Source organism: Patiria miniata, unplaced genomic scaffold (assembly GCF_015706575.1).
Source record: "Patiria miniata isolate m_02_andy unplaced genomic scaffold, ASM1570657v1 HiC_scaffold_1, whole genome shotgun sequence".
In the NCBI taxonomy this organism is placed as follows: Eukaryota; Metazoa; Echinodermata; class Asteroidea; order Valvatida; family Asterinidae; genus Patiria; species Patiria miniata.
In genome coordinates this window covers 627,611-692,841 of record NW_024037047.1, presented here as the reverse complement: position 1 = coordinate 692,841, position 65,231 = coordinate 627,611, and the positions used below count along the sequence as shown (strand labels likewise).

The window sequence follows — 65,231 nt, the reverse complement described above, 5'->3', positions numbered from 1 at the left end:
GCCTACTCTGCCCTAGGCACCGATGTCATATGAAAATCGGACTCGTATGAAAATCGGACTCTTTTCCCCTTTTATTGGTTAAACCCTCACACGTGACCGACCCCTCTCCTAATTATCTATGCATGAGCGTGCGCAATACCATCGATGAGTCCGTATTTCATAAAACATAAATTCATGCTACACCGGCACCAAATCCATGTTGATGCTATTAATATATGTAGAAAGCACTGTACAAATCAAGCCAGGATAAACTGGTATAGGTCATAGCTCTAAAAGCCTGTTGGCAACAAGGGTGTCAATCGCTTCTAAAAAAGTGGGGGATGGTACATAATTATATTGATCTTGATCAGAACTCCCTGAGTCCGAAGTCTAAACGGCGTGTGGTTCGGGGGCTTCGGGGCCCGCTTATCAGGAAAATTGGATTCTAGACGCTCTGCACATGTGGTGCGATCTGAAGCAATTTCTGGCCATCATATCATTTAAAGATCATTTTCGAGTTTAGGGTAATTGAATCAGCTGTATATGGAGCTTACAGAATGAAATGGAGGCCACATTGATTTACTCGTGAACAAACATTTGGCGATCGTGTAGAAAACATAATTGGAGGTCTTCCTAAAAAGTAAAAACAAAAGAGGGACAATAGGGGGTCCTCGATTGCAGGCAAAATAATACACACTTGTGTGGGTAGTACGTGTTATATGGCACACTTTGGTATTTCGCAGGCCCTCAATTTTCGTAGGCTCTAGACACAGTGCCTACTGTGCCTATTGGGTAATCTGGGCCTGCCTGCATTTCTAATGATACAATTTTCCGACCCCTTAACCTAGAAAAGGGGTCCCCTGTATTTCCTATGATAAAATTGCCCGACTTCCTAAATTCAGAAAAGGGGGTCGTTCGCATGTATTTTTAAATGATGATTTTGGATGTCCCCTAAATTCTGAAGATGGGGTTGCGAATATTTGTAATGGTATTGTGCGGCCGCAATATTGAAACTGGGGTCGCGTGTATTTCATTTCATAACTCCCCGACCCCGTAAATCCTGAAAAGGGGGTCCCGTGTTTTTCTATGAATACTTTCACCGCCGAAATTCTGCAAAGCGAGGATTAGAAACACACGCGAACCCCCTTTTATAATTTAGGGGTCGGGGAAAAATCAGCATTAGAAATACCTAGTGCGAATATTCCCCTTTATAGAGTTCAGGAGGCCGGGAAAAATCATCATTAGAGAAACTAAAGAAAGGCAGTCGCGACTGGTTTCAGAAATACGCACGACCAGTTAAAATCAGTATAGTCCTAGTCTAAAACCAAATCACTTTACTGTTAGTGGTTTTAACATTTTTAAGCAGAGTGTGCAATAGTTATTAATATTGTATTGAACTCTTTCATTGAAGTTTTAAAGAAGTGAGCCTGTCTGTACTATTAAATTGTTTGAACATAACAACAAAACCCTATATTGTCGTGTGAATGGAATATGTTTGTCTTACACCCATAGGGATAATCTTATCCAAAGAGCCATACTGGCATTGTCTGATCTTGGATGAACTCGCTTCCAAAAAGTGGCACAGAATGTGGCTTTTTTTGGTTTTGCAGTTATTCAAACATATCTCTGGATATACAAAAGCAATCTTAATTAAACAAACGGTATTATCAAGCTAAATCTGTAACCTTGAAGATCGTGTAAACATTTACAGTAAATTCCGGTTGTAAATTGGCGAAAAATGGCGGGGTTTACATGGTCCATTATTTTCCGGACACCATGTATTCAAAAGTGATTTCTATCAACTTGTTTTCCTTGCCGTGAACCTTGACAATACGTGTAGAAAATATACGCTTTTTCGCAACGTTGTTTTTGACAACTACCAAGGTTTGCAAGTCACGATGTGAACAAGGGCGCAGTTTGACATGTTTATGAAAACACCAGGAAACTAAACAGTAAATCCCCAGGGTTTTATACCTGGACGTGTATGGATTTTTCTGCTCGGTAAAAATAAATATCGCAATACATTTCCATCAAACTGTCAATTTACAACAAAGCTACTGTACTCTTGGGGAACAGGGCACTACGGGTCATACTATTGTCAATGTCATTATGCACCTGTGCGCAAGGCACTGAATATGGCACCAGAAACTGATGACGTTATCATTCCATCAATAACAATAATAACAATAATAAACCGTTTATGCATTGCATATCACGAGACCTGCTCCCACAATACCCGAACAAACTTTACAATTTTTTTTTAAGGTTTTGAGATTTTTGCCTTCGTTGTAGGCATATTTTTGGGGCACATCTCGCGAACAATACTGCTTTATAAATGAAAAGTGTAAAAAAAAAAACCTAAGAAGGAAGTCCCTTCTGTTTTAAGATATGAATTCAATAACTTAACATAGGCCGATGTTTTCGGTCGATCAAATCTGAATAACTTTAGTATTGCTAAAAATAGCCATTTGGGAAAGGGTTTGGGTTTTTTTTTTCTGGTTGAACATGAAAATAGCTGCATTGGTTATGTCACATAAATGTAACAGCATGAAAAGGCTCTTTTTATGCTACCGCGTTATACGCTCACCAGACCGTGAATATTGAGCCTTGTATTTCCTCCTCGTTCTGGCTTGAAAACCCAACAGCATTTGTATCACTAGCCCTGAAGGTGATGTGATGGTGGAAGCCTGGTAGACCAACTCCATAAAAATATGATGAACGACAAAATGAGCAAAGTACACCGTCAGATCTCTCTGACACAAACCTGTTTTTGCTTACTTTTCGTCACCGGATTAAGACTTGGTAAGTCTCCATTTCTGCTAGATCTTTGTGACTACTATATGCTTCCATAGCTAATTCGGGGACTGTTTGAGACCAGTATAGTCACATACGAGACCAAGTATAAGGACTTTTTTATTTTGCTTCTACAAAGAAGAAACAATTACAGTCAAGTGTCTTGCCCAAGGACACTAAAATTTGATTCGCTGGCTGGGTTGAAACTGACATTACATATCAGAGTTCATGAGTTTGGCCAAAAACAAAATCGCACAACATGTACGCTATAGGGTACGATAACGACTTCAATGTTCGTACTGTTTTAGGAACAGCTTGTCAAGCTGGATGGATGCTGTTTGATGGAACTGGGATGTGCTATAAGTTTGTGTCTGCTCCAGGACTGAGTTGGGATGACGCTGAACGCGCATGCGTAGTGGAACAGGCACATCTTGTAAGCATCCACAGTGGAGAAGAGAACAGCTTTGTGTTTGGTGAGTTGTTTCTTGAACTTTATATTTTTTTTCTCCGAATTTGTTTGACATTTTCTTTGGAACGTTAACTTTCACTAACTCGGATGAGGAGGCCCATCAGACAAGTTCCAATCACTGACTAATTTCACTATGAGCTGTGATTGTTACATTCTAAAAAGTCCCGGGTCAGACTCGAGTTGACCAGGAATCGAGGTTCTACTTGGTCTGACACTTTCAGGGTTCAAATTGACACTTGTCAGGGTCCAAATTGACACTTGTCAGGGTCCAAAGTGAAAGTTTTGAGGGTCCAAAGTGACACTCTTCAGGGTCCAAATTGACACTCTTCAGGGTTTAACACTCTTCGGGCTCCAAATTGAGACTTTTCCCGGTCTGAATTGTTACCTCTCCTGGTCCAAATGGACATTTTTCAGGGTCAGAATTCATGACACTGCTCTTACTCTTTTTCCAGTCCATTTTGACCCCAAAATACAGGCAAAAGTGTCGTTGTGACAAGTAAGGATATCAATTTAGACCCCGGAGAGTGTCAGGCCTAATAGAACCTGGAAGGATACATTGAGAATGAACGTATGAATGAAAACAGTTTCACCAATATCAGCCATAACAATAATCGCTTAGGCCTGTAGCCTGAAATTCAGGACATAGGAAGAACAATTACTCGTTCTTTGGAATCTTAAAACAGAAGGGACTTCCTTCTTAGTTTTTTTTTATACTTTTCATTGATAAAGCAGTATTTTTCACGAGATCTCCCCCAAGAATGTGCCTACAAGGAAGGCAAAAATTTCAAAACCTTAAAAAAAAAATTGCGAAGTTTGTTCGGGTATTGTGGGAGCAGGTCTCCTGATATGCAATGCAGAAACAGTCTATTATTGTTATTATTGTTATTGATGGAATGATAACGTCATCAGTTTCTGGTGCCATTCAGTGCCTTGCGCACAGGTGCATAATGACATTGACAAAAGTATGACCTGTGGTGTCCTGTTCGCCAAGAGTATAGTAGCTTTGTTGTAAATTGACAGTTTGATGGAAATATATTGCGAGATTTTTTTACCGAGCAGAAAACTCCATACACGTATAGGTATTAAACCCTGGAGACTGACTGTTCAACTTCCTGGTGTTTTCATAAACATGTCAAACTGCGCCCTTGTTCACATCGTGACTTGCAAACCTTGGTATTGTACAAAACAACTTTGCGAAACGTTAACGGCAAGGAAAACAAGTTGATAGAAATCACCTTTGAATACATGGTGTCCTGAAAATAATGGACCATGTAAACCCCGCCATTTTTCGCCAATTTACAACCGGAATTTACTGTAAATGTTTACACGATCTTCAAGGTTACAGATTTAGCTTGATAATACCGTTTGTTTAATTAAGATTGCTTTTGTATATCCAGAGATATGTTTGAATAACTGCAAAACCAAAAAAAGCCACATTCTGTGCCACTTTTAGGAAGCGAGTTCATCCAAGATCAGACAATGCCAGTATGGCTCTTTGGATAAGATTATCCCTATGGGTGTAAGACAAACATATTCCATTCACACGACAATATAGGGTTTTGTTGTTATGTTCAAACAATTTAATAGTACAGACAGGCTCACTTCTTTAAAACTTCAATGAAAGAGTTCAATACAATATTAATCTATTGCACACTCTGCTTAAAAATGTTAAAACCACTAACAGTAAAGTGATTTGGTTTTAGACTAGGACTAAACTGATTTTAACTGCTTCACAGAAGTGGCACAAAATGGGTTTCTTGGCTTTGCCGTTATTCAAACATAGCTTTGGATTCATAAAAGCAATCTCAATGAAACAAACGGTATTCTCAAGCTAAATCTATTATCGTGAAGATGGTGTAAACATTTACTGAAAATTGTGGTTGTAAATTAGCAAAAATGGAGGGGTTGTCACAACTGCCCCCAGAAATTAGTGCATTGGAATTTTCGGGACTGGTTTTCCCACCCACAACTTCGTGCAAACACCAAGAAAATCTTTTAGAGACGTTCTGTATATTTCTAATTATGTAATGTGCACAAATTACTGTATATTTACAGGCGACGAATAATCTTTACAAATATTATGTACAAATCCTTACGAATATTATTTACAGAATGAGGCGATAGTGACCCAATAAACAATGTCGATCAAGGTCTAGGAGCCTGTGAAATCCAAGTGATGGGTATAAAACTAACCTTAGGTAAAGAAAATGGATCAATCAATTAAATGCAGAAAAGTCAACAGCTTTAAGTATAGAACTTATAATTAACCAAATCTATTTAGATTAACCAAAGTAACTCAAAAGAAGTTTAACCTACGCTAAGAAGAACTTAATGAAGCAACCAAGAACAAAATAGTTAAATCTCAAATTAAATGAACTTTAATAATATTATATTAAACCTACTCTAAGCCGGCAATAATTATTTAATATATTCAGGGCACACCGTAGTTTACGGTTCAACTTGCGTTGGCATGTGCATGGGTGGAGTACTCTCTCGCACTTGGACCACTGGCTTGACGGTGCGCAGCCACCTCGACGGAGCCTCTGTTGTAGGCAGCCGGGTGATGTGGAAACCGGGCGTCACGGTCGAGCAGCTTGACGGCGGTGACGCTGGGTAGCTGCTGTCAGCCTGTCGCAGGTCCTGTCTGCCTCAAGCGACGGTCTCTTTGGAAAAACGGCTTCTAGCTAAGCCAGTTTGCCATCTTCAATATTTATAATTACGGATTTAAGAAGTACATGCGTACACCCTTACATTGTAAATAGTTATATCAAAATTGATCAAACTATTCAATGATCGCCAATTTATCATAGAGCCATATTTAAAGGTTTCTAATAAAAGGCAATAAACGCTCAATTTAAGCCAGATATAAAACAGAGAATTAATCTAGAAAACTAAATTCTCATTTCATTTTTAAGAAACACGATGTCTCTAGGGTATTTACATTAAACGCCTTATATCATGTAACGCCCAAGATATATTACTGCCATCTAAGTAACACAATCAGAAACAGTCATGTTTTTTTAAAGGAATCAAAACCGCAAACTTACGGTCTGATGGCAGATCAAAGTCCAGTTTGACTCTTGGAGTTCATCACCGATATCAAGAGTCGGTCTACGGCGATATTTTGCATGCTTGCAGTCAGCAAAATGCTATACTCGGTGAGTTTGATCGCGATCGGCGTTTTCTGGCATTTTATTTTAAAACGCGCACGAACAATATACTCGGACTACTGATACAAACACACATGTATACACAAGATGTCAATCAATCAATCAATCAAGTCGGGTAGAACTCCCGAGATCCACGGATAAGTTCTTTCCAGCAACCTTTGTCATTCATGAGTTCAGCGATGTCTCGCGTCTCCTGGAGACCAGTGTCCATCCTTAATGAATCGACATATGTCCTCCTAGGTTTCCTTCTTCTTGCCTCCCCATGAAGGGGTTCCCACAGGACCACTGAGTGTAGTGTGAGCTCTGGATGCCTTTGAGCATGACCTGAAAGCTTCAATCTCCTCTGGGTCACTTTTGAGCTGACTTTTGGAAGGTTTCCGTACAGCTCCGAGTTCCTCATTCTCGTTGCGTACTGGTTGACGCTCAGAGCCATCCTCAACATTCTAGTGTAGCACCCATCAACCATCTGAGAAAGTCTCTTTTTAAGGTCTGATTTCCATACTGACTTCAGGCTGTGGCATGCTGCCCAGGCCTTCCTCACCCTATCCACAACATCCTCCTCTGTGTTCCTGATCTTTGCTCCCAAGTACAGGAAGCCATCCACCAATTCAATTGGCTTTCCACCAACACTCACGATCCCCTCTGGCACCCGTATGTTCTCTACCAGATACTTAGCTCTTATTGATCCGCAGTCCTACATTTATAGATACCTCCTCCACCTCTTTCAGTAACTCCTCTGCCTCCTTTACTGTGTTTGCCACCAGAACTATGTCGTCAGCAAACTCAGCATCTAAGATCTTGTTAGCCTTAAAAGTATGTCCACGAGAGGACCATGCAGACCGTGAAAAGGTGGGGGTTGGCGGATTTGGTTAAAATTTGGGGGGTAGGTGGGTCCTAGGTAGCCTTGAGGTTAATATTTGGCCAATCTGACCTCCGTAGCAGAAAAAAAAGATCCAAATATTGGATTGTTTAGTGAAAAAATGGTGATTTTTATGATTTTGGGGTACAAAAGTTTAAACGCTTGCAGCTGAACTGGGGAAAGCAGCAGAGCAATGACATTTGCAGGTTCTTGAGGTTGTATCCTGACCTAAACCAGGAACTCTAAATTTTGAAAAAAAATGATCTTAGGAGGCAACGGCACAAAGGGTACCCCCAAAGTTGAGTCATAGAAATAGCGATCTTTAAGTCGCCGTAGCGTCATTAGTGCAGGTCGTTGAACAATGACACTCAGGTGAAAGAGAGTTCTCATCATGGTCTTTAAGTATCAATGATAAAAACATTGTCAGCAGTTTTTAGTGTGAAATGGCAGGAGCCTGTTTTACCCCTATTTTTCGTTAGTAAAGGGACAGGGGAGGCCCCCTTTCTGTATTTTTAAAAGTCGACAACCAATTTTCATGAAATTTGCCACCAAGTTTTATTTTTCCAAATTGTAGATAATGACGTCAAAAGTATTTGTAAAAATCTTTAATAGAGGGCGTTTTAAATGTGTTTTTTTGGCACCTTTTTGGTCAAAAAATGTATTTTTCTCATAATTTCTGTCTTGTTTGCTTGAATGTTATAAAAAATGGCAAACGTGTATATTTTTTCATGATAAATATAATTAAAACCTATTTTAATACTGGAGACGCCATTAGGGGTGCCACAAACCCTTAATTTATCCCATGTTTAGGGTAGGGGGGTTCACTTTAATCAATATGGCCGCCACCTTTCAGAGTCCAGGATGGAATGTATACCCTGCCCGATTTGTGGCAGAGGGAGTCCCCACAAATGTTCCTATACTCAACTCACACTTGCGTTTTTGTTAACAGAAGTATCCCCCAATAATCCTCTAAAGAATTCCTGAGTTTACCAGAACACAATAAAGACACAATGGGGGTGAGGGGGGGGGGGGGGGGACACCCTGCCACATATCACGCACCAAATGTTGGAATGATGAGGCTTGGATGACAATTCTATTATTTTTTTGGCATGTTAATGTAACCCGGAAAATTAAAAAAACTTGGAAAATAATAAATTGAATGAAAAAAAACGCTAAATGTTGGGGGTACTCGCTGTCAAAAATGAGATAGACCTAGATAATTTGAATAAATAGAAACAATGACAAACACATTTTTGGAAAGACAACAAAAAATAATGATTTATTTTACCAACCAGAATTTGAAGAAAACCATTAAAAAAAACCCCAATAATCAAAAAGGATCCAAATTAATTTTCTCCTAAACCTTAGACCTGTTATCCCCACAACCAAATAAGAAAAATGGTAGTACTACAGTCGATTTTTGTTATAAAGAGCACTTTTATAAAGATGTCCTGCTTCTGCTTATAAAGAGCAAAGTCTCAAATTTCTAGTTCTCTTTGCTTTGTGTTTCTTTGTTTCGCTGTCTTTTTAGCAACATTTCTATTTAAAGAGGTAGTTTGGGCGGTCTCACCGACCTTGCTATAACGAGAGTCAACTGTACAAAACTAAATTGAACTTTAAACTTAAATGGAAGTTGAAAGAAGAAAATTGAACCAACACAGTATCAAAATAGAATGACACATGGAACGACCTAATGATCAAACTCCAAAAAAACAATTGAATATAAATCAAGAAAATCTGTTTCCTTCTTAAATTAACTCAAACTGAAACTACTAGACCAACATTTGGATTTTTTTCGCCAAAGATAGGAAAAAAAGCCAACTGTATAATCCATACAAAGTCTAACATTAAAAAACAAGAACAGTCACTGTCTTCCAATAACAAACCATGATAACCCTTTGTTTAAACACAAAATATGTAAAGGAAGAGAACATGGAACCACTACTGCAAAAATGGATGTAATTTAAAAATTAAAAAAATTAGAACGGGTACTACTATCAAAATCTTGGCTAATCAAAAAATGGCTAAATATCCACCATGTGTGTCCACTGCTGAAAACCATGTGTGTGGTCCAGAGCTGTGACAACCAGTTTTAATTTTTCACACAATAATACATTTCACTGGTCCCAAGTCAACTGCATGATAAGGGATTTAATTGATATAACCTAGCCAGAAACAAAATCAGTTGATCAGAAATGGACCATATGACCATGATTGATTCATTTCAGAAATGTGTTTTTGTTTGAATTCTGTCTTCTTACCTGTTCCAACTGTGATCAGGATACCCCATCGATCAAACATCTCACGGCTAGTTGCTTTATTCACACCACGGAATGGTTTGCCTTTCCCTTTATGAAGTGGATGACAACATTTCCTTGATGATGTCCAACTCAACCCTAACTTGTATCTATGGCTGCGCTGGACATATTGTTCTTATCAGTGTATGCATCGACGTCGAACAAACCACATCGCAGGAGGATCAGTTTCCACTCGACATTCACATTATATGCAGCGACTTTCCACTTCTGCAAATGGCTCCGTATGTCTTTTGTGCATCGATTAAGTTGCACTGTATTTAGTTCGCGCGGATAAGAGGGATTTACACCACATTCGATGGCTTTGCAATACTCAAAATTACTAAAATCACATTGCAGGGTGCGCGCCTGCAATAAAATTCCCATAGGCACTAGTGCTAAATGCCCATACTTCAAAACTCATTTAAAAATACTCAGAACTCTCACAGGTATTCAAGCTGCACAGAAAAATGATGATCAACATGTCATCTTTCATTTTCTTTTCAATTTTGGGTGGGTTGACCATTGACTTTTTGAGATATTCTCACCAAAGAAAAGCACCCCTAAAACGAATGATGTTTCCCAAACTGGAAAAGTAGCCATTTTGAAAAAGAATCCCTTCACAACATGGCTAAATAGCGCCACTTTCGGGCCTGATTGCATCCAAAATGCTCAGAATTTGAAGCTCCCAGTCCTGGCCAGAGGTTCAGTGCCACATGTCTTCAATTCCCCAATTCCATGGTTCTCAGAACTCTCTAATATAGAATATTTTGAGGGTCTAACTTTTATTCATGAGTTCGGCGGACGGATTTTTGGCCTATTTACAGGCGTACACCCTGCAGCCGCACAGACGGCATGTCCATGGCTGCCATTTTGACGGTGATGTAATGCAAGGGCGCCCTCTTTTGATACCGCGCTAACTGGGTGGGCGGCAACAGGACGTCCCCCTTCTACCAGATCAGTGCGCACCACCAAAGGTAGCCCACTCACCCACCCACCCAATAGGTGAAGTCTGCAAAATGTAGATTTAGTAACGCTCTTACAACAATTCCTGCAAAATGTCAATTAAGGGCAACCAATTGCACTCGGAACTATCTAGGGGGCTTTGTAGGTTTGGTCTTGAAAATTAGGAATTGTTCAACTTTGTTGACCGTGAGCAAACAAAAACAAGAAGAGCTGACAGTTTTTTTTTTTATTTTTTATTATTGTAGTCGGAAATCTTAACTATATTTCCTCTAAGATTGTTGACTCTCAGCCCTGCATTAATTAAGTTATGGTTTACCGCGTAAAGGACTTCATTTCGTAATAGAGCTGATACGTGTTTTTCTTACGCCTATATCTCCGCAGGGAATGCTTGCATATCAGAGGGAATACACAAGGGAATACACAAGGCTATTAATTTACACCAGAAGCAACACAAATTTACTCCCCGGAAGTCACCCTTTTTTGCTCAAAATTGTCGGTGCCCCGTACTCGGCCACCGTGTGATTATTTATCGAGCTACTCCACCGAGTGGTATCGTCTCAGGTGGGGATCAAATGGCCAAGATTTGAACTTAATTCGCTGACCCCCCACCTTGTCGATTTTTCAAGATTTTGCATGGTCTTCTCATAAACGCACACTTAACTCTCCTACTCCGAGCCGGAGTTACAGTGATACCAGAGTCCTGGTGTTTCTCCAGTGCCAGTCACTGGAGTAATACCAAGATGTATACGTCATCTAAGTGACGCGTGTTGCTGGGACAACGCTGACAGGGGTTTACATGTACCATTTTTTTTTCAGGACGCCCTGCAGAGTTGAATTGGCTGACATTTAAAGTCGCAGTTTGACTGACTGAATGTAATGTTCACCGGCAATTGCCAGCTCAGCAATCACTAAACTCAATCAAATTTTAAGAGGCACTAATACGATTAAGACATAGCTTTGATTTCCCCTCAAACAGTGGACTGTGTTCACTGAGGCCTGTCGAGCTGTATAACGTATTAAAACTTTTGAGACATCACATAATTATGAATCCTTTACATAATTTTTTCAGGAAATTCACTTGGATGGATTGGGCTGAATGATAAGAAACAAGAAGGAACATTTGTCTGGGTCGACGGGACGGAGAAGGTTCGTTGTAATCACGGTAATGAATACTGATGACGGTCTAGTACAACATTGAAACATCTTTATGTAAAATTGCAACTCATTCAGTTACACACTTGGCACCAAAAGATTTCATTTTAGTGAAATTTACCATGTAGCTTTCTAATTTGTTCTACTTTTGGGAAATTTGTCTTGAACAACATTTTGTTTTCTAATTCAATTAAATGCTTCGGTCGTTCTATTTCGTCAGTGATTTACTGATGCCTAACGGTCAGACACGCCTCCAATCTCTTTGAAATTCTTAAAATTACGAAGTACATTATCGTGAAATTTCATTCAGTAAAAAAAAACGGGTGAAGATTATAATCAATATATATATATATATGTCGATGATTGTTTTTTCAATGTGTCATTGAAAGTTAATAGCTGTTATATTGCTGAGTTGCAAAGGCGTTTATTTGTATACTTTATTTTACTCTAACTCAGAATTACACCAACTGGTCTGGATCAGAGCCCAATGATGCTAACAATAACGAGGACTGCACTCAAATGTGGAGAGGTGGAAGGTGGAATGATTTGATCTGCACGAGAGCACTGAATTATTGCTGCAAAAGAGGTGAGTATGAAATCAGACTTGAATCAAAACTGACTGAGCAGTCCTTTGTTAGCAGGTCAATTATTGTGATAGCATGACTTTGCTGGGTACGCATGCTGAATTAAGAGGAAGAAAAACATTATTAGAAATGCAAATGAGAAATCTCAAAAGCTGTTATGCTGTTACCCGTATGCGTTCATGCATGAGGCCGGACTCCAGCCTAACTCTCAATGATACGGTTAACTTGCACCATCAGAAAAAAAAAATGCATGCAATAAAGTCTGATGTTGAAGGGAAAGCTGTAACGCTCAGCCGAATTGTATGTACTTCAGATAATGGCTGTCCACGTGAGGAGTCTAGTGACCGACTCACCTGGCATTTTACAAGAGCGGGTTCTACAGCAGAATCTGTCCAGAGATGTCCACTGAACACAATGAATGGTACGTAATTCTTAAGCAAAACAAAAAAGTTTAGGTTGAGTTCACGACTCTGAAAAGAGTAAAACAGGCCTGGGAAACTTCAGGAACGATTACATGTGCACCCTTTGCATAGAGCGCCCTCACTCAGGAAACGTCGTTCTTCCTCTGTAATATTGCATATTTATTGATACAGATTTCTAATAACCCAAAAGCCTTCTTCACTCCTCCTTGAGAGAGCTCTTTGCAGAGAATCTAACTCGGAGCAAAATGAAAGGTCCTCGCAGCAATTTATTTAGAAGTCGAGAAATTATAGATTTTTTTTCTTATGAGCAATGGTCCAAGGATTCTTTCTGGGAAAACTTTAATTCAGCTGGGGCAGAGACAACCTAGTTCAATGGAAACTCAAACCCCGTGATGCTTCAGGCGGGATTCGAACCAGGAACGAAACAAGTAGAGGCAGAAAGACTCACGTTTGTTAACTGATACTTTCCCTTCCAGCTGGACAAGCTTTGGCAGTTAGGAATTGCTCAACTTCTATGCCTCCAGAATGGAAAGACTATAAAGCGCGCAGTTGTGGTGACCTCATCACACTGGACAATTTGGCAAAGGTAAAATGAATGAGTAATTTATTGAAGAGTTTCATTTTTGCGAAGCTTATACGTCATTATTGGCACTTACTATTTTGCGTACAAAATGGAACCGTGATAAGAATTTCACTATTTTCCACTCTTATGGTTCTTTTTGTTTTGTTCGTAGGTCCAAGTTGGTGTTGGTAATGTGATTGAGGTTGCAGAATTTCTTGCTAATCAAACAACGAATATTCCCAGTGACACAGAGAGCTTTGAAGCCATTTCCACAATTTTAATGAACGTTGTTGGCGTTGGATCGGGAGAGCTAGAGGTAAAACGAGGAATTTAGTCGAATTATTAAAACAATATCACAAATGTCTTAGTTGCAATTAAGGTTGTATTTTCATCATAACTGAAATGGAAACCGTGTTTCTTTGTGTTTTCCGACATAAGGCCTGTAAGACACTCTAAAAGTCACCAGTCAGATCTGACTCGATATTCAAGTTCTATTTGATCCGATCATTTTCCGGGTCAAAATAATATTTTACAAGGTTAAAATGGCCTTTTTTTAGCACGATTTGCGGGTCACTGACCCGGAAAAAAGGATTCATACCAGTGTCATTTTCACCTGCAATAGTGGCAGTTTGATCCCGAAATGTATTAGTCCAAAGAGAATTCAGAAATTGGGCCGACTCGTACCAGGGACCTGCAATAGATCGATGCTTATCTGTTCACTTCCAATTGTGTCGATCGTCTGTTTAATTTTCACGTTGCAAATTAAAAACGCCATTTGTCGCAACTGTATCACCAGCTTTTTGGTTCTGGATCACTAGAGGGTCTTATTTCCATTTTCCTCAAGGTGACTGAGTTAGTTGTTGAGACTGTCCATAACGTCATCAAGGCAGACCCTACCTCTCTGAATGCCGTTAACTCCTCATCAATCGTCCAGTCCATCGAGAATCAGGTTTCCTTGACTCTGAGACAAGAAAGTAGCGTCAGTATATGTCAGGACACCATACACGTCGAGGCGGTAAGTTGGGACACAACGGAGGCCAACGGTGGATTGGTTTTTGCCTCCATACAGTCACGTGACCAACAGGAGTCATCACAAGAGACCACACTCGCTGGTACCCATGTCAGAGTGTTTCCGAACACCAGCGAGATTCCTGACGATGTTGATGTGGTGGCATCTATTCAGTTACCAGAGAATATTGTTCAGTTGCTGGAGTCTACTAGTGAGTAAAAATTTTCAACAGCTTTGAGCTATAGGAGCAAGATATGTCCTGAAGCAAGCTATTTTACCTCAATCACTTGTCTATTATCTGTCATCTTCAAATCACAGATAAGCTTTCATGTGGGAACAATAGTGAAACTATTATTTATTTTCTTTTTTGATTGATCTCTCTGAGATAAAACGTTCATCAAAGGCTTTGAGCTGTAGGAGCAGGATCTATCCTTAAGCAAGCTATTTTACCTCAATCACTTGTCTCCTATCTGTCATCTTCAAATCACAGATAAACTTAAAAATGCAATTTGTTCATGTATTTCTTGGCACATTGTATATGGATCTCTCTTAGCTAAAACTTTTCATCGGAAGCTTTGAGCTGCAAAATATGTCTTTTAGCAAGATATTTTACCTCAATCACTTGTCTCCTATCTGTCATCTTAAATAACAGATAAACTTACAGTGGGATAAAAGTGCAATTTGTTCATGTATTTCTTGCTACATTGTATGGATCTCTCTTAGCTAAAACTTTTCACTAAAGCCTTTGAGCTATATGCGCAAGATATGTCTTGAAGCAAAAATTTGCTATATGTCATCTTCAAATCACAGCTAATCTAACAGTGGAAAAAAAGTAAAATGTATTTATGCATTTTCTGGTATTGATCTGTCTTAGATAACAGTGCGACGCAGGTGCAGGCTAGTTTCTTGATCTATGGTGATGACACATTGTTTCGGTCAGCTCTGCTCAGAGAGTATAATGAGAAAAATCTCTCTGAACGGAGAGTTGCTGCTCCTGTCCTATCATTGACTGTGGAGAATGTTGAATTGGTGAATCTTACGGACCTGGTGGTGATCGAATTTAAGGTAAAACAACTCGGTGAGAGCATTGATAGAGAGTAAAAAGTGCAGATATGAAACGGATTGAAAAAAATGACGTCATGTCATATCTGTGGGGTGCTGTGGTCCAATGGTTACGGTGTTCGACTCGTGTGCCGTGGTACATGGGTTTGAATCCTGACCGTGGGAACATGGTGCTTGTACTCTTGAGCAAGGCAATTTACCATTATTGATCCGTCCCTCGGATGGGACGTAAATTAGCCGTAGGTCCAGTGTGTTGTGTAATGCACGTCAAAGAACCTAGTATAACTTATCTCTAAGAGAAGGGGGCGCTCCTGTGTTTCAGGCAGTTGCTGCAATATGTACCGCAGCACCTTGTAAACCCTTATAAGGTGCTACATAATCGGTCTCATTTCTCATACACTGAATTTACCAGTCTGTAATAATAGACGTAATTTTCAACGCATTGAGTAGAACTTAATTGTTGGAAGATACGTGCGTTATATAAGACTCCGGTACTATTATTATCGCGTTTATGTTTGTGATATCAGTGAGCTGATGTCTGATGCAACATTTACACGACGAGTTTGATTCTCTTAAGAGAATGTCTCGTATGACTCTTACAGATTCCCAACAATACCTCGGAGGAGGTTCTGAGCAACTTCCAGTGTGCTCCTGGGATTTTGAATCGGGAGACAGTGGCGGCGATTGGTCGAATGCTGGCTGTCAACTCGAAGAGTTGACCAATGAAACTGCGACTTGCGAATGTAACCATGCAACTAATTTCGCTATCATTATGGTGCGTACCTTTTTTGGGGGAAAAACATAATTGCCGCCAAAATTGTTTGTCTCAGATTGAGTCAAATGTCTTTGTAGTATGAGTATAAATTATGTAGCTAAGATTTATAAAATTCCTACTTAATAGTTGGAATTTCGGGTCAACGTCTTGACATAGGCCTATATGGCTTACGACATGTACAAAGAAGTGTAGTAACTTACTCATAATATGCTAACAACTTGTAACGAAATTGTTTCTGGGTTGATAATAAGCAACTGAATAATTTTTGAAGTAAAAGCTAAACAACTTCAAATTCCAAAATTTCTTTGGATTTGCATGCAGCAGTTATATGGTATCAATTGCATTATTACATTTGTTTCTGTAGGATGTCAGAGGTCAAAGACCTGACGAAGGTAGCCCGGAAGCGAGACTAGCGCTGGACATCATCAGTCAAGTTGGCTGCGCCTTATCTATTGCTGCTCTGGTGATCACACTGATCATACACCTTTTCATAAAGTAAGCAAATATTTGTTTCATGTTTGTCTTCAAAGTCAAATAAAACGGAATATGTCAGTGATAGTTGCGATTCCACCTGTCGATTACAGCTTGCCATAATCCCCAAATTTCACAATTTTTTTTTAATTGTAATACCATAGGAAACTACGCCAGGGCAAGACTCGGCAGATCCTTCTTCAGTTCTGCTGTTCTTTGTTGGCATTGTACATCGTGTTCCTCGCTGGTGTGGATAATGCAAAGGTTAGCGTTCTTTCAATTCATTATTCGCTATTCGCACCTGTTTTTTTTCACAATCACAAAGAAAACAGAGTGGCAAGGTTCTGGTTCTTCATTTGCCAAATAAATACCTATGATAATATTCAGATTAAAAAAGGGCGTTTTGTCCAGTGAAACAAAATGTTGAAGTGCCTGGAAGTACAACATTAATTTAAAAATATTTTGAAACTATTTTTGGCAATTTCAACCCTTTTTAAACGGTCGAAGGCAGTGTAAAACAAAGAAGGGATTTTTCAAGGAAGTGACGCAAAAAAAAAATCGTGATTTGGATATTAAAATTAATCACTATATATGAATACATTGTAAAACAAATAATTCTTTTTGAGAAAGTGACTCCAATTATTGCGATTTTAAGTCTCAAAATAAATCACTTATATAATTATGATAATTATCACTGATACTCCCCTACGTGACCAGGGCAATGTGTGTGTGTTTGTGGCTGCTTTACTCCACTACTTGCCTCTTTCGACTATGATGTGGATGGCCGTTGAAGCCAGGAACATATACGTCGGTACGGTGAAGGTGTTTCCAGAAGACTCGCCTCGATACATGCTCAAGGCTTGCCTCGTCGCCTGGGGTAAGTCTCCATCCGATACTTTGTTTTCGTTGCTCGCTAGAAATAGCAAGGCAATTTATTGAGATGAAATTGAGTAAAAAATAAACCAACGTTTCGGACGAAATTCGTTGGCAACTGGCGACAATATTACTGTGCGACTGTTAATTAGTCGTGCTCATGCTCAACAAATGTAACCAATGGTATTGTCATTATTCTGAAATGCTGCTTTCGCTGTCAATTCGACAATTAAAGTATCTAATATCATCTTTGGTTACGTTTTTTTTCTTCAGGATTTCCTGCTATAGTTCTAGCAGTAACCTTGGCAACGGCTCTGAATCAGTACAAGAATGATCACTAGTAAGTGTAGAGACTTTAGCAAGGGATGGTGGTATAGAATTATGAAGAAAAACAAACAATTAAATTAACAATGAGGTATGAAACAATAATCTAGAGCTGTCTTTCACCATCGCAATGTGTCTCCTATTTTCTCAGTTGTTTCCTTGAGCCTGGTCTTGTGCTGTACCTCGGCCTTCTTGCTCCCATTGCTCTCATCCTCATCCACAACATCATCACCTTCATCTTGGTCATGCGCAGTATCCTGAAGGTCCAGGAGGCATCCCGCTCCCAGCAGATCTCTAAACGCCTCCAGAATGCCGTGGCAATCTCCACCCTCTTGGGCTTGACCTGGTGTTTTGGGTTCCTGGCGATCAGTGATGCGACATTCGTCTTTCAGCTCATCTTCTGCATTGCCAACTCCTTGCAGGTATTGTTTACGTAACAGACCAAATGTTAAGGCGCTCTAACACCGCCTATATGTATCGGTCCCCACATTTAAAAAAATCAGGTTTACTGACAGAAGCAAATTAGTATGTTTACAACAATCTAAAACATGAAAATTGTACAGATGTCATTTAGTTTGTATCAGAGCAGCATTCGCGTAGGTACTCACAAAATTGTGTCGTTAAATTACTGCCAATTAAAAGAACAAGCGAACAAACAGCCTAACCAACCAACAAACAAGTGGTGTAAAGATGGGTATGTCTACAAAATAGCAACACAAAAAGTGACGAAGATCCAGTTTAAAGAGTTTGGTTTTTCGTTTGTCTTTGTGGGTTTTGACAGGGCGTTGTTGTGTTTGTCATGTTCTGTCTTCGCCGCGACGAGGCTCGGGCAGCTCTTGCTCCGTGTATGAAGCGTGTCTGTTGCTGTTCATGCCGTGAGCTCACCCAGCGTGCTGCTAAGTCTACCGAGGCGGACGCGATCTCCTCGTCTGCTCCCACTTCACCAACCGATCAACAGATCATAGATAATCCTATCTACATCTCAGGAGACGTGGCGTATGAGACTCGAATCACCGATTAAGCTCGCTTGACTTTGTGAGCCTTCGACCCGGGGTAAGGTTGTTATTATTGCACTCTCTTCTGTTGAATCCGTGGGTTGAGGTTCGAATCTCCGCAGCTAATCCTTTGCACTGCATCCCTAATTGAGGTGCATGTTTATGTCCCACAATGACAGCGTGAATTATTGTAACAAAACCACATACCCACAATATGGCTGCTGAGTGTAAGGTGCATAATTTAATGGGATACTTTTGAGACGTCGGTGGCTCAATATGAGGCAATCAAAAATTATCGGCATTTTTGCTGCCACCAACGTCTCAAAAGCCTCCAATTGTAGTTTTATTAGTTTTTCACCACGAAGTTTATCTCTCTATCGTGTTATTGACGCAGGCAGCTTTGAGAAATTCTTGATTTCATATAGGTACACAATTTACCACATGAACACAGAATTGTTTTAATGGTAAAGATCAATCATGCGTAAAGTCATTTAGTCAGATTTTGTTTGATTCCTTGAACGAAGAATACAAAGAATGCATTTGATACAAAGAAGGCTAGAAAGGTGATGAATTAAAAAAAATGTATAAAGTTTAGATAAGCTAAAGATAAGAACAGAGAAGTTCAAGATGTACTGTCCTGGTACTGTTCGTTATTGCAGCCGTGTTGTCAATGACCATCATGCGCATGCGCCAGTTGGTATAGCGGAATGGTTCTTGGACTTAACTTCTTCTTAAGAAATATCCTCCCCAACAAAAAAATTCACTTCTTGGGGAAAAATAAAATCAAAAATTCCCTCCAGGAATTGAACCTGGAATCTCCTGCATTCAGATCAACGATTTAACGCAAATGTCACAGCAAGATCACGCTGACCGTCGTAAAATATATGCCAACAAAACTTATTCCTAATCAGGTGACATATTTAGTTGTTCACGTGATATGTTTCACGCACGCGCATTATGGTCATTGACTTTACTTGGTTGCATAAAAAAATAATTTTCGCAGGCGGTGCATGAACAATAGATGGTGCCCTGTGACCACTATTTGCTGGCCCAACAGTAATCCAGCTCTGGCTTGGAAGACTGGTTCCCGCCTTCTTATCCGAAACGATGATATAAGGACCAGAACCCAGTCTACTCGCAGAGCTCATCAGCTTTTTCAAACGCCCAAAATAGGAAAAACGTATTTTTTTTTGCTTAAAATTAAAACAAACAAGTTGAAAAACGTTAGAAAAGATAAATATGTGTTGACAATCACGGACAGTTTTATCTTTAACGTCTATATCGTAAATGTCATCATTATAAGCAATGCATTATTCAAATAAGTACACATGTACTTACATTGTTTGCATTAAATGAATGCATGTAAATTGTATACTTATTAATTCATGTTAACATAATACTCAGAGTTACGCATCATATTTAGCGTCTATACCGTAATTGCCATCATTATTAGCCATGCATTATTCAAATTAGTACACAATACTTACATTGTTTGCATACAAAGAATTCGTGTTAATTGTATACTTATTAATTCATGTTAACACAATTCTCAGAGCTACTAATCGTGCATGTTTGTGCTAACTTATTTTATTTTTTGCTAAATGATTTTATTGAGAGTGTGATTAATGAGAGTGTTAATGCATATTCATACATACCTAAGACAGTTTACCCATTCCTATTGGTAAAGAGCCCGTCACGTGGCTGATTTTAAACGGTTGATAAAGCCATGGCTGGCTGGTCTTTTGGTTGAACGCTTACAATCCTCACGTAGGCATGCGCAATACCACCAGTGAGTCAGTATCAATTTTCACTACACCAGTACACATCTTGCAGCACGCGCGACATGCGCATCAATCTCCATATAAGGAGTTGTTTACCATAAGACCTTAGCCTTGTATAGCTAGAGGGGTGTTTTGTTGATCAAAACGTTAATGGTTGAAACTGCAAAAAAGGACCAGTGTGTTTGCAGCCACCAACGTCTCAAAAGTCTCCAATTGTAGTTGTCTTAGTCTCACCACGAATGACGAAGGCAGTTTTGAGGAATTCTTGATTTCATATAGATACAATAATTACCATATGAACTCAGAATTGTTGTAAATTGCAAATATGAATCATGTGTAACGTCACTTAGTCAGATTTGGTTTGATTCCTTGAACTAAGACTACGAAAGAATGCATTTGATACACAGAAGGCTAGAAAAGTGTAATGAGTTTAAAAATTTCCTGAGCTTAAAGATGTAAAGTTAAAGATGTACTGTCCTGGTACGATATATGGACCCGGTGTCGGCGGGCAATAATTTAATTTCCCTTTAAGAAAAAGCCTTCTAAGAGCCACGAATGAGGAGAAAAGGCTGAATGTAATGTTATCGATCATCAGGATTTCCTTAAACACAATTTAGGGAACACATTTCACTTTTTGGGGTAAAATAAAATTCTAATATCCCCTCAAGAAATGGAACCTGGAACCTCCAGCATTCAGATCAGCGATTCAACAAACACGCCACAGCGAGCCAACGCCGACCGTCGTGGAATATAAGCCACAAGAACTTATTCCTTATTAGGTGACAAGTCGTTCACGTGCTATGTTTCAACTTCATTATGGTCATTGACTATACTTGGTTGCATAAAAAAATAGTTGTTGCCGGCTTTGCATGAACAAAAGATGGTGCCCTGTGACCATTATTTGCTGGACCAACAGTAATCCAGCTCTGGCTTGTAGATTGGTTCTCGCTTTCTTACCCGAGACAATGATGTCAGGACCAGAAATCAGTCTACCCGCAGAGCTCATCTGCTTTTACAAACTCCCGAAACAGAAACAACGGTTTTTTTTGCATTTAAACAAAAACAAACAAGTTGGCAATTCGTTAGAACAGATAAATATGTGTTGATGATCAGAGACAGTGCATCTTAAGCCTCTTTACCATAATTATCGTTATAAAAAATGCATTGTTTAAATTAGAACATGTATTTGCACGTTTTGCGTAAAAAGAATGCTCGTTAATTGTTTACTTATTAATTCATGTTAGCACAATACTCAGAGCTACGGATCATGTTTATGCTACTGATTTTTTTGTGTTATTCGTAGTGTTAATGCATATTTCATAAATACCTGAGACAGTTTACCCATTCCTATTGATAAAGAGCCCATCATGTGGCCGATTTTAAACAGTTGAAAAGACATGACTGGCTGGTCTTAAACACTTTTCAGTGTCACATGAAATTTTGACTCATTTGAAATCCAGTGCCAGCACCGTTTTATTGGTTGTCCTCATTTAGGCATGCGCAATACTAATAGTGGGTCAGTATTTCATAGTCCTAAATTCATACCACACCGATACTTCTGCGTTGTGCGCGACATTGCGCAGTAAGGCTTGTTTAGGCTTTTGGACCGAAAAGTTTTGATTTTTTGACCGAAAATGTGTTTTTGAATGGAAATATATATGTGCAGGGTCGCTATTAAATTAAGAGTATGGCTGAATTGCTCTGCACTGATCAGTTGTAATTTGAGCAAGATGTGCCCAGTATCTTTTTAGCATGCGCATGCGTTGTGTTGTGTCTGGCATGCGTTGTGTCTGACAACACGAAATTTGTTTTCTCGGGCGAAATCGTATTTTCTTTGCTAGTTTTTCCTTGATTGTCTTATCATTTGTCGGATTCTTTTATCATATCGAGTGATTTAACACCTCTGGAACTTGTGTCCACCTGGATTTTCCCTCCAAATCACCTCTTTACGTGATTATTCATCGTCAAAATGGCGCCCATGTGAAGAAGCGGCACGTACGTTACAACGTGTACACAACGTCACAAAACAAGCGGAAGAGAGCGATCGGCGTGTCTACTCGGCCGCTTTTTCCTGGTATTGTCTCTTCATATGTTGATTTCTGACATCCTTCGAGTGATTGGTAACCTCCTTGTGTGCTTCTTCACAATCTCTTGATTGTCATCGAGTCAAACTCAGTAGCCAGCTATATCTACATCCTGCCGACTAACTGTATGTATACCTGTATACCTTGTTTATTATCATCGTGCATCATTGTTTGCCTGCATACTCCATTTGTATAACTGCTCCTCATGCATGCTGGCTGTCAACAACCCTCCTGCGTGTCTGCTTCATAATACAATGATATACCATTGCTGTTGTGTTTCTTTTATCTTTGTCAATGTCATTCATCATTGTCATGATCATCGACCATGTCGACATTGATTTGACCTGATTGACCTCACATTGTTGTGTACATGTAAACTACAGACTGCACTACAGATCATGTTCAGTCATGATTTATATTGTTATTTTTGTGAACTTAGCATTTTGCTACCTAAATCAACAACTTCTGCTTGCTGGTGATATTGAACGCAACCCTGGCCCCCGCACACCTAAGTATCCCTGCGGAGAGTGTACCAGGGCCTGCACCAGCTATAAAGGTGCTAAAGCCAGCATCCTGTGCGAATCATGTGAAGTGTGGTTTCATTCAGACTGCGTGGGCCTAACAGACTCTGCCCTTGATACCCTTGGGCGCAGTGATCTCCCCTGGGAGTGTTATCGCTGTGGTTTACCCAACTTTTCATCTGGGCTTTTTGACTCAACAATATTAGATGAGTCCAATTACAGCGCTACAAACTCTGAGACCCACTCTTCAACGAGTTCCACCAGTTCTCACCATCCAGGTTCCCCTCTCGCCAAATCATCACCCAACAAAAGAAATAGCAACCAAACTATCAAGAATCTCCGCCTACTTGAAGTGAACTTCCAGAGCATTTTTTCAAAGCGTGCAGAATTCTGGAGTGTTCTTGACGCTACCAAGCCAGATGTTGTTTTTGGGTGCGAAACATGGCTGAAACCAAACATCGCCAATGGAGAAGTTTTCCCACCTGGATATGACATTTATCGTTGTGATCGCAGGGACGGTTACGGAGGTGTACTTCTTGGCGTCCACAACAGCCTTAATAGCCACCTGATTACCATCAAGTCAGATGCAGAGATTGTCGCTGCGAAGATCATCAACGATAACCAGACCATTGTACTAGCATCTGTGTACAGACCTCCCAAAAATGACCTCAAGTATATGGAGGATCTCAATAGCGCCATCAGTCATCTGTGCCAAGGTAACCCAGGTGCAGCAGTTTGGATTGCTGTTGATATAAACCTACCAGATATCACCTGGGAAACCTACAGTGTCGCTTCCCATCAATACACACTGGCTATAAATGATTCCTTCTTGAACCTACTTGATACAGCTGGCCTTGAGCAAATGGTCAATTTTCCTACCAGGGGGGACAACACTCTGGACAACATCTTGACCAACAGACCCTCCCTCACTAACAGATGCTCGGGTCTCCCAGCCTTAAGCGACCATGACATGGTATTCATGGACGCGAACGCCCGCGCCTATAGGAGGAAATCAGTTCGGCGCAAGATTCTGCTCTGGAAAAGGGCCGACCTTGTCACCACCCGCTCGAGAGTCCATCAGATGTCAGATGATTTCACTTCAAAGTTTACTACTTCAACGCCAGTTGAAGACCTTGCTACTGCACTGCAACTGGAGCTTGAAGAGATCATCAACGACTGTGTTCCATCTAAGCTTAGCTCCACAAGAGTCAATCAACCGTGGTTCAACTCTAAATCAAAGCACATCCTGAGACAAAAGGGTCGTGCCTTCAAGAAGGCTCGTCGCACAAACAAAGCCAGAGACTGGATTCGCTTCAAGCGTTTAAAGAAGGATGCTCTAAACATCTGCCGAAATTCCTACAACACGTATGTCCATGACATCATCCACAGCGTACCAGCAGGTTGTAGGAACAAGAAGTTGGGTGCTCTCGTGAAAGCCAAGCGATGTGATCTTATGTGTTGCACCTCTGAAAGAAGGAGGCTTTCTACACACGGATCCCAAGGCCAAAGCCAACATTCTAAACCGGCAATTCACATCGGTTTTCTCAACTGACAACGGAGCTCCACTACCTGACCTAGGCACCAGCAACCATCCTGAAATGGAAAACATCACTCTGAGCGAGAATGGAGTGATCAAACTCCTAACAAATCTCAAGCCCTTCACTGCCTCTGGACCAGATGGGATACCTACCATGCTGCTAAAACAGACGGCTGTGGAGATTGCTCCTGCAGCAACGTTACTTTTCCAGGCTTCAATCGACCAAGGGAGGGTACCATCACAATGGAAGATAGCGCAAGTAGTCCCATTGTTCAAAAAGGGAAGTCGTTCTGATGCCGCCAACTACAGACCGATTTCTCTGACATCTGTACTCTGCAAACTGTGCGAGCACATCATTCATTGTGCTGTGATCCAACACCTTACCGACAACAACATCCTGTCAGATGCGCAGCACGGTTTCCGCAAATACAGATCCTGCGAAACGCAACTGATCTGTATGCTGGATGACCTCACCAAGAGACTGGACAGCAAGTCACAAATTGACGTGGTCCTGCTCGATTACGAGAAAGCATTCAATAAAGTGCCACATCGACATCTACCGAAGAAAGTCCAGCACTATGGAGTTAAAGGCGCAACACTGGCATGGATATCAGATTTCCTCCACTCTCGTTCCCAATCTGTGCTCGTTGATGGGCAGAAGAGTAGTGAATCCATCGTCTCATCCGGGGTTCCACAGGGGAGTGTCCTTGGTCCCCTACTTTTCCTAATCTACATCAACGACCTGCCTGAATGCATCAGAAGCTCAACAACTACATGTAGATTGTTTGCCGATGACAGTGTTTTGTATAAACATATCACCTCAACCGATGACACAGCTAGCCTCCAGCAAGATCTAGACGCCCTCCAGGACTGGGAAGCTAAATGGCTGATGCACTTTAATGCTACAAAGTGCCAGGTTGTCCAAGTCACCCACAAGCGGAAGCCCTTCCCTGCCTCATACACCATCCATGGTCATGTCTTGGGGGTCTCCACCTCTGCCAGATACCTGGGACTCCACACAGATTCCAGGCTGAGCTTCAATACTCATATCGACAACATCACCAGGAAAGCGACCGGCACCAAGGCCTTCTTCTCCCGTAATCTGAGCCACAGCAGCCAGAAAGTCAAAGAAGCTGTCTACACCACCTTCATTTGTCCATTCGTCGAATTTGCAGCAGCTTCATGGGATCCACATACCCAACGGAATACCAAGAAGCTTGAGCAAGTCCAACGAAGTTCGGCTCGTTTCGTCATGGGCGATTATAGAAGAACCAGCAGTGTTACATCCATGTTAGAACATCTTGACTGGCCCTCACTACAGGAACGTCGTCACCAAAATCGCCTGCAGATGATGTACAAGATCAGATACAACTTGGTCGACATCCCTTGGAACAACTACCTTACTCAATTATCGACATCTACCAGAGGACACAGTTCCAGATTCACTATCCCACACACCAGATCTTCAGTGTATGCTAGCTCGTACTTCCCACGTACCATCCGAGACTGGAACAACCTCCCAGTTGATCCTGCTGCATACCCATCCCTCAACGCCTTCAAGTCTGCGCTGAGGGACATCCGCTCGGATTAATCGCACCACCAGATTTTTACTTTCACCTGTACATATAGCACTGTACCTGAGTACAAATTCCTGTTGTCTTTAGACAATGCATGCGCCCAACGCAGTGCGTTTATCTTCAACATATGAAGGCAGCACTAAGAAGGAAGAAGAAGAAGAAGTTACACAAAAAAGTATTAAGGGGACTTTCTTTTTTGCTTGAGTGTAGCTTGCTTTGCTATTAGAAGCTACTCCTTCGTTTGAATATTTAGTTACAGTGGTTAAGGCCGATGTAGATAACCTGGTTGCTTTCAAAAGCTAACTATACGGTCAGAGCATTACTCAACCAGATTACGATGGGCCGTGTAAGGACTCATCTAGACACGTGATGACTGTGAAACCCCATCAGGCCCCCTTCAATGGTGAAAGCATTGCGCTAGCTATTGTACAAAACGACTGTTTCATGACAGTCATCCTGAGGAATATATAGCACAATGCTTCGGGGCCTCCGTAATGGAAGTGATAACGTGTTTGGATTCGTCTATAGAGAGAGTGACATGGTTGGTGCTATTTTTGAACGCCATTTTTGTTCCAAAAAGACGAAAATAGTCTGTACACGGCTCGGCGAAGAGTTCATGAAGTCGCACTTAATTAAACAGCGCCCTCTTGCAACAGAGTATACAGTTCATTATCGCAGGTAGTTTGACTTTAAGAAACAAATGACGACTTTTGTGTCAGCAGATAGCAACCAGTCCAATGATTGCATTTATGACAGTGTCATGTTTATAAGACAACTCAACATATTATAGAGCGATGCATCCTGCTGGTATTATGTAGATGTCAATGGACTTTGTCAGCGAAACATGCATGTGTATTTAGTTTGTGACACAAAAATGATCGAAATAAAGTATTTGTTTGTGATTTGAGTAGTATATTTGCTGTTAGATAAGATTTACAACCATTAAACAGCGCCCCTATAGAAAGATAGTCTCGACCCCCTCCCCACTCCCAAACCCGGCTTTTCGATTAATGGAGGCCGGCCGGATGACCATGAAACAAAATATCTGTCTACCTTCTGGCAGGGATAGTCTTTCGGCAGATTTCTTTTCCTCCCCCCCCCCCCGCCCCTCAAGTAGTCTAGCGACGATCCCGTGTACTGTGCTTGTTTGAGCTGAATTTAGACTTAGCCCAAGTCGGGTGTTGCGCTAAGTCTGTGAAGCGTACGATTATGTGCACACACTGAAGTGATACGCGTGTACTTTAGGCACGACGTCAATGGGCTGGTATTGGCTAAGGTGCGACTGGAGTGAAGTTTATCCTGAATGGTTTGGTATGCATTTGAATTGAATAAAACAAACAGTATTTAACAACATAGCGTAGAATGTCTCATTGGAGATAGGTCAGACATTTTGCAATGCTCAAATAAAATTGCCATCTGTTCAAATTTAAAATGTATTTTTTTTATGAGTGCCACACCTTAAACACAAGGACCCTCTCCTTTTAAGGTCGCTATTTGCAAATCAAATGCTTGAAACAACAACTTTTTCAACTGATTGGAGGACTGTGATGGTTTATGTTGTGAAGTAGATATTGCCTTTGCACAACGGATAACTATTTCAAAAGTTTTGAGGAAGAGATGCAAACAACTACAAAAGGAAAAAAAAATAAAGACGTGCAGTAACGTCTCCCGATGTTTTATGGGGGGGGGGGGGGGAATTAAGACTCTACTGTATAGACGTCTGAAGCGTCTAAGAAGCGTTTGAAAAAAACAAGTTCTGTTTTATGACGCCGTCAAAATGCCATTAGGGTCAAGTTGCCTCTCCCCCGATACGCCCCCAAGGTAAACGCCTGAAAATGTTCAAAGTCATTTTCAACTACAATTTACAAAATTAATGATTGCGTCATCTGTTTGTTGACGTGTACAACATTTGTTTTCATTATCACATCAATACTGCAACACATATGTCTTGTTTTTATTATGCGATTTCCTTTCAAAACCGATGCTACGTTTCAAAAGATTTACTAGCAATACAATAAAGGTGACATAATTAAGACGTTCGCCAGCCCTGCCCTAGCCAGAAACCGATAACAAATTTGAGAGTTTTTGTCCGATTCAGAAAAAAAAGCAGTCAAGAAACTGGCGGTAGGCGCAGGTGATTCAATGACTGTTTTGTCACCGGAATGAAATCGTACACAACAAGTTATGATAATCTCGTCCAAAAAAGTCCATCATATTTAAGAGGTGGTGAATCTACCCCACAAATTCCTGTAAATCGTACGCGTGTAAATTACGCAATGTTCCCATTAATCGGCTGCAGAGGAGATAGAGTCAAAGAACCAACCGCTTCATTTCTGGCGCATGCGCGTTACAGCCAGCGCCTTCAGTGCCCAGAGTCCATGGTGGACAAATATATTGTAGTGTAGCACTCCAGTGGTGTATGGTTAACACTGTAGGGGCACATTGGGGTGTATACTTTATTCAAGGGACCATTGAAGGCTACATATATAAATGAGGGAAATCCGGGGGGCAGAGACATAGGGGGGGGGGGGGCGGTGGGGGGGGGGGGGGTCCACGTACACCTCCCCCGTGCCTCAGAAGATATACGCTACTGTACCGCTCTAGTATATTACTTCTCATTCGTAACTACATATAGGCCTATACTGTTGAAACGTAATAGGGATTACTATGAAAGAAAAGAATAAAAAAACGCTGTTAAAACGTAGGTGATTACGAAAAAAATATAATGGAAGAAAGCACCCCCATACCAACTAAATATCAGTGGCGATTATTTATATACGAATAACTATTAAATAAGTCCGAGCCTGTTAGAAAATCAAAAATCTCACAGAACAAAACCCAACAAATCCATTAAAAATCCATGGTCGGTTCCAAGTGTGCGTCTCTTGTGGTTCCGGTGGTGGCGTCGTCATTACTCCACGCACACCCCACTGACAGAGAGCTTCGATCCGCCAGTCACGACGCTTTGGACGGTCATCTTGTAAGTCTTTTCGTCGAAGGTGTACTCCTTGGAGTAAGGCAGCACTTTGGACAGATCGGATACTTGGATAAAAAGAAGAAAACAAAATTATGTTTTCTGTAAGATGAAAATCTAGGCTACTTGCCTTTATTCCCCAAACTATTACCTTTGCCCCCCATTCTCCCAGTGGGGTAAATAAAGTAGTACACCCCCACAGAATACGAGAAAAAAAAAACTCCTGCAGAAAATGTCCCCACCCCTTAAATGGACTATGGCTACACGCCAATGACATGAAAAGGTGTGAGCGAAAGTAAAGGAAATTTGAAATCCGAGTTTGGGCTAGCTTTTCACGTAATCTGTTTTTAAGTTGTGTTTGTGCTTTGAAGGTAAGTTTTCCCAAAGATCGTACTCTTCAGTTACCAAGTGTCGTGTCCGGTGGTTGGGGTTGGGGTAAGGGGGAAACTTGCTCCCCTGACGCCATTTTGGTGTCGTTTTTAATTTGAACACTGTTTTAAGACGGTCCAGACAAATTTGGCGCCCCCCTCCCTTCCGGCATAAAAAGCTGGAGACGTTACTACACGTTAAAAAGGTTCGATAAAACACCATTGGGCAATGTAATTTACCCAACATTGCTATGAAAGTACCTTATTTTGCGTTGAATTGGGTAAAAAGTGTCAAACTATAGGCAAGAGTTTGCCCAAGAGTGTAGGCAGTTGATAAATTGACCAGCATTAGTTGAATTATCAACCCATTTTGCACAACTTTTTTGTTTTGTTTTACAGTGAATCAACACAATCAAAACAGGCTTCACACAAACAAATCATCTGATGAGATAGCCACAGGAAGGATAGGGGAGGCCAATTCTCCCACCATTATTACACCCTAGATTCATCCTCCGATTGTTGCTTGGTAGTCCATAATTTCAGCGAACTAGAGCGTTGTGAACTTACACCATTTTCTACGCATGCGCACAATGATTTTGGTCACGGTTCATTCGGGATAATCGAAGGTGCACGAACGCGCAGGAAGACAGGCGCGTAGCATCGTTTGCCTATCATCGCGTAAATGATCACGTCAGCGATTTTATCCCGAATGACCTTGACCTGGACTACATTATTCAGATATCAAACTGGATTCTTGAAGCAATTTAGGAATTCTACTCAAATTTAAAGGTTGTAAAACTGTCACTTTCAATTTTATAGTTACGTATTGAATCGAATGAGCGTACGTCATAGCTGAAAGCTCAACATTATGGGATATGGTTTACCTGTCTGTCTTTCCTCAAAGTGATTGTCCCAGTAACCATCCGCATCGCAGCAGTACTCAAGTGAAACCACGAACAGATTAGTATTCGAATAGAATTCGACATACGCATCTACACATAAAAAAACACCAAGAATTGATAGCGTCATTAGATGATTAGCTTAAAGGATATTTACAAAAAAAAAATTAAATATGGTGTAAGTTCTTGCTAATACATGTACTTGAAGAAAAAGACCCGTTACAAATACACACACACAAACTTTCGTTTATAGCGTAAATTGAAGATTTTCTTTTGTTCCTTTTCCCTTTTCCTTTTTGTGTACTTTAACTTTTTTTGCAACAGCTCTCATAAGTTTTGTATACGTTTTCCAACCGAGGAGTCCTCGATTCGGTTTCTGACCTCGATTCACCGTTGATGTTGCACGTGTGTGTCCTCGATTTACACCATAAACAAACGCACACACAGCCATGAAAGCGCGTTCACACCGTCGATCGTGGACGTCCTCTTGTCCCTCTTTTGTTTGTACACTAACTTTTTTGGAAGACCTCCCATATGTTTTGTACACTAATCCAAATAAGGGACCTCTCGGAAATTGGGGACCCCATTGTCATCTATTGTTCACCGTCCCCTACTGAATGTAGAAACAAACCCATAAACACCAAAATCCGCTTTCAAGAATAGCAGGGATTGCTTACTTCCAATGATACCAATTGGAGTGTTACATCCAGAATCCCAACAATAGAAGTCCTCATCCTCAGCGCAAACTGGAATGAAAACGAAAAAACGAAATCATCAAAATCTCATACGTCCTCGATTGTCACTATATACCAAGTACCATGGCAGACCCAAGACTTGACCCAAGTCGGACTTTCTAGGAGTCTGTAACATACACCCGCTACCACCAAACAGCGCTGATTAAAATCACCAACATGCGTGACACTTCAGTGTCGCACACAACGATCTTCCATTATACAGACTTTACAGGGGAAAAGAAAAGAAAAGAAAAAACATGCAACCCTGAAACATTGCCTTTTTTCAAAAACATCTGTGATTTAAAAAAAAAAATGTTTTGGGTATCAGATTAAAGTTGAGAGCTTTTACTTTCATATATATGTACATTGGGTTGCTGAGAAAATGCCAATTGTGTAAAATTTGAATTCCAATTGTGCTCCAAACAGTGAAACATGTTACTTCAATTGTCTTTCATTTGTACAATCTAAATAATATTTTTACATATTGATGATGCTGAAAAGGTTTAAAATAGGACTAAAAAGGATACGATACCTGTTCAAATGAAAGGTTAACGGTATTTCCATCACATTCATTTGTACTGTCGTCATGTTGTGTGCTGTTATATTGCTTGTAATGATTAGGACACAATGCGCAACACGTATTTCATGCACAAATAGGTACAGTGTCAATTCCTTAACTGTGGTAATGGCCATCGGAATACACCCAAAAGGAGTAGTGTTACATAATTGGCATTTTTGCACCAACCCGATGTGCTATATCAATGATTTTTTGTTCAGTGTTTCAAAGTAAAAACGCTTAGCTTTAATCCGATACCCAAAATACAAAATTTTACTGATCACGTCTGTCCAAAAATCAGAAAATGTTTCAGGGTTGCTTTTTTTTGGGGGGGGGGGGGGGGAGGGTGTTACCCTTTATAATTGAGATCAAAGGCCCTACAGCAATTCTTGGACACTGTGTTCAGTACGCGTACAATGTGCATATGTTCAAAGGTACATAAAATGTGCATAAATGTGATTTGGAGAAATTAACGAGTCACATAAAGATAACATGTACATGAACATTTTTTTGTACATGATGGTCTTGAAATGACGTGTGAGGGCGCGCGCTACAAAGCGCTAATATGACCGTGCAGTACATGCAATATGTGTGCATTGTACCAGTACACAGATCAAGTGAAGCCCAGACTTGGGCCAAGTCTAGGCAGACTCACGTTAAAAGTCTTGAGTTTTTTATTTTGGCCGAACTACACCGACTGAAAATTCTATAAAAAATGTCAGATACTGATAAATGCATGTCAAAACACCTGTGTGACGTCATTGTGATCGTAATACACTCTAGTGAAGATCATAGTTTTTCCCTCCATAAAGAAATGTAATTCCAAAAGAAATGTGCAGAATATTATTTTACCTTTATGACTTTGCTGACGTTTGTTGTCCAGAAGGCGGGAGATCAGTTCATCCATCAGTTTGCTCTCGTCGTTACGCTTTTGCTGATTGGCAACAGAATCGAGACAAGGGAACAATCAATCAGTATATTGCTTCGTTTAATTTAGTCACAACATGGAGATTGGAGAAAGTTACAATCACAGAGTTGTGTTTACAGTGAATGAACATGGAACGATTGAACTGCAGGTTTGATTTTAACCTCTTTCTTAACCCCGAACTGTTACTGCACAGTTGTGAGGACAGATAAAGGGCATCTAAAATTCCACGTAAGCAAAGTTTAAGCCCAAATTTCAGCCATGTCTGTGAATGTTTTTTTTTCCAATGCAGGGCGAATGAAGCACAATTTGGAGTAGCCCCATAAATGTGGCCTATTTACTGGACTGCCTCCGTAAACATAGGCCACACATCCACATGTACAAAAAACGTGTCGACTTTGCCAAATTTTGATTTTCACATTTAGGCTTACTTTGTAGATTTTTTTTGCTTTAGAAGCATTCTCACCCTCTATATAGGCTAATCAGAAAGTGCTGCCTTTTCCAGATGTTTAATTTTTGTGAAATTTCATGTTGAAATTTTGATACGCAAACGTGTGCAAATGTATCTGGAAATTTCACGAAAAATGGACATCTGAAAAAGGCAGCACTTTCTGATTAGCCTATATAGAGGGTGAAAATGCTTCTAAAGCAAAAAAAAAACGTAAAAAGTAAGCCTAAATGTGAAAATCAATATTTGGCAAAGTCGACACGTTTTTTGTACATGTGGATGTGTGGCCTATGTTTACGGAGGCAGTCCAGTAAATAGGCCACATTTATGGGGCTAGATTTGGAGGAGCAAAACTTACATCTGGAAACTCTTCGACGGTGCGGCGTTCTGACCAATCGGCAAGGGCGACCTGGAAGGCCAAGAGGCCTAGAAACACGAAGACGGGAACAGATCGCATCATCATCTTCATCAATCAGTCAAGACAATCTACAGAAGGGACAAGTAGCTAACTTCACAGTGACGAGTCGACTGCGTGCACCAACTGAAGCATAGCACAATATAGCTGCAGCTTGTGACACACCTCCAGGGCCAAATTGTGGCCACCGCTACAGTCATTTACATAGACATAAAAGTCCACAAAGAAGTCGTGGATTCATTACACGGACTGCCGAATCCTATTTCTTTGTTGATAGAATCAGTAGTCCTTTCTTCGCATCACGGATCCTAGACACCAGGATAAACGACTGCTCTGAGCTCTACGTACAAAATGCAGTGTGCGGACTTGTCTAGACGCGTGTTAACGGGCATTAATACCCGGTGGCTTGTAATCTCGAATTTTCCAGGTGAGCCATTGTGTTGGGTTTTCGCATGACATCTAAAAAGGAAATATTCATAAAACTGTAAGCAAAACTACTCCTGATTGAAGATGTAATTGTTCCAAAAAAATAAATAAATACTTCAGGATATAACAGATGGTATTCTGCAGTTTTTGTCGCCTTAGATGAAGTATTTACCCGGGAAATACGAGTCAAATTTTGAGGACAACACTGTTTACCCAAATTTCGTTTTAATTAGACTTTTATTGAAAAGTTTCTGAGAGATATGATGTCGAATCGATAAAACAAAAGTGACATTTCATTGTTCAACTTAAAGCTAAAGATATTGTGCTCGGCATTACCATGGTTATGTAGTTATCACCTATCAGAATTCAATAATAAAGACCAAAAAAGTTGACCCAAGAATATTCAAAAATATAATTCCCTGGCTTGACAGACTTCGACGCCAGATCGGGCAGTGAGCCTTGCAAATCTGAATGCCACCGCGCGCAGTGGTCTTTGATGGAAAGTATTCATGGTATTTGCCACCAGTACAGGCCGTTTATATCACGCGTCTAACCAGGAGTTGGGTAGTCTATGTAATAGACCACGGCGAATGCCGTGGTCTGTTATGCGCCGACAAATTTGCTGATTAATTAGGCAAGAACCCGCCTCTGACTTGCTAGATTTTGACCAACCAGCAGGCGCTTTCTATAGGTCAATCATGTCTTCGGTCATTCACCCATTGCGTGTCATAGACATGCATTAAAAAATGTCACGGCGCGGTATAATGAATCCGAGAAGATAACCAGAGGGGGAAAGCCACCTAAAGAGCCAAGTCTGACACAACTAGTAATGAAATTGTTGCTAACTAGTGACTTAGAGTTGCGCTGGATCAATACTGACTTCAGTAAGAAACTTCGAATTTACTTAACGCTAGTACTGTTTCATGAAAACCAATTAGTTATCAACTAGGCTTAGTAAGCAACTACATGCCTTTTAGTAACCAACTACGCTTAGTAAGGTTTAATGAATACGGCTCCTGCAATCGTGAACTGGTACACGGTACCCTGTGGAGACTTGGGCATAATAGGGAACACGATATTATTATTTACGTCTCCACAGGGTAATTTTTATAGATGAATACGTCTCAACAAGGTTATCTCGAAATAGATATTTCTTTAGGGTTAAGCCCGAATTTCAGCCCAGGAAATAAATTCTGGTTAAAATAGGAGCATTTGGAAACACTTCAAACTCGAAAACATTAGTACAAGTGTGCTTTAGGTTTGTTCATGTATAAGTGACTTGAATTTGGATTGATTTTTTTCTCGATTAGTGCTATGTAGTTCTTTAAATTATATTAAATTTATTCTTCAACGGTTCCCATTGATTTTCAAACCATTTGAGTCCAATATGTTGACCTATTATTGGAGGCATTGTCAATTCAGTGCAATGTGTTTTTCATGAGTTATTGTCTCCACAAAGAGTGCAAGTGACTTGAATTCGGATTGAATTTTTCGCGATTAGTAAACTGTATTTTAAAAAAAAACATATTCATTTTATTCTTCAATGGTTCTCGTCGATATTCAATAAATTTGTGTTCTAGATCTTAAACCATTTTTTGACGAAATTGCAATTCAATGCAATGTGTTTTTCTTGAGTTAACGTCTCCATAATGTGAGTTTTATTTTTGTTCACTTAATGTAGGAAATTCTATCAAATTATCTTTGTTGTAAATTTACAATTCCCGGCACATGCTCAGGCTCCGTTTCGAATCACGAACTGCCGGATTGCATTGAAATGGTCCGCAATGAAACAGAAATAATATCCAGTATGGAATGTGTACATTTCAATGGGACGTTTTCGGATAGCATTTGCGCACATTGTCTTAACTTGCGGTCTTGAACGCATTACTCGGACACTCTCGATTAAGTGACATTTTCGTGTACAAACCAGAATGAGCCAATAGGAAAACAACGCCGATGGTTTGTGCACTGACAGATACAGCCCATGTATAAGTGACTTGAATTTGGATTGATTTTTTTCTCGATTAGTGCTATGTAGTTCTTTAAATTATATTAAATTTATTCTTCAACGGTTCCCATTGATTTTCAAACCATTTGAGTCCAATATGTTGACCTATTATTGGAGGCATTGTCAATTCAGTGCAATGTATAAGAGAGCATTCAATCACCGACGGCCGTCGGCCCAGTAGCCTTGCTTCAGCGAGAATACGCTCAGAGGTCACATGCACTCTTTCATTGGTGAGTTCAGGCGGGGGAGGTATTCTATTGCAAATAAATGTCTGGCTATGCAATTGTCTGGCTATGCAATAAAGGGTTTCGGTTTCTTTCGTTCTAGATTATTTCAATCCAATGCACCGTCATATGCAAGTATGCAATAGTTAAATATTCTGCCTGACTTTACGGTCCCATTAGGCTTCGCCCTCTCTACGCTGCCTGCATGAGCAACAACACGTGATGCATCACAAAAAAACTTGAACACTCTGAAACTACTCCTTTGTTTCGATTCGATAAGCCCCGCCCCTAATGATTTAACCAATCACAGCTGTGGTACGAGTCAGCCAAAAGTCATGCATGGGGTTTGAACACGGAATACACGCTTACACGTCACAGAGGTGCCCCACCGGTGTCACATGAAAATCCGACTCCTATGAAAATCGGACCCCTTTTCCCTATTATTGGTTAATCCCTCTCATGTGACCGGTCACTTTCCTAATTACCATGCTTACGCATGCGTGGTATTACCAATGAGTCCGAATTTCATAGAAACGTAAATTCACGCTACACCGGCACCGCCAGTCTCCAAAACCCCCCAAAAGGCCCGATTCCAAGCCCGTATTAGGGAAAGTGCTATTGATAGTCAAATTATGAATTTGTTTGTCAGGCAGCAGCGAATGAACTCGCTTAAAGAAGCGCGCCGAGTGCAGCTGGTTTCTGGGTCTTTGCAAAATTAATATTTCGACACACGTCCGATTACATACAAGAGCTCCCAAATCCATGAGCGAGTCATATCGGACATTCTATCACCCATGGAAACTTGTCATGAATGCACAGGATCCGCAACACCAACGGTTGTTCTACACTGCAAAGGAAATGAGAGATTTGTTTTAGGATAAAGTCAACGCTGGTTGAGACCAGTCTCTGAAGGATCGGGGACTCGTTGACGAGGGCTGACAACGCGTCAATACAAGGTACGTAACACTCATAGCTAACACTTCAAACTTTGAGCAGTGTGTATTATTAACAAACTTTTTCACACTTTAGTTTAAATGTTATACTGAGTGATTGTAAACCCATAAAAAGCTAAGTTTTCCAAGTGAATCTTATCTAAGGCTCTCCAGAGTTCATTATCTTACTACAGTTTGATGGAACAGCAAGATAGGAACAATTATGTTTGGTAAATCTGAATGCTGAACGACTATGATTACTCAACACTAGGCCTGATGGCTAGAAATGATAACATAAATCTTGTATTATTTTCATGAAAAAAAGTTTTGCCAGGATACTCAAATTCTACCAATTATCGAAAGAGAACAAACCCCAGCTCATCGATAGAATTGTCCTCTCTTAACTACAATTGGATTATTTATGGACACCATTTGTAAAGATTAAAAAACGAACTGCAAACATATCATGACAAATCCTACTTCATCGCAGGTGAGTATAGGATCAAGAATCCGGTGAAATTGCGCCTAATATTATGCTCTCATTTCAAAAAAAAGAGGAATTGCCATCATTTTCTCTGACCATCGCGAGAACAAAAATCGGGTTTCTTCAAATTCTTGCCCCATTATTGACCGAATCTAATTTAGTTTTCAATCGGTTTCATGTTCGTGAATGGGAATTGCTTCTCCCGATTCTCAAAGTAGGGAACAAACGACTGAAGGGTGCAAGTCAAAGCGTACTTGACGAAAATTTTGTAAGTGAGGGTATTGAGGGGGAACATTGCCTTGCGTCAAGCAAGAATTTTAATTGAATGCAGTTTTACATTTTTTTTTTCTGGGCTGAAATTTTGATAGGTTAGTTTTTTTTATTGACTTGCTTCAGATTTATAAGCCTATAGTGGTGTTGCTTTAATCGAAAAAAAAATGCATTGGTGCCAGTGATGTAGTGCCTTGATGCTCAGCCTTGGCCTTGAGGCTGGATTTTAGGGCCTTGGCTTTAGCCTTAAGGCTTGAGGGCAAACGCCTTGGCCTTGGTCTTAAAGGGAATGTACAACATTTGCTTTTGCTGAAATTTTCAGAAAGAAAAGGATTTAGAGGACTAGTTTGTTATAGCAAATATTGTTAAAGGGAATGTACATCATTGGCTTTTGCTGTAATTTTCAGAAATGAACTATTTAGGGGGTTAGTATAATAGATCAAATATTGTTTAAGTGACATGTTTGAAGTTTTGTGTTTGAAAATGCTTGTATAACCAAGAAAAACAAAAATTGTTTAAGTAGTCCGGTTCCCTGACTCCACTGAAGATAAAATGATCAATTTATAGATGTCGGAAAATTGTAAGGTAAGGGAACCAGCCTAGCTGGCCTGCACCCATTCATGAACATGTAACCAATAGCAAACACAATTTGGACGGAGAAAATTGTACATTTGGAGCAGTAGTTGAAAAATAGTTAGGTTTTTCCAACGGTGGTCGGCCGACCACCGTTGGTAAAAGTATACAAAAATACCATTTTCTTGAAAATGACTTGACACCAGGTGCCATAATTTTGCAGGATGCTTTAGACTGTCATTTACCAACATCCTAGTAGGGTATTTTGTACAAACTTGGTAGTTTTATTTTTTGATGTTTGCAAATGTTGAATATTCCCTTTAAACTGACATGTTTTCAGTTTTGGGCTTGTAGATACTGGTAAAACCAAGAAAACCAATCATGTTCTTGAAGTCTGGTTCCCTGACCCTAAAGGGGCCGGGTTATTTTGACCATCTGTCAGCCGGGGGGGGGCGGATTCCCCCTTCCCCCCCCCCCCAATTCTCGGCCATCGAGTGACGAAACATTTTGAAACTCGGTACATGCATAGAGCAACTCTTCTTAAACATACCCAAGAAATTTCATGACCAAAGAAAAAAGGGTTTTGGAATTATGGCTAATTAATTATTCATCCGTATGAATGGCAATTTTGGTCTGTGTACACGACGTATATGGGAAAATTCAGTTTTTCCGGCGCATAGCGCCGTAAACAAATTTGCTGCGCGACAACCCCTCGTCCGATTTTTATGTTTTGGGTGTCAAAAGATGCACAAAGCTCGAGGCTAAAAAGACATAAAAGCTCGGGTCGCGATTTGTTTTTTAAAGGCTATTGCGGAAAAAGTCGAGGGGGGGGGGGGCGTTTCCGCCCCCGGCCCCTTTAGGGTTAAGATGAAACAGAGCAATTTTAGACCTTGGGGAATTGTAAGGTCAAAGAATCAGTCTAGCAGGCTTGTACTCCTACACAGGCATGTGATCAATTGCAAAGAAAATACGGAATGATTAAATTTGAAAAAAAAATAAGCGCAGTTTTTTTAACAAAGCCAGTTTCTTCAACGCTGGTCGGCCAACTAGCGTTCGGAAAAATACAATTTTTGTAGAAAATGTCAGCACGCCAGATTTTACAGGATGGTTTTGACTGTAATTCCCAATAATCCAGTAAGGTATTTCGTGATAATGTGATCATTTTGTTTGTTGATGTTTGCAAATGTTGCATCTTCCCTTTGCCTTGCAAGGCTCTTCCAGGCCCATAGAATGTTGGATTTTCTAGATCAATTTTATCTTACAAATTTATCTTACGAAAGATTCCTGTTTGCTATCATAAAACTTACACTCAGCTGTCTGCAGAGTCTGCAATCTAACTAATCATGCTACATACATTTTAGATCGGTGTGTTACCACACGTTCAGTGTCACAGCATTTACCGTGATTATTACCATAATGCCGTAGTTGTTAAGTTCTTTCTCTGCTGTACAAAATAAAAAAGGATTTAGGAAGACGTTTTCGGTGATTGTCCACAACTGGCAGTGCTTTACTTCCTCAAACTTTGTTTTTCGCAAATTAGTAATGGCCCTTCAACACACACCAACATGAATCTTGCCTGTATATACCGGTTCTTTGTTGCTATCTTCTCACTTAAGTAATCACTTGTCAAAAACAACAACACAAATCTGATTAAAATAAGACCAATGTTTTCTGGCCCTATAATCCATCCCATTAAACTCACACATACGTATAGGCTGTATGTATGATTACGCCTTCCAAATAAACACAAACATTTCACAAAAAAGTGGAATTTCGGAAGACCTGAACTTGTAACACTAGGAAGTCAATATACATTGTATATGAATGTTCTGAAAAAGACAGTTTTCTTCTTAATACCAGCGATTTGTGATAATGTGACTAGTTAAATATTGATGGTTATTTTGTATCATTTGATGCATTTCAAATTGGCACTGAAAAAGAATACCTTTGTGCTGTCTTTTGTTGAAAGGATCAAACAGTAAAAGGCCTTCAATTTCATATAATGGCTTACCACCGAGAACCTCGGTTGCAATTCCAATTTGAAACTCGTCTTTTGGGCTTTGCCCTGGCCTGGGCCTTGAAAGCCACGGCCTTGGCATTGGATGACATAGCCTTTGCTCCAAAACTGATTGGTTCACGTGTTGATCATTACCATCAATATTATAATAATATGATAATACTAATCTTATATATCGCAAAATCCATCAAACTGACGCTCAAGACTCTTTATAATCAATGAACATTTACTAAAAATCTTCAAAGCCTTAAATACGAAAAAAAAACCAATAATTGTTTACGTGGTCATTTATTTTTAAAACAATCATTACTACTTAATTTTCACCACTGGGTTGACAAAATCAACACCCATAGCCATCTCAAAAATAACAAACAAAATACAGAGAAACAGTTTAGGCCAAATAAAAAAAAATAAAAAAACATGGTTAGCGTCCCCGCCCGCTTCCCTGTTGGAGGCCGCCTATTTTTTTAATTTGTTTTAACCAAACAAATTATAAATGTTTTAAACAGTAACATCATGTTGGCCTCTTTGTTGCATTTAGCCCATATAAAGCTGGTATGTCATTTCTTGAGTCCAAATGGCGTTTGTTTAAAAAAAAGGTTGGCGGCCATCTGTTTGGCGGTCATTTTGGCGGGGAAAAAAACCTTCTTTTTTTCAAAACGGCAGGACGCTTAACATCTTCTTTTTTTTTTACTTGGCCTTATGCAATGCATCTACTCCCGACTCAGGGAATGTATTGTGTGCATGCGCGCCTATCCTGCAATAACGCCTTTTGACTTGCCAGTTTTAATTCAATAGGTTTACTTTCATTTCTCCTTTAATTGTCGTGGTATTTCCCCTCTCCTGGGAAATATAGTCCGTGGGAACTAACTCAGTGCATTCCGATCCTAACAATTTGAGGATTGAAGAAAAGAGCCTTGCAAATTACACAAGGGTAGTCTCAAAAATAGCTAAACACAAATATGTAAAACTCCACTGTAGAATTGTACTCTTGAATAGAAAAGTGCAAACCTCAATTGAGCCGTCGCACGCAATCGGTTGGGTTCTTTGTATCTCTTGTTAATGCAATCATTGTCAGTTTTCCCCCTTTTTCTGGTCCCCGGGGAGAAAAAGGCGCGACAAATATTTTAACCTATTTATTTAGATTCCATGCTTAAATCATGGCTCTCCTTTCCAATTCATCGGTCGCTATTGTTCAAGTTACTAACTCCTACCCTGGCAATACAATTAGAATACAATCGCAGCAGGGGCAGAGGGAAAACCCCTCTTATCCTCAGGTATTGGTTCCAGGTCGCGTAGTTTGCGGTCACTGAATTTTTCTGTGTATTACAATACATAATAATTTGCACTGTCCATTCCATTCAATAAACGTCGGCCAAACATTTTCAAAATAGCAACTCTTAGTTTGTTTTATGTTGGTATATACTTTTTATAAAATGAATGCGGCCTAACGTTGCGAACCTCAACAGTTCTTCTTCAGAGGCAAACAATACTGAGCAAGTCACGTAGGCCTCTCTGCAAGGGATATGCCAGGTTTCTTTGTTGCTCATTTCAGACCTTGCCACACAACGTGTACATTTTGTCAAGTGAGATTGCACTACGAAGTTAAGGCAAATAAAATAACAGGGTTGTTTGATTTAAACTATTTGATGTAAGTCATGGATTTAAATCACGACTAAAATAAAAAACAAACAATAAAAAAAAAATCAAAAAAGTAAAAAGTAAAAGTAATAAGACAAATGATAGGCACGTAGATAATAGCTTTCAAAGAAATGTAACCCAATTTAATACACCAATGTTATCTTTTGGATCATTCCATCCAGTATGCTCTCCTCGCAGTTGATATGTTCTGGTTGGCTACACTGTTATCAACTTCCCACTGTTATCAACTTCCCAATGCCAAGTGTTGGTTCATGTATTAATGCAAGGCATGTTAATATTATCAAAGAGGGTTTATATAAGTAGTGTCCACAAAGTACAACATTATTACAGTGTTGAATTGCCATTGGATATTTTTACTTTTCATTTGTACTTTAATTGTATGGTTTCTCTCCTGGGGAATATAGTCCGTGGGAAGTAACTTTGTGCATTCAAATCCTTACAATTCGAGTATTAAGGAAAAAAAAACTTGCACATTTCACAAGGGTAGTCTGAATAACAACTAGAAAGAAATATGTAATGCTCCGCTGTAAAGAAATGTACTCTTGAATAGAAAAAGTGCAAACCTCAATTGAGCCGTCGCACGCAATCGGTTGGGTTCTTTGTATTTCTTTTTAATGCAGTGTCTGTCAATCATCCCCTTTTCTGGTCCCCGGGGAGAAAAAAGCGCGACGAATATTGTAACCCATTTATTGAGATTCCATGTTTAAAGCTTGGCTTTGCTTTCCAATTCATCGGTCACTATGTAATTGTTCAAGTTACAAACTCTACCTCGGCAACAAATCGCTGCGTGGGCTGAGGGAAAACCCCTCGTATCCCCAGGTATTGGTTCTAGCTCGCGTAGTTTGCGGTCACTGAGTTTCTTTGTGTATTACACTGCATATTATTTGCCCTCTCTTCATGCCATTCGAGGGTGACCGTTTTAGCCGATTTTTGGCTAACTTTGACACATTTTTGTTGAAAAAAAACCCCCAGTTCGACAGAAAATTTGACAGAATGGATTTTTTGGCAGATTTCTGGCAAAATTCTGCTAAAATAGATATTTGTCAGAAAAACATAGCAAATTTGAAAGAAACACTGTACATTTGTTTAAAAAATCTTCAACCTTTACAAACAACCCTGCATAATGGAACGGTTAGCTGGTCTAGGTGCTGATGTTCAAAGTGGGAACCGGATTTTGTCGTGACGCAATTGCATACATTTTGCCTGCAATTTACGCAATTTCATAACATCTTTATGAGACTTGAGATTGATTTTCCGTTAATTAACGCAAATACGTGAAGTACAACATCTGCATGTGATTTTAAGTGTTTATAGTGTATTTCAAGTAATTCTGGGAAATTTAGCAGATTTTTGATGAATTTGACAGATTTTTGAATTGCATTGAGCAGAATTTGGCCATGACCTTACGGTCACCGTGTATTCAATAAAACGTAAACATAGTGTCTGTGTGAGACATTAAACATTTCTTGTAGGGGGGACAGATCAATACAAATAAATCCTTTGGAGATTTTTAAAAGGTTAAAATGCAATGGAAACTAAACAAAGCTGTACAAAGGGTATTTAATTATGTAATATGTGTTGAATGTTACGGAGCCCCTCAAGGGACATTCAGTATTTTGTTTTTATCTCGAGCGCACTGGATAATATCTCGTGCAATATCACGTACAGCGTGAACAAAATCGGACGAATTTGTGTGTATTGAAAGCAGCATGGTTATTGGGAGGGAAAATGCAGGCAAAACGTCAAGTTTGTCAACACAGGGATTTTATTTCTTTTATCTATTTTTTTTTGGGAGGGGCAATATCATGATTTATTATGTTAAACATGTCCTTTATTGAGAGAGAGAGATAAGTTTAAGTAAATAGTAAGGAAGAACCGGTATGCGCCCGCACACTTTTGGGAATCATCAATTGAGGTTAGTTTTATCGTTGGAAAATTCCAAAGAAATTTCCAACGTGAATTAGAGTTGATTTAAAGGATTTGTTATTAGCGTCAGCAGTTTGATGGATGCGAGTTAAACGGATTGACTCTCCAAGGGGGACACAACTGCGATAAAAAAAAATGCCATGAAAAGTAAATTCTTAACCGTTCAATTGTTGTACAAATGTTATTTATAGGGTTTCAAATGTGTACATTAGTCTAGTATAGAAAGAGAATTCAAATAAAGAATTTGCAATTCATTCAGAGATGTCATAATGCATTAGGAATTCCAGCATTATGATTACATACCTATTAAGTACGGTTAATAGTTATTATCATTTGTTGTTATTCTAGATTGGTTGATCCTCATTGTCTGACGTCTGACTTGAATTACAAAGATGCAGCGAGACAGACTTGGTCGGCGGAGTAGAGCTAGGATCACGGCCGAGGAGTACAACCACTCACTCAGCAAACTCGTCGGCACGAAGAGGAGGGTTAAGCCAAGTCGTAAGGCGGCATTCATGGCCGCCTTTCCAGTCAAAGCATCGCCAAGGCTCCATGCTAATGAAGAGGGAGCATCTACCTTGCCACTGAAAGAGGCGTCAATAACTGACCCTCAAAATAGCAAAATTCAGAATACAAACAAAACAACCAGCAATCTTGAAGTGAAAAGGTATAACGGGCGAAATCTCTCTCGACATCTCAATCGATCACATTTTCACTAAATATTATTCCCCCGCCCCTACCCACATCCACACCATCCTCACCCTACACATCCCCATCCCACCCCAAATCCAATCCTAGCTCCCTCCCCCTCCCGCCCCCACCGACCCCCTATCACCACCGACCCCATTCTCCCCCTACACATACCCATCCATACATCCCTACCACACCTATACATCCCCACCCACCCAAACCCCTACTCCAATCCCTATATCCTGCCCCCTCTCCCACCCTCTGCTTACCCCCTACACTCACTTACCCCAACCCACCTACCCCAACTCCCTACCCACCCCCACCCACCCCTACTCCCCACCTTAACCCCTACTCCAACCCCTATCCCCAACCCCACCCCAGCCCACACACCCTTAATCAGGCATAGAAGTGGGGTACTTCCTTTGTTCTCGTGTACTAAAATTTTGCAATGTCCCACACTAATTTCAAAATGCTCTTATTTGAACCAGAATTAATTTCCTGAAATTTGGACTTTTTCTAAAAGTCTTCCATTTGCGACGGATCAACCCACCTTAGAAATTCCCAGTTTTTGAGTAAATTCCATATATCTTTTTCGTGAAAACAAAACTTGTGGGGTACCAAAACAGTACCCCGCAAGTCGGTGGGCATTCCTTGTAGGGTACCTATCATTGTTTCGGTGCCCCATAAGGTAGTGTTTATACATTCGACCTCCCCCACACATCCCTACCCCATCCTTACTCCAACCCTACCCCGACTCTGGAAATAAAAACTAAAAGATCAAACCAGAAGCACATGCCCATACACAGGAATGCTCCCCCAAAATTACAAACATACAATGTAGTACATTGGAAATTAATGCATACATGTACGTGTTATACCGGCATATGTACATGTACATTGTACATGTACATGTTATACCGGTATATATATACATGTGTACACATGTAACAATCAAAAACTTCAAAATCTTCTTGAATTCAATTCCTCAATAATATCATAAAGATTTACTACAAAGAGTGAGGTCTAATCTGAGGTTGTCAATCTGAATTATATTATGTTCTAAATCAAACCAGCAAAAAGCAAAACAACTTTAACATTTTCATCTGAATGCCGACGGCCGGGTCTGTCCGTCCGTCTTGCTGGAACATCCGTCCTCACTTACGGAAGTCCGATAAAATTGCATTCGCATCTTCATGTATCATTTCATTTTACTTTTTTAAGGGTCAATTAGTTCCAAGTAACCTTAAATGTGTAACTAACATAAACTGTTAATTTCAATTTGTTTTCCAAAGTTCTAATTGATCGTTATTTCCCAATCCATATCAAAATAATAAACGTCCTTCGTATTTTGAGGTGAATATCTGACATCGTTACCTTAGAAGACAGAAGCAAAATTATATTATAGAAACCCATCAAGAGTTTGCTGAAATTGAAACACTGATTGTCAGGATTGTGTTGTTTCATCTCATGCAGGATATTTTATTGTATTTCCAACTTGCAGTCGCGTTGAGGTGAGACAGAAATTGCAGGTTTTTGTCCGGGGTCTCCTCTTACCGAAGACACTTTGCCTGCAGCTGGATCCCGAGACATCGGTATCTGATTTAAAGGCATTGGTTGAAAGTGAGAGTGGCATCCAGCCTAAAGATCAACACCTTTACATCGGGAGAAACTTTCAGGTGCTGCTTTTACTTTTACACTGAAAAAAAAACGATAGAGGTTACGTTTCAAAACGTAACAATTCAATTATAATTTCGTCAACTGTTTAATGAATTATAAACCCTTCGTAGTGAGGAGGTGGTATTCCAAAGACCCACATAGTTAACACCATTGTTATTCTGCCACTGTAGATAATTTAAACCCTATGCATCATATGTGACTTCCAAGAGCAATGACTCCCAAGGGGGTCAAGTTCATGCGCATGGGCGTCTATCGCTTCTGAAAAGTGAGGGGGCATAACTAGATAAAAACTAATTGCAATGCCGTAACAGCGTAGGGTTCGGAGCCAGCTTAAGAAGTCCGAAATGAATTTTAGTTCTAGAAGCTCTGCGGTGCGATCGGAGGCAATTTCCTAGCACTTTAGCCAATTTGTTTGAGCACATTTAAACATCATGTTCGCGCTTAGAGTCATTAAATGAGCTATTCTGAGCTATAGAATCAAAATCAATACAGACTGTTATTTTTATTGAGGGGAAAAGTGTGTATTTCTGAAGGGGGTGAAATGATACCCCAATACACCTACAAGTGTGTTATTGTCCCTCTTTTGTTTGTACTGCTCCCATATGTTTTCTACACATCGTCCTCTATTGTTCAAAGTGCCCTATTGAATACAGAAACAAACTCACACAAACTCACACAGAAAAAGTGGATCGGGGGGGGGTGATCCTCCCCTCCCCGTCCCCCACCTATTGACGCCCGTGTCTATGTTCATGCGCATTGTGCTTTTCTTAAGAGATTCGTGTAATGTGCTGAGCACCACCCCCAATGTGTAGAACCCGATGACCTATCATGACCCATGCCCCTGTCAGCCTGGCCACCTAGCCTGGCATGTTTATAGATGTAGATATGGGGAGTACATTCTGTCAATAATCATGAGTCAGTTTGTTGTCTGTGGGTATGTGTAACTAAAATCATTGGAATAGAGACTGGTCACCTGAACTGTCAATAGAAAAATATATATGCCTACATATATCTATTTATGGTCACTCAGCGATTTTATTTTTAAAGAGTGTCTTTTCCCCCGAAAAATTTTGTACCACTGTAATTGTTACATGAATTAGTAAAAAAAAAAGTTTTAAAACATAAAATGATCGGTAATTTCTTGCATAAAATTGTGAAAGATCGTCACGTTCTCTTACAAAGTTATAACGATTTTGAAATATGATGTCTGTCCATTGGGTAAGAAGTGTGCCACATATATATTTTTCTAGAAGTCTCATGAAATTTCGTTCAAATTACTTTGCAGCTTTGTGACCTACTCTCCATTCACGACCATGGGATACAGCAAGACCAGAACATCGAGCTCCGCGCTGGCGGCTTGTTGGGCGGTGGACCATTAGGTAAATATTGAGGCAAAAAGTCTAGAAATAAGTTAAATAGAGTGTTTAACCAAACAAAGATACCGTATATTGTGCATGTATGTGTCAGGTCAACTTGCCCCCAGGCCGACAAGTACATTATGACAGTTGCGGTAGTACGTATACTTGTAGCCTAATGCATGCTGTTGAAATTATTATTCATAACTGCACTGCAAAGCGCATGCGCACACTAAATCCCACTGTTTTCAGGAGTGGTCCTGCTCCTAATTCAAAAGTTGAAATGAATGAGTTGATTACTTATTGCCGGCGTTTTTTTTTCTTTCGATGTCTCATTCAAAAAATTCATAACTAATGTAATGCTAGGAAATTATCGATTCAATCAGATTTTTGTTTCAGGGTGCCACACCCATAAAGCACGTTTATACCAGTTTTAAAAAATATCCCTGTGTGTGAGAGTACCCGACTACAATTTACACTTGTATTGGGTTAAAAGGGAATACATTAATGATTAATCAGTCAGTGTGATTGGATTCTGATCGCGTTTAACCTCACCCTTGATCGTTTTTGGAGCCCTAATGCCGAGCTGAGATGATTCATGCAAACTGTTTTATGTTTGCATTTCAGAAGAAGACCAGTTGAGAAGCAGATTCTTCTTAAACTTGTCACGTCAGCTTGGACGAAAGTGGACGATGCTCGCCATCTATTTGGGATTCTTGGAGGAAGAACTCGACGCATTCGAATACGGCAGAGAGTTAAATCAGCAGAGCTTCAAGATGTTAAACACCTGGTGGCAGAAACAGGACGACCCTGCAGACGCTGCTGATAAGCTGAGAGACGCCCTGAAAGATACAGGCCGTGTTGACTTGGCATTGCAAGTAACTGAACAAGGTATGTAATGTTGCTTTGGGTGCGTTCGTTTAGCAAACCCGGATCGACATGGATCAGCCCTGTGCCGTTTGATTAGTTCTGACGTCATTCTCGGGGCTCACCCGAATGAGCCACAACAGACCCTGCTCGTAGGCAGAGTCACTGGTGGAAATGCGTCACGCATGCGTTGTTCATCCCTAGACATATGAAGTGGACTTAAAAGTTGACGTTATTTGAAGTCCAAAGGTCATCATTTTGTGATTTCATTGCGACTTTTGAGGCTTTAATTCCAGCCCAACATTTGCAGTAACACAAAGCGGTAATTTTCATACTAAGACCCATCCGAAACGGGCGTTATTGTCAGTGAAATGCGTTGAAGGTAGCAAATGAACATCTGCAAAAAAAATCTGTTAGTTTTCCTTCTTACAAACTTTCAATGTGTACATGCTCAGATATTTTTTACTCATTATTCCTGGTTTCAGACACATATGTTGGAACACTGAATGTACGTTCTGTTTGCAACAAAACAACTATTCTTTTTGAACTCACAATTGAGAAAGACATTGATTTATTAGCTATTAATGAAACATGGCTGAAGGAGGGAGATTTACGAACAGTTTCTGATTTAACATTAAATGGCTACAGTTTTATCAACAACCCTAGACCCGGGAGAACTGGGGGAGGTATGGTCTTCTCTACAGACCTAAACTTGAAATACGTGTTTACCCAGTATCTGTTGTAATCTTATTATTTGAGTACATCGTAGTCGATATTCAGTGTACCGACAATCGTTTTTTTGTTGATGGTTGTCTACCGCCCCCATCGACTGGTGCATCCAAGTTCCTCACATAATTTTCTAATCTCCTTGAAGAATTATTAATTTTTCCAACAAGGCTTGTAATGCTAGGAGACTTTAATATTCGCCTTGACTAAGCTCAGGATCGGGACACCATTGCATTCAAAAACCTTCTGGATTCTTGTGACTTAAAACAACACGTTACCAAGACCACTCACTCTCGTGGTCATGTACCTGACCTGGCGATTACCTAGTCGTCAGACGATTCCATCAGAACCGTGGATGTTTTTTATCCGACTTTGTCCGACCATCCTCTGGTGACTTTCTCCCTGAACGTCTGTAGACCGCACAAATAACGTCACACATCATCTACCGAAAAAAAAAAAAAAAAAAAAACATTGATGCCATCAGCTTTGGTAAAGACATCCTTAGCTCTTCCAAAGCAGACCTGGCCAAAGTTTCAACCCCTCGTGATGTGCTTATTAACACTAACAACACAGAAATGAAGCTCCTTCTCGAGAAACATGCACCATTTATGACGAGAACTGTCACCAACCGCCTTAATACACCTTGGTATACTGATACCGTTCAGACTGAGAAACCTAGTCTGTAAAAAAAATGGAACGTTGCTTGCGCTCAAGTCAACCTACGATTGCCCGTGAACTATATAAAGCCCAAAGTAACAGCGTTATTAAGATGATTGATGACGCCAAAGTAAGTACTATCGTGACTTATTAACCAGTTGCAAGGGTGACTCAGGTCGCATCTCCTGCGTCATTGATAGTCTTATTAAGCCAAAATCTGCACTAACTACGCACAGCTCACCAGCTGAACTTGCTGATCGTTTTAGCAGGTTCTTTGAAGGCAGGATATCTGCATCTGGAGCAAGTGCCAAAACCATCAGATCAGAGAACCTGAGCACTGCAATCTTGACACTAGGAAAACACTTCCTGCTGGATGTGAGCTCTCACTCACAGCAATCTCATATCATCACTCCACTAAAATGATCCAGAGAGCAACACCAACATCTTTCCAACTCGACCCAGTCCCTACTAGACTGTTGAAAGCACGTTCGACTGAACTAGCGCCTATCATCACATCAATTGCTAACTCCTCGCTGAAACATGAAGTCTTCCCAACAGCTGTGAAGTCTGCTAAAGTGACACCAATACCAAAAGCACGTAATCTCAAACATGTTGAGATTAATGAGTAAAAAAAAACTATAGACCGGTGACAAGTCTGTCATTCTGTTCCAAGTTTGCCGAAAAAGTCGTTGCAGATCAACTTTTACAACACATGTCGCATTATAAGTACCATGAACCATTCTAGTCAGCTTATGAAAGACTCCATGGAACGGAGACTGCACTTGTTCGCATTCACAATGATATTCTACACAATACCGACCAAGGTATGGTCTCATTTCTTGTGCTGTTGGACCTCAGCGTGGCCTTTGACACCCTTGACCATAACATTCTACTCCATAGGCGGAAGTCACAAGTGGGTTTTTCGCAAACATTGTTCGATTGGTTTTCATCATACCCGGCAGGGCGATATCAAACTGTTGTCATCAATAGCATTCGCCGCACAAACCAACTTAAACACAATGAATTGGCTTCTTATCAACTTCAGTATGGTATCCCGCATGGGAGTGTCCTTGGACCCATCATTGTCAACATATACATCCGATCTTTGGGGGATGTCATCTGCAAGCATGGCCTGAACGGTCATTTTTATGCCGACGACACCCAGCTGTACATTTCTGCTCGCCCCAACCCTAGCGATGTAACAACTCAGGTTGGTCTTCTCGAGGTATGTTGCCGGGACATCCGCCTCTGGATGTCTTACAAGTTCCTGAAGTTAAACGACGACAACACTAAGATCATCATATTCGGTTCATCATCTGCACTGAGGAAAATCCCACCCTTGAGTGTCACGGTGCGTGATCATAACATTGCCCAGGTTCCTCGCGTTAAGACTCTCGGCGTCTGCTTCGACTGTAACATGAATATGAAGTATCACACTCAAGAGGCTTCTAGGAAAGCAATGTACCATTTACATAACATGAGTAAGATTAAACGATACCTCAGTCACTCACTAACTGAACAGGTTATACACGTGCTTGTTACGTCACGTATTGATTACTGCAACGCAGTGTTAGTGGATCTACCAGCCTCAACACTTGCGGCACTACAGAGGGTGCAAAATGCAGCTGCGAGGCTTTTAACCTGTCCATGAAAACATGATCATATTACTCCTGTCCTCAGCCGACTCTACTGGCTTTAATCTTTAAAGTGTGTCTGTTAATTTTCAAGAGTTTGCGAGGCCTAGCTCCTCAATACCTCTGCGACTTAGTTTATACCAGACTCAGTGCCAGAAATACCCGGCTGTCTGATGATTTGTCAAGACTAGCGTGCCCAAAGACAAAACTTGCATCAGCTGGTGACAGAATGTTATCTGCAATAGGCCCACGTCTCTGGAACAAGCTGGACGTCAACCTGCGGAATGCTGAGTCCGTATCTAGTTCCAAATCCGGACTCAAGAAACACATAAATATATTACACGGCAGCTATATTCACAATTTATGAAGATAAGGCTTCCGTCCCAAAAATAATTTCAGGTGTCACTCTTGAGAAATATTTTTCCAAGGGGTATACGAATCTATCTGCCAGTCGGTCAGGGTGTTGTAGAAAATTGGACCTAAGCAACTTGACTACTTGCGGTTGCGAGCACATAGAGGTTTCTATTTTCGTAACGTCACTGATTTATGCATTTTGTACTTTTAAATTAGCATGCCTTTTTATGTGTCCACTGTCTTACGGTCTCTGTGATAAATGATGAAGGTTATATCTAGCATGTGCTTAGCAGCGCCCTGAATTCGGTATGCATTATAAACTTATAGATCAGCGTCTTTACTTTTTATTATGCTAATACTTTACTTGATTGATTCCCCAAAACCTTTTTTTTTTGCACAGGCGCTGCAGGATTTTCTTTTCACGTTCAACAGTGTGCAAGAGAACTGGTAGAGCACTACCAAGTGACGATGAAAGTGACGACACACCCTACAGAGAGACATATGTCTAGAAAGATGGATGACATCTACGTCAGACAAAAGCTAGAAGAAGAAACCAACAAACCGACTCATTTCTCCTCATCAGAGAAAAAGATTCAGGTAGAAACAGGCAGCCAATCGGAGCATCGGAAAGCTTCGAAAATGGTTACTCCTGATCCCTCAAAATCACAACCCCATTTGGAGAAAGGATTTCATCCTAAGACAATTCCACTGGACTCATATACAAGTATGCTTGGGCTCAAAACAAATCGATTACTAGTCAGAGCCGAGGCAGGTTGTGGGAAAACCACACTCCTTAAAAGGATTGCTTACGATTGGGCTGATCTGAAAACCAAGGGGGATCAAACTGAAAACCAACAACAACCTGAGCCCGCATCAGTTCTGGGAAGGTACGAGCTTGTATTTATGGTCGAAGTTAATCGAATGGGTAAGAAATTTGACATCATCAACGCCATTTTCTCTCAGATACTCACAGACAGCAAGCTGAAGAAGAAAGACTTGGAAAAATACATCAATGAGAACCCAGAGCGCGTATTAATTCTTTTGGATGGCGCAGATGAGATTTCTTTGCAAAAAGTAAAGGATGCACAAGGCGAGAACGGAATTGACTTGAACGGTGTACTATCGTACGAAACACTGAAGTTTTGCAAGGTTATAATTACGAGCCGACAGAAGACGGCAAATGAACTTCTGAAAATGCATGCACACTACACACGGATTAACATGGTGGGCTTTGACGATAAAGATAAGGAAACATATGCGACGAAATACTTGGAACATTTTGAACCAGATAGTCAAAAGAGTTTCCTTGAAAAGGTGAATGGATCCGAAACGCTGCGTAGTTTAGCCGAGATACCGTTATTTTTGTGGCTGATGTGCCAGACATGGGCAGTAGAAGAGAAATTGCCTGATCAAATTACAAACCTTTTTCAGGATAACATTGAGCTGCTTTTCCAGCATAAGGAAAGTAAGGAAACAGACGATAACATGTCTGCCACCGAGACACATGTTTCAAAACTCGGTCGGTTAGCTCTTGAAGGTTTGTTAGACCCAAAGGGGGAAAAACTTCATTTCGTGGAAGATGAGATCAATTCAAAGGACATAGAGATTTTCGAGTGGGGTTCTGATATAGGCTTGTTGTCAAAAAAAAAAATCGTTCAACTTCTGAGGAAAGTTTCGTACTTTTCGTTCATGCACAAGATTTTTCAGGAATACTGCGCGGCGATATATCTGGTAGATTTGTCAAGGACTGACAGAGAAGCCTTTGACCAATACTTGTCTTGTATATTTCATGGTGATGTGGAAAGCTTGGAATACATTCTGCGATTCTGTTGTGGACTGGATCCAATCGTCGCCGAGGTGATTGTGAGGCGCATTGCAGATGTGTTAAAGCAAAATGAACAAAACAAGTCCTTGCACAGAATTTCGATGTTGCTCCTTTCTGAAGCTCAGTCAGAATCTCTCATTAAAGAATTTCTAGAAATTGGGAAGGTTACGTTTCCATATCAACTCCGAGGTGAAGTTCTTGTGGCTGCCAAATATTTCTTTGAAGTCGGGTCCAAACATACAAGTCTACACAAAGTAGACATAGAAGAGATTAGGGCAACATGTCGAGGTTTAGGTGACTTAAGACTTTTAGAGGATATAATGACACGCATACAATGTAAGCCATCGCTGGACCTTGCACTTCATAACACCAGCTGGGATAGGTTTATAAATAACTCCACATGGATATTGAAATATTTAAATGTATTAACGGTAGGTGACTGCGATTGGAACATCGTTAAACTGTTTAAAGTGTTATCAAAAAGCAACACACAAAGAGTTTACTTAATTGGCATAAATTTGCATAATACACTGTCCGAACAAAACATTAAACCATTTCCATCTCTGAAAGAATTTTGGCTTGAAGACTGTGGACTAATAAACAGTGATATTAAGCCACTTTTCTCCCTCCTCTCATCAGCAAGCAACATAAAGGAGGTTGCTCTACAAGGAAACAATTTGCACGGTCTGCAGCATATCACAATCACTAGTGTCCCTTCCCTTGAAAGATTGTCCCTACACGAGAGCGGTCTTACAAACAGTGATATTGAGCCTCTTTTCTCCCTTCTATTATCAGCAGGCAGCATAAAGATGGTTGACCTGAGTGGAAACAATTTGCACGGTCTGCAGCATGTAACAATCACTAGTGTCCCTTCCCTTGAAGAACTGCAACTATACGAGAGCGGTCTGACAAACAGTGATATTGAGCCACTTTTCTCCCTCCTTTCATCAGCAGGCAGCATTAAGGAAGTTGTTCTGAGTGGAAACAATTTGCACGGTCTGCAGCATGTCACAATCACAAGTGTCCCTTCCCTTGAAAAATTGTACCTATACGAGAGCAGTCTTACAAAGAGTGATATTGAGCCACTTTTCTCCCTTCTTTTATCAGCAGGCAGCATAAAGAGACTTCTTCTACAAGGAAACAATTTGCACGGCCTGAAGCCTGTCACAATCACCAGTGTCCCTTCCCTCGAAGAACTGCACTTATACGAAAGCAGTTTGACAAACAGTGATATTGAGCCACTTTTCAGTCTTCTTTCATCATCAGGCAGCATAAAGGAAGTTATACTAAAAAGAAACAATTTGCACGGCCTCCAGCATGACACAATCACTAGTGTCCCTTCCCTTGAAGAACTGCACTTATACGAGAGCGGTCTGACAATCAGTGATATTGAACCACTTTTCTGTCTTCTTTTATCATCAGGCAGCATAAAGACAGTTTCTTTGAAAGGAAACTATTTGCACGGTCTGCAGCATGTCACAATCACAAGTGTCCCTTCCCTTAAAGAACTGTACCTAGACGAGAGCGGTCTGACAAAAAGTGATGTTCAGCCACTTTTCTCTCTTCTTTTATCAGCAGGCAGCATAAAGAAAGTTGTTCTGAAAGCAAACAATTTGCACGGTCTGCAGCATGTCGAAACCATAAGTGTCCCTTCCCTTGAAGAATTGCACCTATACGAGAGTGGTCTAACAAAAAGTGATATTGAGCCACTTTTTTCCCTTCTTTTATCAGCAGGCAGCATAAAAGGTGTTTATCTGAAAGGAAACAATTTGCACGGTCTGCAGCATGTCACAATCACTAGCGTCCCTTCCCTTGAACAATTGTGTCTTCGTGAAAGTGGTCTGACAAACAGTGATATTGAGCCACTTTTCTCCCTTTTTTTATCAGCAGGCAGCATAAAGACAGTTGATCTGATTGGAAACAATTTGCACGGTTTGCAGCCTGTCACGATCGCTAGTGTCCCTTCCCTTGACACATTGCGTCTTAGTGAAAGTGGTCTGACAAACAGTGATATTGAGCCACTTTTCTCTATTCTTTCATCAGCAGGCAACATAAGGACACTTTCTCTGGAACTTAACAATTTGCACGGTCTGAAGAACGTCATAATAACCAGTGTCCCCTCACTTGAGGAACTGCAACTATACGACAGTGGTCTGACAAACAGCGATATTGAGCCACTTTTCTCCCTGCTTTCATCAGCAGGCAGCATAAAGCATTGTCTTCTTCAAAGAAATAATTTGCACGGTTTGCAGCCTGTCACGATCGCTAGTGTCACTTCCCTTGACACATTGCGTCTTAATGAAAGTGGTCTGACAAAAAGTGACATTGAGCCACTTTTCTCTATTCTTTCATCAGCAGGAAACATAAAGAAACTTGCCCTGGAACTAAACAATTTGCACGGTCTGAAGAACGTCATAATAACCAGTGTCCCCTCACTTGAGGAACTGCAACTATACAACAGCGGTCTGACAAACAGCGATATTGAGCCACTTTTCTCCCTGCTTTCATCAGCAGGCAGCATAAAACATTGTCTTCTTCAAAGAAACAATTTGCACGGTTTGCAGCCTGTCACGATCGCTAGTGTACCTTCACTTGAAGAATTGTGCCTATATGAAAGTGGTCTTACAAAGAGTGATATCGAGCCACTTTTCACTCTTCTTTCATCTGCAGGCAACATAAAGAGAGCTTTTCTGCGTGGAAACAATTTGCACGGTTTGCAGCCTGTCACGGTCGCCAGTGTCCGTTCCCTTGAGAAATTATGCGTCTATGAAAGTAGTCTGACAAAAAATGATGTCGAGCCACTTTTCTCTCTTCTTTCATCGGCAGGTAGCATCAAGGTAGTTGTTCTGAGTGGAAACAATTTACACGGTTTGGAGCCTGTCGCGATCGCTAGTGTTCCTTCCCTTGAAGAATTGCACCTATACAAGAGCGGTTTGACAGAAAGTGATGTTCAGCCACTTTTCTCCCTTCTTTCATCAGCAGGTAGCATAAAGAGAGTTGTTCTGAACGCAAACAATTTGCACGGTCTGCAACATGTCACAATCACTAGCGTCCCTTCCCTTCATAAATTGCAACTGAACGAGAGCGGTCTGACAAAGAGTGATATTGAGCCACTTTTCTCTCTTCTTTCATCAGCAGGCAGCATAAAAGAACTTCTACTGGAAGGAAACAATTTGCACGGTCTGAAGCATGTCACAATAACTGGTGTCCCTTCACTTGAAGAACTGCAGCTGTACGACAGCGGTCTGACAAGCAGCGATATTGAGCCACTTTTCTCCCTGCTTTCATCAGCAGGCAGCATAAAGCATTGTCTTCTTCAAAGAAACAATTTGCACGGTTTGCAGCCTGTCACGATCGCTAGTGTACCTTCACTTGAAGAATTGTGCCTATATGAAAGTAGTCTTACAAACAGTGATATTGAGCCCCTTTTTTTTCTTCTTTCATCAGCAGGCAACATCACGACAGTTGCTCTGAAAGGAAACAGTTTACATGGTTTGCAACAAGTCACAATCGCTAGTGTCCCTTCCCTTAAGGAATTGCACCTACTTGAAAATGGTTTGACAAAGGAAGATATTGGGCCTCTTTTCTCGCTGCTTTTATCAGCAGGCAGTATAAAGACAGTTGGTCTGCAAGGAGACGATTTGCACGGTCTGCAGCATGTCACGATTGCTAGTGTCCCTTCCCTTAAGGGAATTCAACTACTTGATAATGGTCTGACAAACAGTGATATTGGGCCACTTTTCTCCCTTTTTTCATCAGCAGGCAGCATAGAGACAGTTGCCATGAGAGGAAACAATCTGCACGGTCTGAATCATGTCACAATCACTAGTATTCGTTCACTTGAAAAACTGCACCTTGACGACAGCGGTCTGACAAACAGTGATATTGAGCCACTTTTTTCCCTTCTTTTATCAGCAGGCAGCATAAAGACAGTTGGTCTCAAAGGAAACAATCTGCACGGTCTGCAGCATTTCGCAACCGCTAGTGTCCCTTCCCTTGAAGAATTATACTTAGAAGACAGCGGTCTGACTAACAGTGATATTGAGCCACTTTTCTCCCTTCTTTCATCAGCAGGCAGCATAAATAAAGTTGTTCTGAAAGGAAACAATTTACACGGTTTATCACAGTTTACCATCGATCCTCTCCCCTCCCTGCACACACTGGTTTTATCTAGATGCGGTCTGCAAAACAGTGATATCGGGGGAATCATCCGATTACTGGCATATCTTGGTGACGTGAACGAAGTCGATTTAACAGACAACAACTTGCATAGTAATGTACCCGAGGTATTGTCTCCCTTCCTAAGTTGAGGTTTTTGATCCTCGCAACTAGGAGGATCGATCCTTTTATAAGAGACATTGATACATGTCGTGCTTTGAAAAAAAATAAAGGGTTTTGGTAACTCTCTTTCCAATGACTGTTAAATTCCGGAATTCCTGTGGATTCATGTCCGTTAATCATATTTGTTTCATATTTGAAACCAGTGATCGTCTCACCTGAATTCAATTGTTGGTTGTCCGTGGCAGATCAATTAAATGCTACCACTACCAGATACATTTCAACTGTGTCTTAGGACAATTGAGTCATAGAAAACTCTTATGGGTGGTTTGTATGACTACATATTCGCAAGAACTCAGGCAGGAATCAGACCAGAATTTATTATTATTTTTGTTTAAGATCTTTATTTTGCTGTGACAAAACTACAAAAATAACTTGGCATCTATTTACATCATAATCAGTTTCAATGACATTAAACTTATATCAATTTCGACAAGCCACTGATTCAGCGGGCTATTTCAGCTTTCTTTTAATCGTTGTCTACTAAAGCCTCATTTCTTTCAGATCTCTGCTTTTGGTTCAACAAATATATTATTTGCCAATAGTTACAGACTTATCATTCCAAAAATTCTGGGAGCAATACTATTTCATTTCTTTTACTTAACAATCTAAACTTAACCCCACTGGAACTTTCAAAATTCACCAACGTAGTCGCAGCAAGGCTTTTACTACGGCCCCTGCATACATTTTATTTTATTTCCAGCAAGTAGGCCTACAACATTTAATTACAACATAACTGAAACAAGATATTCTTGACTTCATTTGCAAACATTACTGGCTCACAAAATTGAATGAAAACAAGAAAAACAACACACATTGGCTCTGCTGTGATAAACTAGAAACAGAGAAAGTGAAAGTTAAGGATACTAAACACAGGTTGAGTCACGTGAGTGAAAGGTCTAACTAATCAGTTGCCACTAATGCGAAATACAGAAGCGTAACAGAAACTAAGGACAATACCATATCAATACCTCTTTACATATATAAATTAAGTCAAGCCAGCCGTCAGCAATATAAATCAGGAAGTCGTTGGTTCGAATCCCACTTGCACAGTTTTTATATTGTTGACCGATTTTGAAGCACAACATTACATCAGTGAAGGGGACAACCTTGAATTAAATCTGAAGGGGAAAAAACTAGATTTTTGTCACGCACCACACAAGCCGATTATTCACCCCGCATGTCACGATTGAGGCATGTCACGATCAGTAGTGTCCCTCCCCTAGAAGAAATGTGTCTAAGTGAAAATTATCTAACAAATAGGGATATTGAGCCACTTTTCTCTCTTCTTTCATTAGCAAGCAGCATAAAGACAGTTGCTCTGAACGGAAACAATTAGCACAGTTTTCAGCTGTCACGATCGCTAGTGTCCCTTCCCTTGAATTGCAACTACTTGAAAGTAGTCTGACAAACAGTAATATTGAGCTACTTTTCTGTATTCTTTCATCAGCAGGCGGCATAAAACAATTTTGTTTGCATGGAAACAATTTGCACGGTTTGAAGCCTGACACGATTGCTCGTGTCCCTTCCCTTGACGCATTGTGTATAGTTGAAAGGGATCTAACAAATAGTGATATTGAGCAACTTTTCTCTGTTTTTTTGTTTACATGTATAAATTAAGAATAGTTAACCATCTGCAATAGAAAACAGGAAGTTGTTCGTTCGAATCCCACTTGCGCAGCTTGTGTTTTTGTTTCTCGCAAATCTCAGAGAGCATCAAGTATGTCGTACTTAATACAGAGGATACCTAGAATTAAAACTTAAAGAAAACAACCTGATATGTGTCACACAAGATACAAACCGAATATACACCCCTTGCAGCTAACGTCACATCTAAGGGTCTGTCTTTATTGCGCTTTAACACGCATGAGTAGACGCATTATATTGCAATTGTCAATTAATTTAAACGACAAAACCTACCCTCAGTGAGGGCGCACCGTGCAAGGGGTCTGCTGTAGAGATTCTAATGATATTCTATTTAGCACAAGGTTTAGAGCATTACTACTAGTGATGGGGTCGATCTGGTATATGAAATTTACCGAGATTGCCGAAGTGCAAAATTGTTCTTTTCACGTGATAATTTGAGAAATCAAGGCAAGACGATAATACGATGGCGAAAAGTGAACGAGGCATAAACAAAGTTAACTGACAGTGGAAATAAAGATGTATACCTTCTCTCTGTTCATGCTTAAGATGTGTATAAATGATTAATTTGTATAAAGTTGTATAAAAAAGGAATAACTATGAGACCCATTCTAAAAAAAGGGCTATCATTAATTTTGCTGGATTGTATTGTACTGAATGTGCAGTAAAACGTGAAATAAGGTCTTCTATAACATACGTTTATGCCCTATTATGTTAACATTGCCGACATTTTACTGCCAAATCAGTTCTCAGGTGTTTGTTGTGATTTTCTTTTTTTGTTATTATGGTATGCATGTGTTTAAACCTAAAGAAGAAAATACTGCTTTGTGTGAAATCGATTCCGAACTTTGGCACCTGCATGTGTAAAACAGGAAAAGACCTGTCAGATTTCAGGATTTACAAAAAGGCATCGAATGACCCTCATTTGCAAATCAAGTTTTCTGGATATACTAGTCATATTAAAGTGTATAGCTTAGATTGAGCGTTCAAAAATTTAAGATGCCATGTTTTTGAGTGGATGAGAACACTGATAAAACGCCATTTTGAGGACGAGAAAATAACTGTAATATATCGTAAACTGAAGCAAAGTTAGTATCTGATAATAGCCTGAAACCTAAAATGTATGCATGTACAAATGTAACTTGGAATTAATAAGGTACATGTCTTTGTGCCAATATTAATGCATTACACACATTCTTCCATTCACTCGATTATGGCTCATTGCAATTTATATATCAGTTTGTTATTCAGCTTGAGTTATGAATTGAGTAACAGAAATATACTAAAAAGATCATTTTACAGCCAAAATAGGCCACAAGTTTATCGAGTCACGATAGAAAAAAAAATAGGTTGGATTATAAGGCAAAAAAAAAAGTCTCCGGTTTCTGGTATAGAGCTTGCCCAAAAAGTGGTGCGGCGACGGGTCTTTTTTTTTTTTTTTTACTTTTTTTTTTTTACTTCAAATGTCGGCTGATGACTGCAAAATGCCCGACTAAACTTAGCGCAATTATGTGGGAGTCCAGAGAGGCCACATAAAGCTTATTCTCGATCGTAACCCCATCTGAAAACACGTTAAAATTGTGCAGCAGCGGGATTCCAGTCAAACCAGTGAGTTTGGCGGTCTTGAGACATCATCTTTCATTAAAAAAAAAACGTTTTCATTTTGCCGACGCGCATGGCTACGGCGAGGCGCGCGCATACCAGGAACCGGAGACTTTTTTTTGGCCTAAAGGGCCTATCATCATATTTAAGGATACTTTATATTTCACATCTATTCGTTTTCCTACATAAACCTGACGTTTGAGTGGGTATTATGTCACAGGAAGCCGGAAACCAAGTGCGATACACAAAATTGTCAAACAATATCTGCTACATGTAGTTTATCTATTTGTTAAAGTTCAACTTAACCGTTGAAAAAGACGGTAGCAGATTGTGCCGTTTGTAAAAGATGCGTCGAATTTAAAAAGTTTCTTAAATATAAACACGAAACAAGCATCAATTTAACGAGAAAACCAATTGATAGCTCAGTGTTGTGGGCAAAGGAAAATACATATTGAACCAACCAAACCACAAGGTTGAAAGTCAATATTGTGTAACTTTGATGTAAAACGTTATAACTGCAGTTACATTGATAAAGTGTTGAATAAAACAGTTGACGCAGAGGATCGTGTAACCAATCGATTTTGATTAAATCTTAATCAGAAGTATTGGAAAAAAAAATTTAGCATCGTGCAAAGATACCCAGAATGTTATATTTTGCGTATATCCCCTCCTCGTCCGCATCACTGCCCCTCCCAAGTTCTTTGAAAGGCATATGACGTCACCTTTAAACAATGACCCAAGATGCTATTGCGATACCTAACATTATTTACGGATAAAGAATGGCTTAAACTTAAGGAGTGGGCTAAGTTGAACCGCTTATTATATCCGTGTGCAGCAGAGGGGGATCCAAGATTTTCTAAAGGAGGTGGCTGGGGTATTAATGTCCGCGGGGGTGAGTAGTTGCAATCTGCACATAAAGAAAACAAGGGGATTGAAACAATGAAACAACATCTACAATAGGTGGTGACGGACTTTATTCAGATTTCCTTTTAATCATGTAAATAACATGTGTCAGTCGTGGGGAGGCGGTAACCACTGCCACCCCCAAAACACCCCCATAGGGTCCATCCTCCCTTGCATCGTGTATACGTTCCTGCTTAAGGAATTAAGTATTAGCGCCCTCTTTCAGAGTCCAATCTCCACCAAAAGGATTTTTTTTACCGCCCTCACCACACTAAAGCATTTTTGTAAATTTATAAATGAACATTTTTTTTCTTTGTGTTTCCACCTCCCCTTCCTCCCGTCCAACCTAACCGTCAGTCAATGAAATCAATTTTCTTTTGCTCTTCAAGGTGTTGTTTGGTTTTCCAAAATTCTTTTTTTTCTGACAAATGAACATTTTATGGACCCAGTCTCAAATTGAGAAAACGCTCTCGCGTGGTGTGGTCTTATGACGCTCGTCAAAAGCTGGAGCGTTGCAAAAAAAAAATCAAGACAGTTAACCTCATGATTTCACAAGCCTGGCAAGGAGATCTTAGTCAAGGTAAGATCAAGACAGCTAAAATTGCAACAGAATGACAAAATAAAAAAAAAACCACCTTCCGTTGTACCGAGACATTTTCAAAAAAATAATTGGCAAATGTGAAATACTTCGTAGTCTTGTTCAAAGACTTCATTTAGAGTTTGTTCCCATGAGCCAACTCCTGGCAAAGGAGGTCAAACCGTCAAACCGGTAGAGGGCGCTGTCAGTAAGATAAATCAAAAGGGGCAGACCTGTAAATAGGCGCGGAATTGCCTATTGCAAATAGAACATTTTGTGGACCACGAACTTTAAGGTTTGTAAAACAGATGGGTGGAAGTGCGAGCTCGTATTTCTGTAAAATTTGGATAAAAATGGGCCCTAAAATTGCTTTATTTTGTAATGGAGCATAGGCATCATTTGTCAAAATGGTGATGGGCCACGGAACTACTTTTAGGAGTGATTATCTTTGGATGGAATTTGCTCCCAAAGCCATCGGGAGTACCTCCAAAAAAAAAAAAATGAAGATAACGAAATAAGCTTTCATTTGATGGGTGTCTCAAGCACCTTGAATAGTTGTATTTTGTATATGTTTTTGGAACTTCGCGTGATTATCACTGAGGTCTATGGGAGTCGCTTTACAGGTCTGCACCCTGAATAACATTGACACTGGACCCAGACAATTCATGGGTCTGCTTCGTCTTGTTGATAACGCCCTCTACCGCTGTGGCGACTTGATCACGCTTGCCGGGGACCATTAGCGTCGCCAGGATTTTATACTAAAGGTGGAGGGGCATTCCCCAAAATCTGTGTACTTTCTCAAGTATATTCGCACGACCCATCCCTATTGATACTTCTGCGGACGCCAATGTTGTTCCCTTTACATTCCTATTACCCCCCCCCCCTTTATTTTGCTTTCGGGGGGGGGGCGGTGGAGCGCCCCTGACCTTCTGATGAAGCCCATGCTAGGGACTGCAACATTATGGGAGCGGAATCCAAATCCAGTATTGGGGATTTTGAACTGAACCCAGGAAATTCCTGCCAATCTTCCCAATATTTGACTGAATTGGTCTTGTTGTTGGCGCCGTCTACCGCCGAGGTTGCTTTTTTGTAGCTGCAAGGGATAGGCTAAATGTAGGGAAACAAAAATACAAATCCAGTCTTGCACCTAGACAATCACGTCACGAGTGCTTGGAGAGATCCTCGCCTACATTTTGCTACTTGGATTTTCGGCCTGCATTGCAACTCATCCGCTCTGCCAAAACAAAACCCCGATTTATAAAAACCATCTTTGGTGGTTTTTGTTATCCATTTGCAAAGCTATTCCCATTTCTGTTTTTGTTTCTCCATGGATGGATGGCTTCGCACTCAAGGGACGTAGTACATGATGGCGATTTGGTTTGGAGAAATGCAGAGCTTTGGGCTGAGCAATGGGGGGGGGGTCAACAGAGCGCGGAAATTGCAAAACATGGAGACCAAGACTTGAATCGAGAACATACGCCTACCTTAATGTCAGTGCTGACGTTGTATATGATTCTAATGGTTATTAATCATCGCAGTCCTTATTAGGTTTGTAAAGTTTTAAAACTTATCAAAATAAACAACACAGATAATCAATGCAAATTGGTTCGTTTCACATCAAATAAACTGCATTTTTGGCTCATCAACTTGCAGCCCCATTGTTTATGCATGCAGATTACAAATGTTGGCAAACGTGCGAATGCACAAATACTGGCTCATTGTATTTAGGCACACATCCTAACACAAGCTCCACACTCAATAAACCCACACTACATAATTGAAAAGTAAATACGAGTTGTCTGAAGTTATCCAAAACACGCAACATCCAAAGATTAAATGAAAATTTAAAGAAAATAAAAACGTTCCCAAGTTCTTTGGCTTTTGCCCTACTTCACAAGATGTGGGGGAAAATACCAACCTTAAAAACTTTACCAAGTTAGTCTTATCACCAGTGCATAAAGCCATGCGACTTGGACATTGTAAAACAACTGATACCGCACACCGTGCACAGGGGTTCAAGTGCCTAAACGAAACAAATTCAGATCAAAATTTGGAGTTATTTACCCTGTTATCTCTGTGAACCCCGAGAAGATGAGCCAGTGTGGTACTGACGTGCATTGCAATAAAAGCATTATCCAGATAATTCTTGTCGATGTGCGTAAACAGGTTAATCAACCAGGGCAAACTCCAAAATCTGGGAGTCAAGTATCAAATAATGGATGTATGTGTTTAGTTTCAGAAAATATACCAAGACCCACAGTGGGATAAATTGAGGGCCTTAT

General features: G+C 40.3%; 3 protein-coding genes across 3 annotated transcripts; 2 read left to right on the top strand and 1 right to left on the bottom strand.

Moving 5' to 3' along the window:
- The first annotated feature begins 5,711 nt into the window (after positions 1-5,711).
- On the top strand, positions 5,712-18,996 carry LOC119723381 (adhesion G-protein coupled receptor G2-like). Its single transcript, XM_038194032.1, has 15 exons — positions 5,712-5,854; positions 6,923-7,062; positions 11,600-11,676; positions 12,139-12,268; positions 13,165-13,274; positions 13,423-13,566; positions 14,095-14,470; positions 15,134-15,337; positions 15,924-16,096; positions 16,461-16,591; positions 16,732-16,831; positions 17,285-17,444; positions 17,714-17,780; positions 17,916-18,186; positions 18,546-18,996. The coding sequence occupies exons 1-15, from the start codon at positions 5,712-5,714 to the stop codon at positions 18,783-18,785; spliced, it is 2,466 nt and encodes an 821-aa protein (XP_038049960.1). The 3' UTR covers positions 18,786-18,996.
- Positions 18,974-24,697, top strand: LOC119723314. The gene is made up of 2 exons (XM_038193910.1): positions 18,974-18,986; positions 23,064-24,697. The coding sequence occupies exons 1-2, from the start codon at positions 18,974-18,976 to the stop codon at positions 24,695-24,697; spliced, it is 1,647 nt and encodes a 548-aa protein (XP_038049838.1).
- Positions 24,698-27,264: 2,567 nt separating this feature from the next.
- Positions 27,265-33,719, bottom strand: LOC119734156. The gene is made up of 5 exons (XM_038207540.1): positions 33,522-33,719; positions 32,643-32,724; positions 31,178-31,246; positions 30,486-30,593; positions 27,265-29,301 (listed from the first exon to the last, which is right to left on the bottom strand). The coding sequence occupies exons 1-5, from the start codon at positions 33,630-33,632 to the stop codon at positions 29,171-29,173; spliced, it is 501 nt and encodes a 166-aa protein (XP_038063468.1). The 5' UTR covers positions 33,633-33,719; the 3' UTR covers positions 27,265-29,170.
- Positions 33,720-65,231: the final 31,512 nt, after the last annotated feature.

Excerpts from the sequence above, each read along its gene's own strand:
- LOC119723381 (XM_038194032.1), top strand. The coding sequence starts at position 5,712 with ATGTGCATGGGTGGAGTACTCTCTCGCACTTGGACCACTGGCTTGACG. Across the intron at positions 13,567-14,094 it reads TTGGATCGGGAGAGCTAGAG|GTGACTGAGTTAGTTGTTGA; the intron begins GTAAAACGAGGA and ends ATTTTCCTCAAG. Across the intron at positions 14,471-15,133 it reads TCAGTTGCTGGAGTCTACTA|ATAACAGTGCGACGCAGGTG; the intron begins GTGAGTAAAAAT and ends GATCTGTCTTAG.
- LOC119734156 (XM_038207540.1), bottom strand. The coding sequence starts at position 33,632 with ATGAAGATGATGATGCGATCTGTTCCCGTCTTCGTGTTTCTAGGCCTC. Across the intron at positions 31,247-32,642 it reads ACGTCAGCAAAGTCATAAAG|TTTGCGCTGAGGATGAGGAC; the intron begins GTAAAATAATAT and ends TTTTCATTCCAG. Across the intron at positions 29,302-30,485 it reads CTTTGAGGAAAGACAGACAG|TATCCGATCTGTCCAAAGTG; the intron begins GTAAACCATATC and ends TTTTTATCCAAG.